Consider the following 72,089-nt stretch of genomic DNA (forward strand, 5'->3'; position numbering starts at 1 on the left):
AAATTTCTACTTGAATCTTTTCACCATTTCCCATGTTGTAATGAGCAACATTCCAGTTATGTATTGTCAGCAGACCACATCTGGCTTCAACATTTATCCTAAGAAAAGGTTCCCTAATTAGTCACCGGGTTTTTTTTGCTTCAGGACAGGTAAGTAATTGCAACACAATAACTTCTATCTTCCCGTTTTAATAATAAATGAAGAAACTTGGATGAAAATTATAATTACATTAGCATTCCCATAAGTGATATCTCTCCACCTCAAACATTGAAAATGATTAAGGACTAGATCATATTGTCTGGCTTCTCTTCTCAGTTATATTATTTGCATCCTGACCTTAGCAGTAGTTTTGTTTCAGCCACAATCTACTCTTTGGGTTAGCATGGTCACATTACAATCTATCTTAAATGAAAAGCAAAGCATATCTATATCTCTCTATTTGTAAATCTGCATACATGAAGCAAATACATCAAATTGAAATGAGGGCAAAAATCATCATTACAGTTTACCTGTTATATACAAAGCATATCATAACCTCATTAACACCTCTTGGCTACTTTGGAAGAGAGCAATGAATGACCAAATTCAAGTACAGAGAATTCTTCCAACATAGAAAGCTTTGCTAAGGTTGTTGACATTTTTCCCATACTTTACATAAATAAATGACTTTCAGGTCTAATATTTCCTAAATTTGCATTGCAGCAATTCACAAAAATTGTCCACCTCTCAACAAATGTTGTGTTGTAAAGCACACCATTCCTCTTTAAATTGTCTTGCTTTAAAGGACAAGTGAGCGCTGTTTCTTGAGTCCTATGGACCACACAGCCATGCCACAGGTATAGCACCAGGAGGGAGGCCACATAATGAAGGGGTATCCATCTTCATGCCTTTGAAGAGTGTCTAGTGGTCCTGCAAAAAGGGCAGAGCACAGGAGAGTTGGACTGGAAACAGATGCCCAAAAGAACACAGTCCCCCTTCAGGCCTAACTAAGAGCTACCTGTGGCACTGAACCACCAGCCTTCACTGCTGCCTTGTGGGCTCCTTGTTGGGTCCAAGGCAGCCCAGTTCCCCATTCCTCCCCACTTTGAGAAAATGCCCCCTCTCATCCATGCCAGCTCAGGACAAGATGAATAGACAGCTTTGCGTATTATTACAGAAGAAAGCTTCTAATGCCGTTTCCATCTCGCTGCCTAAATGTAGCACTCTAATCAGCTAATGGGGACAGGCGCACAATCATTTAATTATCATTAAGAATTAATATCTGCTCATAGATGTAGACTGTCAGTTCCCATGGCTTTGTATAAATCTGTGGTGTAACAGCATCTGAAATATTCTGGACACTTCTGGTTGGCCCATTTCAAAAAGTATGTTGCAGAGTTGCGAAGAAAAGAGCAAAGGAAATCTTACCCATGAGTATAGCTTAGAGTGCTCTGGCTTTGTGAGTTTAGAAAAATAAGGATTCACAGGGTGGGAGAGTGAAGGGGTTTGCACAATTATGCATGATATATGAAGAAAGGAGAGGAAGAGCCTTTTTGTTTGGCTCTCATGAAATGAAATTGATGATCACTAGCTTTGGGACAAACTAAAGAAAGTGCATCTATACACATCTATAGATAACTTGTGGAATTCACTGCCACAAGATATACTGATGGCCAGTACACAGCTTTAAAGGATGGGTTTAAAAAGGGATTCGACAAATTATTAGAGGGGTTTGTCTGTCATCTGCACTTAGACATAATATACAGTGGTACCTCGGGTTACAAACATCTCAGGTTACAAACACTTCAGATTACAGACTCCGCTAACCCGGAAGTAGTACCTTGGGTTAAGAACTTTGCCTCAGGATGAGAACAGAAATCATGCAGTGGCAGCACAGCAGCAGCGGGAGGCCCCACTAGCCAAAGTGGCACCTCAGGTTAAGAACAGTTTCAGGTTAAGAACGGACCTCTGGAACAAATTAAGTTTGTAACCAGAGGTACCACTGTATATAAGAAGAACCTCTGTGAAGTGACTCTCGGGGTGGCACAGAACTGCTACAATAGCTTCCCAGTAGATGAGAGAGAGAGAGAGAGAGAGAGAGAGAGAGAGAGAGAGCTGCAGAAGGGTTACTTCTATACTTCTGTAGAAGGGTTACTTCTATAGGCTGCAGTTCCTCAATTTGTCAAAGTACTTTATCTAACTGCCTTTCCCATGGAGTGAGTTTCACCAGCAATTCTTCCAGGGCTGACAATCCCTTCTGCCTTTTGGCATGGATGCCTCACCCCTGCCCTCCTCATCCTCTGGTGAACCCTATGGCTGATGATGTGGGCACACACACCCCACTGCTGCTGGGGGGGGCAGGTATCCACAGGACAGGAAAGCTTGTCCACATCACAGGCATGGCAAGGGTGTAACATGTCTGAGTAGGAGATGTGGTGGTGAACAATGCACTCCTCGGGCCCAGATCTGCCACCTGAGGTGACCTCCTCATCTCGCCTCATGGGCAGGCTGGCCTTAAAGGTAAAGGTAAAGGTACCCCTGCCCATACGGGCCAGTCTTGCCAGACTCTGGGGTTGTGCGCCCATCTCACTCAAGAGGCCAGGGGCCAGCGCTGTCCGGAGACACTTCCGGGTCACGTGGCCAGCGTGACATCGCTGCTCTGGCGAGCCAGAGCCACACACGGAAACGCCGTTTACCTTCCCACTAGAAAGCTGTCCCTATTTATCTACTTGCACCTGGAGGTGCTTTCGAACTGCTAGGTTGGCAGGCGCTGGGACCGAGCAGCGGGAGCGCACCCCGCCGCAGGGATTCGAACCGCCGACCTTTTGATCAGCAAGTCCTAGGCGCTGAGGCTTTAACCCACAGCGCCACCTGCGTCCCATAGGCTGGCCTTGGGCTGTCTTAACTGTTTGGATAGTCTGTTGAAGCCCCCGCTTTCAAAATTTTACAAAGGAAGCTATTGAATAACATCAAATAACAGAAGCAGAAAGAGTGGCCAAAAACCAAGCGTCCATTCCCTCCCCTGCAATTACTATATTCTCATGTTTGATATATTGCACACTTGCAGAACTTGTGAACTATATAGCAAGTGTAACCCACAGGTCATGCAACCCTAACCCTATCCACCAGGGCCTCAATGAAGCCCCTGTTTTGCTTGCTGCAAAATGCCCATGCACACTCACAGGTTGTCAAGCACTTGGCAGACCACAATTAATGGCTGGTAAGCTATTTTTGGATTGGGGAATCACACACTTTGCAGAACTGTTATAATGCTTTTCCATTGATTTAGTATATTTTCTTTGTGGAATTTAATTTTGTTAGCTATCTTGAGAATGCTAATGCAAAGGCAGGATTTTGAAAACATGAATAAATCAGATGGCTTGCTCTGTTCCTATATAATTCTACACCATCAAACAAGCGTTCCACATTTGCGAAGGGATGAGTGATGCTATTTGCCAGATTGGTAATAGTTTACCCAAAACATCTGAAACCATTACTGGTTCTAATGTAGAAGTGTAGGGACACTGGTCTCCTGTTTGATTTAATGACCAAACTCAGTTAATTTTTTCAATGAATAACTTTAGAAAAACCTCTAAGCAAACACTTCATAATATATAAGGAAGGCTGACACCACTCCTCATCTCAGAAAGATGGATACTGGCAGATGATGCAGAGAAGGATAAATAACTTGGTGCTTCTTTGGCACTATTATTTACAAGATAATATTTCAAATGCAGAAATTACATTTTAAAATTCATGATACTGGAATGTTTCCAGGAAAATGGATAATAGTAAATATGGTGTTGTAGCAGAAATGGATTGTGTGTGTATAACTACAACCCAGTCCATTGCTCTAACAAGAGTCAAACCTAAGAAAAAGCGCTTGTTGTTTATTTAAAAGTTTGTTTAAAAGAGTTTTACAAAAGACTCCTCCCATAATTTGGAGGCTGATAGTTTCAAACCTCCTTTTTCCATGATTCTTCCCCCCATCCTCACTTTCCACTCAATGACATGCTAAATTCTGCATCTTACATATTAAATCATTTTAGGACAGTTTGATGTTGTTTGGTTTTCTGTGCTTTAGGATTCCACTTCACTCTCAACTCACAGCACATCAGAAGGGAAAAAATACTGGGACATCCAAGGAAATACTAGATCACAGGATCCTGATGCAATATGACCCGTGTTTCTCAGCCAGATCCCTCTACTATTACCTACAGTAGAAAGTGAAAGCTGCCTCTCCCAGGAATCACACAACTTGCTGATCTTTAGTAAACCCCCCCCCCCCTCATATAGCATACTTCTATAGCATGAACCTTACAGGTGATTTCAGAGAAGAGGCCAGGCCAAAATGGATGCTGAATAGTGGAACAGCTTCATTGTACAATGAACAGTCTAAACCGCAGCTTGACTCACACAGTGCCACCTATAGCTGAAGTAGCAGCATAATGGTTAACTCTACATCATGGAACCCAAGCAACCTACTGGCATGAGGGAGACTACAAGAATCCTTGAGATTGGCAAGTGCACACACTCTTGACCCCCAGCAGCCAAGTTTTATGAAATTTTATTAAGAAGGCAAGTGCACAAAGCAGGTTTAAAGTGACAGGAGTGCTGTAGATCTATCTATGATGGCCTCGAAAGTTGAAAACAGGTTCTCAGTCGACTGATGAGTAACAGAATGTAGATGGCTAGCTCTTGAGGGATGATGAACCAAGATGGCTGGGTGGTGGTGGCACAGACCACTTTTAAGGATTCTATTCCCCATATTGGATTGACAACTGCTGTTGAGTGACCAACTGGAACCCACACCTGGCTGGGACTTGGGAAAGATGTTAGATACCATCTGGAGTAGAGGAAAGTGCTGGTGAAAATTCTCACCCAGATCTTTCCATCTCCCTGCTAATCTATAACTTGTGGACTTGGAGACATTGCAGATATTACATGTTTGGCTCGCTCAGTTTTAATGAAGGACTTGCCTTGCTTAGGATTAACAGAGAGCAGAAGACCAATGCTTTTTCATCCGATGATACCCATTAACTTTATAAAGGTCCATATGGCAGCAGTTTGAGCATCATACAGTTATGCTTGCCCCAGTTCTCTGAGACGTGAGAAGTTCCAGGAACTCTGCTTTTACCTAGACAACTTTTCAAAGGTCACCGGAAATTGTTGATATTTCCCATATTTGGCTTTATTTTCAAATATACAGATTGAACATAGGGACATGCACAGCTTAAATGTCCACTGCTCCCACATCAATATCCTGGGAAAGACAGCAAGCACCCCAAAATTCTGTTCAGCCTCTGACTCAAACTGCAGTCTTTCCAGGCAGACAGGCTCAGGTTATAAAAGCCCCAGCTGAGCGAACTGAAGAGAAAGGCATGTCCTCTTTCAGGAATGTCCTAACAATTAGTTCCTATGGAGATGCGTTTCCTGCAATTTGTGTAAAAAGCATACTACTAGGCCATTTTACCAGGTTTCCAGCAGTAGTATTCTGAGTGGATCCATTAGCCCAGTCCAGGACAAACCTGCAGTACACAAGAGCCTCATTAGAACAGTGTATGGACAGTGATTATAAAGCAAAGGAAGGGAGGTCAAAGAGATGGATAAATTGGCAAGAGGCAAGAAGCTCAGGTATGCAATAATTCTTTAAATGTGTGTACACAGAATATCTGAAGCTTCTTAACCTCCACACTGAATATCAAGGGAAATCAACAATTGGCAGCAACCTTTCTGCTGTTTAACCAAATTGAATGAAATATGCAGGCACATACAGTAGATTGAAACCTATCAAGTTTCAGACAAATAGATACAGGGGTTTTTAATGTAAGCAAGCTTTACATTTTGACGTGTTTTGTTTTTTTAAGGATTGCCTCATCCTAATTAAGGACTAGGTAAGACACACAACAGCAATGAGACAGAATTGAGTAGCACTGGTGTTGAGTAGCACTGGTATAACTTTTTGAATTTTTCATCAGAATTCGAAGAAATTTGGAGTGGGGGTGGAAGAATGGGTTAGATATTTGTTCCTGCTCAGCTAATGCTAGCCAGCCATTTCCTTCTACATTGCATTACTGAAAGCAGAGGGGAAAAGGAGTGTCCAGGTAAAATGATCCCTTGGTTGGAAGCAGAGCTGTCAACCATAAAATTATACCTTTCTCCCTCTTACTCTCTGGTGCTTTCCTTACATAGAGAGCTTGCAGGAAAATCTATCAATTTTCACACATTTGCTGCCTGTGTCTCTGTGCCCTTCCAAATCTCTGAATTGGTCTCAAATGGGTTTCTGAACAGCCCAATTTGGCTTGGATGACTCCTGAATCTTTCTGAGGCAGCTTGCTTCAGTTCTTGGATTCACCTAGACTGAATACACACCTCTGGCACATATCACACACAGAGGCCATTGAAAAGAGGCATTATACTATTGGCTCATGTTCAGGTAATTCCTATATCCTCTTTCACCTTCTCCTTCTGTGCCAGCATTTAGCCATTTAGTGATGGCATTTATACCATGCTCTGCAAAGATCAGCTGCAGAGCAGAGCGGATGAGCTGCTCCCTGCAGTCTATGTCCATATGTTCTTCTTGTCTCCTCAATCTCCCCCCACGTTTTCGCATTTGACCCCTTCTTCTTGTAACACGGTAGAATCTAAGAGGAGCTATGATATGCCAGTCCAGATGTTCATCTGGTCTAGTAAGTTGTTTTATATTGTTTTTAGTATTGTGTTAATATGTAACACATCCTGGGACCTGAGGGAGAGGAGCAGCAATCAATCAATCATCATCATCATAGTATTCCGTTTCCAGCTGAATACTGGTAGGGTAAGAAAACAGCAATGCTACCCACATTCATGTCCAAGCATATGGTATTTTGAAATATACCTTCTACTGTATTCAAATGTGTTCTGTCTTTATTTTGTTGTTATTAGCCAATATATCAATTTTAATTTTTTGTGCCATTTCAATTTCGATTTGTTTTAAAAATCTGTGCTTCAAAGCACTTTGCAGTGCTACTCAATTCTGTCTCATTGCTGTTGTGTGTCTTACCTAGTCCTTAATTAGGATGAGGCAGAACACCAGAACCTGAGTGGAGCACAGAGTTCAAGAAGTGCCACAGAGAAAACAAAGCAGATACTTTCCTCCCAGATATCATTCACTCTGTGCATCATAGGTGGTTCTTTTCAGCCAATTAGAGCAGCGAGAAACCAGTGTGGATTACAGCTTCCTATATGTATGAGCTGTAGGCATTCAGTGTTCAGAATTACACTTGGTTGAAAAAGTATGGCTTAGGTAGCTGCTGACAGTCCAGTATCTGTTGTTGGCACCTGCTTGCCTAATTTCCATATAGTTACACCCGCCCCCTTGGGCCTTGCACGTCAAAATACGTTTCGATAGGCTTAAACGTAAATTTACTTGATGGCACTATTTGTTAGTTTTAACAAATCCCTTGAGATGTCCTGTGCATTCCTGCAAAGCTCTGCATCGCAAACTTCTTCCTGATCCCAGCGTAAGGCTGTTTCTATTTTCAGAAGGTCTCCTTCCTGAGTCTGTTTGGCTGGCTAGAAGCAAGTGCTCAGAACAGAGCATCCTTTCTGTATCCCGAACTCCTTTCTTCCTTCCCAGCTAGACAAGAAAACAAATACTGAGAGCAGCACGTGCGCAAGCGTCGGGTGCTGCTGCTGGATCTGCCTTTACGCTCGGCTGCCCAGCTCGGACGTGCGCCCCCCGCCGTGTTTAGATGATACCTTTATTTGCAAAGGCGAAGAGGCAGATCCAGCCTACCCACCCCCACCCCCACCCCTCTCCGATCTGAAACGGACATGTCTTTGGCCATCCGCTTTCCTCGCCTCCTCATTGTTGCACGCGCGTTACGTTGTTGCCAACAAAGGCGATGTAGCAAAACCACACAGAAGGGGGGCAAATGATCATAGCAGCGAGGAAGGAAAAGCCCGTCTTGCGATGTGTCACACATCCATAAGGGGATGCTTCTGCCTGGCTTTTGCATAACCCTGGTTTGCCTGCCTCTTTTTCTCCTCCTTTTCCGAAGGAGGCAGCGCTGGAGAACGGGGGGGGGGGGGGCGCCGAGCGGGAGGGGAAGAAGACCGAGAGCCGAGAGCGAGCGAGCGAGGGGGCGGCCGGGGGCTCTCGCTGCCCTTCTCCCACAGAACGACCTTCCCCGCGGAAGGCGCTGCTGTGGGTGCGCGGCGCCAAGAGGGGGCCGCGAGAAACCGAGGGGGTGGCGGTCCCTCACAACAGGAGCCCCCTCTGCCTGCGCGCTCCGTCAGCCTCGGCTCTCCTTCTCGCCCACCCCAACCCGGCCGAGCGGCTCCGACTTCCTCGGCGAGCGGGTCGAAACCGCGAGGCTTCGCTGCAGGGGGGTGGGGGGGTGGGAGGCGAAGCGGGAAGACCGCGGCGACACCAGCCGGCGTCTTCCACAGCAGCAGCAGCAGCAGCGACCCCGCGCGCGCCTCACATCACCACCAGCAGCCCAGCCACCCTCTCTCCCCCCCCCACCTCGCTCGGTCGCGCGCCCGCCGGTCGCGCGCGTGCGCGAGCCCCAGGCTGAGTCCTTTCTCTCTCCGTGTCTCCCTCTCCTGCTTCTCTCTCTGTCTTTCTCCGAGCCTCCTCCATCCAGCACCGGCGCCGAGGATGGGCAGCGAGAGCGCGCGCAGGAGCAGCCCCGGCTCGGCCGCTCCCCCCTGCGCCCGCTCTTGCTCGTGCTGCTCCTCTTGCCCCGCTGCCCCCAGGGCGGCGCCTCGGCTGCGCTCCCGCCTTTTCCCACCGAGGACGGGTGAGTGAAGGAGTGGCTCCTCCCTCGGAGCACCTGCTCTAGCCGGCGAAGGGGGTGGCGGCGGGGGGCGGGCGAGGGGTGAATTTTGGCGCGCTCTCGGTCTTCGGGGCAAGTGGCGGGCGGCTGCCTGAGGGGGACAAGTCAGTCAGTCAGTCAGCGGCATTCCTGCCCCGCAGGGAAAGGGAGCAGGCTCGCCTTTGGGCAGCCCCTCATAGCAGAGGAAACCGTCGGAGGGAAGGAGAGCGAGAAAGGGAGCCTGTTCTTGGGACGAGGATAGAAACAACAGCTTCCCAATCTCGGGTCCAGCGCCCCAGAACCCTCCAGCGTGGTTTTTGAATAGCACGTGTCCCTCTTGGCCTCTGGGAACACTGGGCACCTTCTTCCTCTCGCTCATCCTTTTTTTACCCATTTTGAGTCCTCAGCCCAGCCGAAGAGACCTTTCTCTGAGAGCTGCTCCTTTCCGAGCAGCTATTAACTTTTCCTGATTTTTTTGGTGCTTGTTTCGAAAGAGAGAAGTGGATGAAGAGGAGCTGTGGAGGTTTTCCCCCTCGACAGTCCCTTCATGCCCTTGCAGGCTTCTCTCCTTTCCCTCCTCCTCCTCCTGCTCCTTGCCGTACAATGAAGTCTTTAAAAGAGATTCCTGCTTGCCCGCTAGCTGGCTGGGCTCGCGCCAGGACTTCTCCACGGGAGCGCTGGACCATTCCTCGCGACTGAGCAAAGAATGCCATCTATGCAGAAGAAGAGGGCACCCTGCACACCTGGCTCTCCAGGGCTGCGGTGATGTGATTGGGGGCCATAGGTAAGCCGTTAGGATGCTCTCAGGGCGAAGGCAGGAAGGAGACGCCAAAAATGAATGGCCAAAGCACCCCACCCCTCTTCTTAGGTCTCCTTCCAGATGGGAGAATGGGGACGTTGCATTACTGAAATGCCTTTTTCCTCTTCCCCCTCCCTTTATATCGCTGTAGGCTGTGTAGTATTTTCAGACTATTTTCAGTATTTCAGTAGTGCTCTGTGGAAGGGTTGTTATGACAGCAGTTTCTCTCTCCACTCACCCCCCAACACCCCATCATTACTTTATAGACAGCATCGCTGACTACGTTAGAAACATAGGTTTTTGAGCCTGTTGCTGAAGTAACTCTGCAATCTTGTAATCTTGGAAATATGAGCACACACATACACCTGAGTCAGTGTTTATTGTAATAATGGTTCTGCTGAACTGAAGAAATTGGAGCATGTAGTAGTAATCCTACTATAATTCCTATTTGGGTTTTCGGTTTTCAGTGCATGTGTGTCTGTCAAATATGACAAAGGGACTTTTCTTCGTTTATACTGCAGCAGCATATATTTTGGATTATAGGACGGAATGCTTTAAAAGCACACACACACCACATTCATACACAGTAAGTTTCACAGGCACAGTAAAATGTCTTTTTGAATACTGGTATCTACCTAGAAACCAAGGTTGTAGCACTTGATTTGTGAACCTGCACTTGATTTGTGAGCATTGACAGTAACTTTTGAGAGCTGCTGTATTGCTGAAAACTAGGTAGTGATTACTAATAGTTGAAACGTTGTTGGTAGTTCAGAACTATCAGTTCCATGGGTTTTTATGGCAATGAGTCAGTCTGTCATTACTAGTAATGGTTATGTCATGGAGGGTTTGCTTTTCTATCACCATACTGTATTAAGCTGTAGCTCAAAAGCTATTGCTCTGATTTCTCTTCCCAAAAAAATTATTTTCAGAAAAAATATAGCATTTGTATATATATGCATACAGTGGTGTCACATGTGAAAAAAGAGAGAAGTGGTTCCTTGTTCTCTCTTTTTTCACACGCGGCATCATTGTATGCATATGTATACAAATGCTACATTTGTGGTACCTTGTTTCATCTTAACCTTCACCTTCCCCCGCCCTTTTAAGGTAAGCATTATCTCATTAGCCACATGTGAAGGGTTGTAACTTAAACATAGAATTCTACCTCCCCCTCGTTTTAAAGGCTTTTGCATTTGTACCACTTCAGCCTAGACCTATGAGAAGTTTACCTCCATATATTTATAAACCTTTGTTCTATGGAGAATAGGAAAGGACTACAGTAGAATAAAATAACTAGAGGAAGAAATAAAATGGAAAATGCAACACAGTGCCTTTGTTTGCAAAAATAAAATAAGTGTCTAATATGTTCACCATAATATAGGGAATGAAAAATTAAATAGAATAATTGTTATGCACTAGTAATAAAGGGAATAAAATAAGAAATAATTGCATCTATAGACAAAGAAGAATTCTGCAGACTTGCCTTTGTACAAACACTGGTTAGGCAAAGTAATTTATTAAGAAATTGGAATTAATTGAAACATTTGTTATTGGATTGTACATTACATTAAAGCAAATATCAGCTGGAACTCTTATCCCTTAAACTGAACCAACATCATGAACAGGCACCATGATCTGTGTAGCAGCAGTTGCTTCAGATACCTTACAGTTTGACATAAGCCTGTTGCTGCTGGTTCAATAAAACTCTGATGACGGTGCTTAGTTAGGAAAACTCCAGGCACTGAACCCAATCTAGAGATCCTCTGTGTGTGACAGGTGGCTGCATGCCTGCATGCTGTTGTACATGAGGGGTCTCTATTTGCACCCACCATAAAGATAGTTAGCTCCATTGGAGTGAGACTAAGGCAGGACTAGGGGAAACAATTTTAATTCATTGATCCCACTTTTTCAAGCAAATGCCAGCCAACTACTGTTAAGAGATTAACATACGCAGGCTTAATTCTGCAAATAATATGACGGAACAGCCTTGGATGCTGAATAGAAAGGTTTAGCCCCCATCCACAAGCACATTTTAGGTATATGAGACGCACTCATTATGGTGACCTGCACCCAGATTGGTTTTGCCAATCAGCATGAAATTCTAGTATCCCATCTACACCTGGGGAATATCTGCACCAGAATAATCACTGACGGGGTGAAGGTGAATTTTAGCTTAGACTGAGTTTAGGATAATACTTCAACAGAGGTATATGGAAGATACTTGGGGCTTATTGATTTTTAAGAAGGATTGGGCTGGCAATTTGTACTTCTGTGTGTGTGTTTTATTTATATACCTTGGACTCTGATTTATTAAAACAAAATAATCAAAGTTCAACAGTATATGCTTATCTTGCTTTGTCTTTGTAACAGCTCTGTCAAGGTAAGAAGTTAAGTCGTCCAAGGCCAATGGCTGAGCATTATAGCTGAGTGGATGGCTGAAGTAGGGGGGGGGCATGTTCAATCATCTCACTGGTTTATAAATGTGTATGACTAAATTGGTTAATTTTACCTGCAAGGGTGGGGGGGGGAGGAAATATGCTGGATAAAAGAGCTTTCCACTACTAATGCTCTTAAATGATAGTTTAATATATCTGAAATATATGAATTATATTATTTCATGAAATAATGTTTTAAGTACAGTGGGTTATATAGCAAAATGTATATTTAAAATAATACTATGAGAATTTACTGTGTTTTAAAAAACTAGAATGCAGCTGAGTCCAAATGTTGATTTGGGGCGTGCGTTTTGGAAAATGCTACTGAATTCTAAACTGTGATTCTGTATTAATCATATGCAATCAGTTGGTTGGAACAACTGAAGAAGATATTATATTGGAAACATTATTGAAAACATTAAAATGGTGTGATACAGGTAAAGATATAAACTTCAGTAATGAATTAGAGAACAGTGGCTGAAATTCTTCACTGAAAAAGAGGCAATGGAAAGAAAAAGTCCTTTCGAGGTTCCAAGGGCATGGAAAGTATTAATGTGATAACCAGAACAGACAACAATAAAGAATATAATGAAAATAACAACACTGTAATACTATATAATATTTAGAACTTTCAAGTGTTTAAGGCTCTTCTCAGGTTTTGTTTCAGCAACCCTTATCTCTAGAATGATTGCAGTTAATACAAATTCTTGTTAAAGATTACATGAATTTTCACAAATTATTTGGCTGTGGGGTTTTTTCCCCCTCTCTGTGTTTTTTCTCTCTGTACCCAGAGAGGATAACAAGAAAGTTTTCTTTAAAACATGCATATATATTTTTTCTACTTAAATCATAAACCTTAAACATTTATATCACATTAAGCATCTCTTTCAAAATAACCAATTTCAAATGACTTGGGATTTAATAGAATGGGTGGCAGCCAACGTTTTGCCTAATACAATTGGATTTTCCCTTCCTCTCTTGCTCTCTGTAGCCCCCCTGCACACTCCCCAAATCTGCTTGGTAGTGTTTGTGGGGACCCCTGAAACACATATGGGGGACACATGAGGGATTATAGGGAGGGGAAAGTGTAGGGGAAGTCATGTTGCACAAACAGAAATTAATAACACAATCAGGTGGACATCACTTACTTATAATGGAGCTGGTTTGGGGTTTTGTGGCCAATGATCTCCCTGTATATGCAAAGTGCATATATCCCCTGTTTGAGAGGCATTGATTCAACCTGTTAAATAAGGGAGACTTTGTAAGCTAGGACACTGAATCCCCCATGTTTCAGGACAGAATTTATGGGATATGGCAGTGGTGTCCAAACTTTTTTCAAAGAGGGCCAGATTTGATGAAGTGAAGGTAGGGTTTTTTAGGATTGAAGTTGTTGAACTTCTTGTAGGGTTGGAGTTGTTGAGCTTCTTTTAGCAGAAGTTACTGAAGTTTTTTTAGGATTTTACCCCAGGAAATAAACTACCACAGAGGCCGGATTAAACCAACTGGCAGGCCGGATTAGGCCCCCAAAACGGACTTTGGCCATACCTGGGATATGGAGACCCTCCATGGTCATGTGTTAAGAGTGCTTGGGAGTTCCATCTCTTTTCTTTGGGTGCTTAAGGAAGAAATGCAGATATAATGCTCTGGGGCATGGTCTCCCCCTCCCTGCTCAGTCCATTATCCCAAGCTTACAAATGTAGCCTACATTTTCCATAAAGGTTACACCCTTCCTTTTCCCCTAAATATAAAACCGCAGAACAGTTGAGAAATCCTAAAACACTTGACAACACTTTTACAACTGTACAATAAAAACTGCAACTAAAATAATAAAACTAAACAAATAAAGATAGGTAGCTGTGTTGGTCTGCCATAGTCAAAACAAAAAAAAATCCTTCCAGTAGCACCTTAAAGACCAACTAAGTTAGTTCTTGGTATGAGCTTTCGTGTGCAGGTATCTGAAGAAGTGTGCATGCACACGAAAGCTCATACCAAGAACTAACTTAGTTGGTCTTTAAGGTGCTACTGGAAGGAATTTTTTTTGTTTAAACAAATAAAGCAATGGAATAAAACTGGAAAATTCACCTATGATTCAGAAGAACAGATTCCTTCATTTAACATAATCCTGCAAATAGCTTGGAGCATGATGTCTAGTCCTTGCTTGGTAGCATTGACCATGGAGTGCTGGATTTGATGCAGCAGGAGTGGTGAGCAGGATGACATTGTCCCTTTCTATGAAGTTATCATCTTCGGGTCTTTCAGTGGTACTGGAACGTGGTTTAATGTGAGATACATTTCTTGTGACTTTGCAGATCCTGTCTGCGCAGTGTCCGTTGTGTTCATGTAGAGTAGTTTCTGTCACTAATGGAATTGGGCAGGCACCTTCAGTGTACTCCTTTTCACACTTGCTAAAAATGTTTTTGTTTTGGCAAGCCTGTATAAACATGTAGATTGTGGGCATGTGTTTCAATCTGATTTTTGGTTTATTGCTGATTTTAATTGTTTTTGAGTGTTTTACATAGTTGGATTTTTTTGCTGCTAATTCTGTTATTTTATTCTATTTGTAAACTGTTTTGGGGTTTTACTACAATCACTTTGTATATAAAACTTGCTAAATAAATAAATAAATCCATAGCCAAGACCCACTTCCCAGGGTTCTAGGCATGGTGTAGTCCTGTGCTATCATAAATGAGCTGTTTTGCTTTGCTGGACTTATATACTCCTGGTATTTTGTCAGGATTATTTGATTAGTTATTTGGAATCCTCTTTTCTCATGTAAACAAGAAAGCAAAGTGTTGAGAGCTGATGATGGAGACATTCACATTGGTCTCACATTGGTTTTAGTGGGAGTGTTTTAATTTAGCCCAAATTTGCTGTTGGTTTGTCACATTACATTGTAAATGAGGAGAGTATAAGATCAAAAAGGTTTGGCATCTCCCTTGCCACTACTCCCCAACTCCAACCATTTTTGTTTCTTATTCTGGCAATGTACTATAAGCAATTACAGTGGCATTTCATAAAGCCTGCACAATGACAATGTTATGACAGTATTAATCGACTACATCATGCACAGACATAAGGGATCTAGTAGCAATATTATCCATGTCCATTAGGAATTACTCATGAATATTATTGTCCTTGACTTATGCTTGATGATTTAATAACTCCGTCCTGCAACACCTTCATTCTAAACAAACTTTTTTGAAAGTAAGTTGCCCTGAAATCACTGGGGATTATTTCAGCTGATTGTTAAATAAATGGATAATCTTACTACAGTGAGTAAATGAAGACACCATTGCAGCATTTTAAAATTATTATTATTGCATAGGCTAAGTAAGATGATGAAGCACATCATTAATTTCATGAATCTGAAGAGGTCTTGGTGAAAATCACAAATTTGGTATGTACTCTTACCAAGGTCAGGGATGTGGGTGGCACTGTGGTCTAAACCACTGAGTCTCTTGGGGATTGCTGATCAGAAGGTCGGCAGTTCGAATTCCTGTGATGGGGTGAGGTCCTGTTGCTCGGTCCCAGCTCCTGCCAACCTAGCAGTTTGAAAGCATGCCAAAAAGTGCAAGTAGATAAATTGGCACCGCTCTGGCGGGAAGGTATACGGTGTTTCTGTGCAACGCTCTGGTCTCGGTGTTCCATTGCTCCAGAAGCGACTTAGTCATGCTGGCCACATGACCCGGAAAAACTGTGGACAAACACCAGATCCCTTGGCCTGTAAAGTGAGATGAGCACCGCAACCCCAGAGTCGTCTGCGACTGGACTTAACTATCAGGGGTCCTTTACTTTTACCTTACCAAGGTCAATATACTTTTGCTGTTTCCATTGCTTCTCCTTTCCTCTTTGTATTTTTTCATTTTGAATGTACTTTTACATAACCAGTTTTCACAGAGAATGATGAAATAAAAAAATCAGTTATTTGAAGCATGCATTGATAAGTTAAATAATTCAAAACCTGCATTTTGAGCGTTCTAAAATAGAATGTAACAAGTGGCACCTGCAACAAAAACTTACACTGTGTGAATTCTTGTGCAAGGTTATGTGCAAGTGTGGCAGAACAACACTAGTGTTTCTTACCTTATTTTCCCTAAAGACTACCACTCAAGTTGCAAGTGAGGTCTACTTCACACACTGCCGAGCAGCCTTAGAGTAATTCATGTGGATGTCATGAAAGCATTGATGCCTCCCTTAAGACAGCTTCTGTGTCTATACCTTCTGCATGGCAGACAAAAATTCAACAAGTGCACTGATGGGGACATGATCATCTGTGAATTCTGCCTGTTCAGCTGTTAAAGTCATGGGGAATAAAATATGGCAGCCCTGCAGACTGATGTAATGTTATGAGAATAAATGTACCAGTTATGCAGTGACAGTTTTATTATATAGGCATTAATTGGCTGTGTTCAGATATTCATTTCAATTTCATCTGCAGCCTGTGAACTAGTGCCATGGCTCCATACTCCTCCCTCCCCTCCTCTACTAGTACATCAGCTTCAGGATAGAGATCATTGCTTACATTAACCCCAAATTCTTCATTGCATTCAAACTTAGGAACTCTAGCTTAATGTTGATTAACAAACCCGTGTAATAAACTAGGATCTGATCAGGACTTATTATTCTGCCATGTTACCCAACATTAAACCAGTCTTCTTACGGAAATGTAATGGCAAGTTAGGAACAACTTTTGCAAACTGAAGTTTTCTAATGTTTACAGATTCATTTCCAGTCCTTTCTAGCAACTTTTCCCAGAATTAGAATAAGTAAAAGTGCCACTTGCTTTAATAATGAACTCAGGTAGTGAGTGCCAACAGGATTGTAACCCAAATGGGGAAACAAAGGGAAGGTACCAGCTCGACCAGTGCAACCAATTTGTCCAAATTCCAAAGCAAATGAACACTATTTTGCCCAGAACTTTAAGAGACTTTTGAAGACTCAATAGTGCTTTGAATGGAGGTTCTGTAGGCTACCTGATACCATTGTGAGATCAGGTGATCAGTGGGTGGGTGACTCCAGCCACCTGTCAGTCTTGGATTTTGAGGGCTGGGGAAGATAATAATGTGACCTACTGGCCAAGTCCAGTTCCTTACCCCGGTTGTATAGTATCCTGGATGAATTCATGGTTGGCTAGCAGAAATCATGAACAGGAGCATTCTTCTTATGAGGGGGAAACTATTACAACATGTAGTTTCAAGACCCACCTATGCTAGATCCGGAGTCTCCAAGGATTAAACCCTCATCCCATATGGTCCTGGCCACCAGAAGCCAGTTCTAATAAATATGTCTTGAACTGCTTCTGGAGGATGGCCAGGCAGCTCTGGCAAGATGCCTACTTAGATGTGTTAAGGATTTTCTACTGTCTCAGGAAATGTAGCTGCACCTAGGTTAGAATACACAGATAAAAGCAAGTTAAAATTTCAATGAGACAAGACAAGAAAATAATCAAATAAAAAATACATCAAAACAACGTGTCAATATAGTACAATCACAAAAGCAGCAGCAGCAGCAGCAAACTCTTCCCTCCCCTAATTTAAAACACTCACAGAAGTAGTCAGGTAGAAAAGGTTTTCACTTGCTGTTGACTAGTACTACATAAGGATGTCAAGGTTCAACTAAGGAAGGACAAATCTGTGAATTTTGGTTTCTCTCACATTGTTATATTTCCAATCTTAGGCCCACTTCTCCACATTCCCACATCATTGTGATGTTAAAAAAAAGTTCTCATTAAAATTCACCAGCCTTTTAATGCAAATTTCTCCTGATACACATTTTTTTAAACATTGCTTGTTCAGAAAGAAGCGTGAATTTCAAAGCATAGCTGCATTTCAGTTTGTGTATTTTTTCATATTAATTAAAGAGTTTTGCACTGAAATGTGAACCGGACCAAATTTCTTCCTTATGCTGGTTCAACCCAAAAAGATTAAAGATTTGTCAGTGCAATTCAAGTTCATGGAGCAACCACCTTCTGTCCCTTTTCCCTGTCCCCATGAACCCAGAAACTTACTGGTGATAGTGTTGGAGGCAGCAGCAAATACCGACAGAGCATATTCTCATGCCAGGGATGGGACTGAGACCATCCTATTGGCACAATTTATGCCAGAAATAATGCCCACCCACCCCAGGTTTATGAGATTAGTGGCTCCAGTCCATCCCCAGCTGGAGATGACACCTCTAAGACCACCTTCTGTCTTTCCTGTTGCCATAGGTAAATTGCTATGCCTTAGGGGAATAGGAATGGTAGTTTGGGAGCAAGTAGAATCTTGGGTACCATTCTCAGCTTGGTATGACTCACAAGGCTGTGAATACTCACAGTATTCCTAATATGAGAGTTGTCTAGCTACGTGTCCCTTGGCACAAGGTATTATCCAAAAGCAGAATTATATCATATAAGTTCTTTACTTGAAACATGATATACACTCTAGTATTCTCCAGCAGGAGGAGAAGACACAAATCAGAGGGTACAAGTTATGCTTTTTCTCCCCTACAGCACAATAAAGAGAATTTCGGTGGGCATTGTATGTTCTTTCCAGCTTTCTAGAGCATTCCTTCCCTCATTAGTGTTTTTAAGTGCTGTTGAAAGCATGCGAGTGAAGCTAGAGTTTTGCCTTCATCACCTTGAGCTTCAGGAGTTGAGACAGTTAAGGATAAGATAATTGGAGTAACTTTTTGCTCAGTTACAATTTTTGAACACATATCTATATACTTTGATTCTTTAAAATGCTATTGAATGTTTTCAGTATAGGCATTAGCAACACAAATATAATAGTGTGATCTTCAATATTTGAATCAGGAAATTGCAATCTCTTAAATACTTATTAACATATTCACACACAATTAGCAGTTGTTGGGGTATATATATATATATATATATATATATATATATATATATATATACACACACACACATATATATATATGGATTGCATTACTTGTTACAGGAAGCCATAAAAAATGCAAAACAGGAATTTATACTGATGAAATTGTGATTTATGTTATAGTAAACGTTCAAAATGTTATGAATGTTGGCAGGCACATGTAAATACTGACAATACTGGGTGAATTTTGTGAATACCCAAATTTAGACATTGACTGCAGCATATGCATATTCAGATAAGAATGAGCAGATTTCCCTATTTATATTCCTCTTTCTTTCTTTCTTTCTTTCTTTCTTTCTTGTTTTGGGGGTTTGTTCTGCTCTTATCTAATTTAATATAGGAAATTCTTAAAATTAATTCCAAAATTGGCACGTGGACTATTGGCCACAGTTTAGGTCACATCATTTTTGGTATTGCACTGTTTAACATTATTCTATACGATAAGAGTATTTTTTTGAGGGGGTACCTGTTATATTTTAAGAGCATTATTATTAAGCAGCATAACATATCCATTGCTTGTCATGAACTAGTTGGATGCAGAGAGGTGGTGGAAGGAAAGATGGCTTAGAACCCAAGTTGTCTTGGTGGGACAATGATTGTCCAGAGGAGGGCAACCAAAATGGTCAAAGGCCTGGAAACGATGCCTTATGAGGAACGGCTAAGGGAGCTGGGTATGTTTAGCCTGGAGAAGAGGAGGTTAAGGGGTGATATGATAGCCATGTTCAAATATATAAAAGGATGTCACATAGAGGAGGGAGAAAGGTTGTTTTCTGCTGCTCCAGAGAAGCGGACACGGAGCAATGGATCCAAAATACAAGAAAGAAGATTCCACCTAAACATTAGGAAGAACTTCCTGACAGTAAGAGCTGTTTTACAGTGGAATTTGCTGCCAAGGAGTGTGGTGGAGTCTCATTCTTTGGAGGTCTTTAAGCAGAGGCTTGACAACCATATGTCAGGAGTTCTCTGATGGTGTTTCCTGCTTGGCAGGGGGTTGGACTCGATGGCCCTTGTGGTCTCTTCCAACTCTATGATTCTATGATTCTATGATTCTATGTGTGGGCAGAGGGAGAAGAGGGAGAAGAATTTGAAGAGGAGGTTTTGGAAGCTGAAGGGGTAACAGGGCTTAGTGAGCTGGCAATGTCTGTGGCAGAGAAGTCCAGAATCAGAGGGAAAAGCTGAAACAGGGTAGGAGGGAAGCCAAGAGGCAAAGATGAGTCAGACTGGTGAAGAGTCACAGGTGTGTCAGGGGATAAAAAAATTCTATGTACTCACCTTCTGCCTTGCCCAAAGCAAAATTGCCCGGCAGTGGATATGGCAATTTCTATGTTAGATTATCTGCCACCACCCATTCCACGTCATACATGCATGGTAGAATTGCCTTGCTACTGTACATGTTTACTCAGTACTATTTGAGAGCCACAACAGCAGCAACAAGTTTGAAAAATATTTTGCTGAGCTCCTGCTTCTCCATCTGCACTACTAGATGCTATCAAGGTAGGAATCTTTGCCAAAGGAATTGATTATTGTTAATGTTCAAACACAATGCTATACCCAACTAAGTCCCTTTAAAATCAATGGCCTTGTTAGTCACAACTAACTTGAGTCCATTGATTTCAATGCATCTACTCTGAGTATGGCTTAGTTGCACACAACCCACAGAGAGTAAGTTACACATTTTACTCTTTTAAACATTGTAACAGTACCCAAAGCCTCAACCCTCTTGTCACTATGTTTGCTAGAGGCTTTGTTCCTCCATAACAGCAAGGAACAGAAACATCACCTGAGGTGTGCATAAATCCAAAAGAAAGTGGTTTCACTGAGTTGATCCAAATGAAATATCTGGATCAAAATGAAATATCTTGTCAGGTTTACAAAATGAAATATCTTCTCAGGTTTGCACCTCATAAGGTTGTTTTTTTCCATGACCAATATATCATGTACATATTAAACCTTAGAAACCCAAAGTCCCATTTTGATGCTGGCTTTCTCTCATGCTAGCCTTCCTATTGCTGAATCACAAGTTAAAAAATAAATGGTTTTAAACATGTTTTTTTGGTCTGGGGAAGCTCTGCCTCTTATCTTCCAGAACCCATCCTATTAGGCATGCAGAAGAATGACTTGCTCTCATTTGTAAGTTACTGAGACTGATTTTTAGGATTTATATCCAGTGTTAGGACCAGTTCAGAAACACTGTTTGTTTTATTTAAATGCAGCTAGTATTTCTTTTGCTTTGATAACTATCTTAGAGACCTGAGGTTGAGTACTGAGCCTTTGCTTGGGCAGTCTTGCCCACACTGACTATTCTGCCTCAAGGCACTTAATTACTAAGAGGAAAGCTGATCTCTGGCTGTTCCCTTTGAGATACTATAGGTCTGGATTCTATGTGCTCAGAGTAAAGTATTAAAATACAGGTAGTGGTGGCACTACCATCTGTAAATTACCCCAGGGGCATTTCAGTATTCCTTAATCCATTGGAAACTGAAGCTCTTTAATTGGCATACATGCTTCCCTTCAGTATATCTTTCTGTAGCATGCCTGGCATTTGACCTTTTCCTCAAACTACTTCATAAACTGTTTAGGATGGTTGTAATTTTATTTGGTCTGATGCAGACTTCTTTATAGCAGAAACATTTTAAATAAATAAATCCCACAGTAGGGGTAAAATCTATTTATTTTAAAAGTAAATAAATTTATAAGACGTTCTCTGAACAGAGAAGAATACGCTGCTGATAATTGTTAACACAAAGAAGCATTTAAATCAATGATAACATGCAGTTTTAATCTCTGTTGAAATCAGAAATTTTCTTGTATAACAAGCAAAGGCTAACCCATTAGAAATAGATTATGTATAGCAAATGAAATATAGATTATGTATTTATTATCATGGACTCTATATTTCACTCTAAGACGAGCAAGTCACCTATAAATATTAGGATCCATATAACAGTCCACAAATAGTGTCTGAATTTGGAAAGTTTCAAAGAAGCTTTTAATGCAGATATATTGTTTTCAGGGGGATGCAGGTGGCGCTGTGGGTTAAACAAGAGCAACGGGGTGAGCTCCCATTGCTGGGTCCCTGATTCTGCCAACCTAGCAGTTCGAAAGCACGTCAAAGTGCAAGTAGATAAATAGGTATTGCTCTGGCGGGAAGGCAAACAGCGTTTCCGTGCGCTGCTCTGGTTCTCCAGAAGCTGCTTAGTCATGCTGGCCACATGACCCAGAAGCTTTACGCTGCCTCCCTCGGGCAATAAAGCGAGATGAGCGACACAACCCCACAGTTGGTCATGACTGGACCTAATGGTCAGGAGTCCCTTTACCTTTATTATTTTGAGAGCATATATTAGCACAGGATCCAGGTGAACATGAGACTAATATACCTTTGCTCCATTGACTGTTTTGTTTTTTAATAGGGCTATCATGGCTTCTTATGTAGCAATGTGAAGTAGACCGACTTTTGACAGCGCTTTCTAGAAGGGATGTCATCTACTTGGCCACCTCAACCAGCATTTCTACATTGCATTATAATAAAAGGTTCATGACTGAACTAGGGGATGCAATTTTGACTTTTTTGCTTTTAATTTGAAAATGTCACAGTGATATAATTTTCTTTTGCTTTCCTTGAGTGTTTATTGCACTCAGCAATTATGATTTTTCCCCTTGCTGTGCAGCTTTGTAAAATATTTATTTTACCCTCATAATAATTAATTATACAATTAATGTTTTCCTTGCCCTCTAGAATATGCTGTGCCCATATTATTATTTGCAAACTGTGAGGTAAAATTGTAGAGCTTTAAGGGAGCCATGGTCAGAGGGTTTGTTGCTCACCGAAGGCATTCCATTAATTCCATCCATACCACATATCATCTTGTCATTGTTTTCCTTATTTTGGTAATATTTGCATACCAAAAGTACATGGAGGGACACAGGAAAAGATACGTATTGTTTGACATGGCTTGCTGTCCTAACTGGGCAGGGCTTTTCCCTCTTTTTACATAGGGGTACTCATTTTCAGCATGTTCCTGTGTAATCATCTAGTTTGTTGCTAAGCCACTAGCAAAGGTTGGAGTTTAATATTCTGTAGTGGCTGGTAAGCATTTAAGCATCCCAATTTAAAATAAATAATTCCAGGGCTCCTTCTCTTTTCTTTTCCAAAATTATTTGACATTGCAAACCTGCAATACTTAACATTTGTCCTGTGTTTTATGTGAGAGGTGGGGAAATGCAACCAGCCAGAAATTACCAGCCTTTCACGGATCACTTTGGCATATGGAAAGGGCCACCCACCTGTCAATCACAAAGCATCATATAACATCAGGAGATTGTTAATTTTATCTGTGACTTGTCTTCAAGTTGCAGCTATAAAAGAAGTATCAGGACAACAGAAAAATGTGCAGAAACTCAAGAAGCACTGGATTTTGCATGCAAAAGAAGAATCATGAGTGCACATTGCAGGACCTGCAGTTTGAACTTGCCCATACCTGGCGTCATCAGGCACTTTAAATGTGGGTGTGGCTCACTAACAATAGCTTGACAGGCCAATCTTTGAGGTTTGGTGCGGCTATTAGACCCTTGGGCTGGTTGTGGCCCACTGTTCTACACACTAACATAATTGAAAAGCAGCAAATGAGTTTCTTTCTGTCATACATATTTTGTATGTATGTAGCCTGCAGCATATTCACTTGCAGGTTCTAGAATGTGGAAGATTTTATTTAGACTATACAGAACAGGATGATGATTAAACCTAAGTGTAGCAAATGACAGAAACCCCTCTGTATGCAATTTCATTAAATCACAAGTAGATGCCTTCTGTCTACACAACAATAATAAAAGATGCAATATTAAACTGAATTATTCCATAAATAAGTAGATTTGTTGTAAATAACATGCAACTGTGTCGGGCTGTAAGCAGATCCTTAATTCTAATTATATCAAGTTGAATTATTATCGTTGAAGACAGCTAAACCACTGAATTAAAGTTGGCTTTCATTTAAAAAAACAACACTTTTATGGGCTTGAATCTTGGCATATGAATGCAGCAGAAAAAATATATTAGAAAATTGTTATTAGATTAATGCAGCCTAACATATATTTTAGCAGTGGTAATTTAAAAATTGTACTCTTTTGGGTGGCTCTTGCTGCAATACAGCAAAAAACAGTTCTTTCCTAATTTTGCTCTCTAACAGTCTCATGGAGTCCCAGTAACTGGAACTGGGTATGTCTGTAGCCTCAATACCTTGCAAATCTTTAGCATCAACAATCTTATAAAAACCTCAATGACTTTTTGCACATCTCTTTTCAAATTTTTGGCTATGAAGCGATTAAGAAATTCTCCTTTGTGTAATATCTTCTAAACTATTATTAGAAGATACGGAAATGTCAGATCTCCATTGTGAAGTTCTTACTTCCCATTTGTCTAATATTTAAACATTCTTTTCAATAGCTTTAAAGGGTCAATGGTAGTGGAGAATGTAACTGATCACCCTTGATTTCACCTTTGGAAATCTGAGGCACATTTAGTTGCATTCAGTTTTGTTCCATTTTGCTTCTCCCATTTGTCAATAGGTAAAACTTTTCAAGTTCCCAGGAAAACAGTACCTCCTTATGAACAGATGCCCTAGAGAAGCTTTCTTTTGTGTGAATATGTTTCATTCAGTAAAAAGGGTGGTATAATGAACATGTCAGCTTAATTTTCAGTAAAAATGCTGGATTTCCTTTTGCTGAAATGAGAGGAGCAATCACAGGAGTTATGAAAGGAGAACTCTATTCATGAGCACTGGAAGTTTGATAACATGAAGTGCAATAGTGAGAAATGGTCAGGCTTTGAAGCAAAGGACAAAACTACTTTGAGTAAAGCAACTGAGCACTATGGAAGTTCCACTGAACAAGGAACAAACATATAGACATTAAATTCCATACAATGGAGCACAACGCTTTGTCCAAAACATTGGTGGCTGAATTAATACATCTTCTCTAGCTGTGCAGCAATACCAGAATGACATCACCACAAACTCCATATAATACAAGGGAGGCACATTTTTAATAAAAAAAAACCTAAATGTAATGGTATGACATCTAATATTTTGTTGGTTTTGTGGGGTGAATAAATATAATGATGAGGAATAATATACATTGCAGAACATTTTCCTATGATGTGCAAAGTTTCAGGGACTTTCCTACATTAAACTAAAAGAGAAAGTAAAACAATATCACTGTCATAAGGAGGGGGAAATAATTTGTGCTAAGGACTCATTAGCACCCTAAAGCTATAGTATAATTTATTTAGAAATAAAGGTTTACATGATTGAGATTTAAGTCCCTGTCACCCAGTAGCTCTGCGTTCTCTGAGTCAGCACTTAGTGCTGAACCATATAGAGACTGCAGATTAAAGCAGAAGTCACCACCCACCCTTTTTGTTCTCAGGTACCCATATATGTTTATTTTAGGGAAAGTTAAGTTATTTGAGCTCATCTTTTAGTAGAAAAATGGCAAAAATTGAAAGGATTAAGTATATTTCCCCCATGTAGTGGCCTTTACAGTCAAATGCAATGCGTGGGGCAGTTGTGTCTCATTTTTGTATAAGTTTGCCTTATTAATGTAGTATAAAACAAGGATGAGGGTCTAGTTGCTGCACAATCAAAGGAGTTCACAAGGAAAGAAACAAAATCCAGCCTTCCTCCGTCTTGCCTAGCTAAGTTGTGCTCTTTTAAGTCATATTTTCCCCAGCCTACCTTCAGTACTGGAAGTGAGCCAGGCAGGGAGAAAATGCCATAAATCTACACAGCACAGCAAGGTGTGGTGAAAGAAGGAGCAAATTTAACTCTGTTTTCTCACATGCTCATTTTGCAGTATAGAGTAGACCCCTATCCCTGCTTTATAAATTAACAATACAAGTACACGTTTTAAGATTCATGTTAATTTGCTCTGCACATCTAGTTTGCAGAGTCTGAAGATCCATTTTGCAACACAGAAACCTCCATGTGTTTAATGACTGCCCGCACAGTGGCCTGTAATTCATATACTCCAATCACCTGCATACCACACGTACAGCTGACATGAACAGAACATTTGCAAAAGGCTTATGCTTCTAGTTACCTTCAGTTAATTTGGCTGGAGTGTTGTTTTCCTGAGATCAAAAAATTGTGCAAGATGCTTTTTGCATTTCATCAAATTAGAACATGTAGTTTCCCACGGTGGTATTTTGAATCCATTTTTGTTCGTACCTTTCTTTTGTTAATTCAGTAGCCACTAAGACTTGCTCTTATTACGTATCTAAGTCCATCAGAAAATGACTGCTAATTATTTCCCTATGTCCTAGACAGGTTGAAACTGTCACTTCTGTTTAGAACAGGCAAATGCTCCTTATTCACCTAACTCTAATGGAACTGTCAAATTATGGTAATGTCAGACCAGAGCCTGGGCACACCAATTCAGAATCTGTTTATTCTTATTTTTATCTGATGAACTCAGTGCTTGCTTTGTATATTGCTAGTTCTTTAGAAGTTATGGTTTTAATTATACTTGTAAACCACCCTGAATGAAGTGCATGCATTAGAATAGTGGGGTAGAAGTTTGCATTTAAATAAAATAAATGAACTTATTGGAGGATGGGGGTAAAACTTAGGAGGAAAGGCTTGATGGGCCAAGATAGAAAGGAGATACTAAACAGAATTCAAGAGGCAAAAACCAAGGCATTCAACATCATGCTATTCCACAAGTTTCTAAGGAGAGACCATCTATGTCAGTTTCTCAACTGTGAAGGAGGGAAAATGTCACCAGCATCTCAAACCTCACCAAGAAGTCATCCGTCAATTCAGAGCTGTTGCTTTAACCCCTCCTGATTAACTAATCATCAATATTTGGGAAGTGCCTTGAAAGGAAAAGATCATGTCTATTAGAGTAATAATTGATGTTAGTCAGACATCTGAGAGTTTTTTTATTTTATTTGGGAAGACCATAGCCATTTACCTGGCTTACAAAATACTGCAGCAGTAAATGTGGAAAAACAAGTAGTAACTTGTATTTACTAATAGAGTAATCTGTATCTCTCCTTTTTAAAATATATTTTAAATGAATATTTCTGGAAGAACCTAAAATAGGGTGCTATATTTTCAAATTATCCTCAGCCTATGCCAATCTGGCATATTGTTTTTCTTGTAAAGGTAGCATGCATCTTATCCTGATGACTACTATCCCAGCAAACCTGCTAACTTATAGACATGTTTAGGGTGCAGTTCTGAGAGCATTGTATTCAGGCAACAAGTCAGTTGTTTTTCACAGAAATTGGTTCTTTCTCTACTATTTTCCATTGTGTACACAACTGTAATAGTCCACAACCAGGTGAGAATCCAATTCTACACATCTTTGTTCAGAAGCGAGTGATAATAAATGTAATAAATAAACCCTACTTAACAAGTAAATGTTCATGATTGAAGCCTTACAATGCCAGCCAAGTCATTATCATTGGTGGTTGTCATTGCCTGCATTTAACACCCAGGTGTGCCAACAACTGTTTTAAGAATGTCCTTCCTTTCTTAATGGGAATTAAATATCATATTAAAAGGTCAGAGATGGAAATATTATGCTAATTTACAATGTTATATCCAATGGTCTTTTAAAGCAGACACTGACATTCCACAATTGCTCACACAAACAACATCAAACGTTGTAGGTTGTATAAGAGAAAGTTAATTCATCTGAAATAGATGTGAGTTACACATCTGAGAAAGTTAATTCATCTGAAATAGATGTGAGTTACACAGTACTCATCTTCAGAATGGACCTTTCATCTCATTCCAGGATAAATGATGCACAGTTCTATTCCACTGTAAAATTCTGGAACATTGTAATTAATGCCATTTGCTGTGGCTGCCAGTATTACGTAGTATCATCACACTATGCATTCATTTGGCAAAATTGCAGTCAATTGACATTTAAAATTCAGTGCTGTTCACTTTTGTGGTTCTGCTTCCAATGTGTTCAGTCCTCCAGTTGCATTTTTTCTTGGCATCCCCTGCCTTCCGAAGAATCCTTGGTAGATTGCTCTCTGTAAGAATAGGAAGCAACAGCAGACGTAGTAAGCAATTGTTTGGCTGAGGGCCATGATGTCTGTCAGCTGCACTTTGATCAAATATGATGTGATTGAACTGCCTTTCATTTCTTTAGATAGAACACATCTCAAAACTTTACATATATACTGAACAGCAGCTGATACTATAATGGACAGACAAGAGATAAGTTCCAAAGAAAACAGTGAAATTTAATTTACTGAATAACACAATTTTCATTTTCCTTAGTTTGATTAATGTAGACAGTGAGATAGTCCTTAATTACATTTTTCTCTAATAGTGTTTGGGCTTTATAATTGGAAATAATAATTTACAGTGAATGTAAAAAAACTAAATATTTTAAATACACACTATAATATTTTGTCTGCGTTCACGGTGGTATACCCTTATTTTAAAACATTTCCACCATCTAATAATTTAAAATTTTATACCTTGCTTTTCTTTTTAGATTAAATTCAAAGCAGCTTACAAAAAATAATATAATACATAAACCATAATACAATAAACACAACATATGCTTCAAATTACAATGGCAGTCCATTTTGCAGTATTTGACAGAAATAGCTTTAGGTGATAGACACAAAACATTATTTTGGACTAAAGGTAACTCTGATATATTACAAAGGTCTGCAACAAGCAGTGAGCAAAACCAAAGAGCTAGCAGACTAAAAGTGAAACCATAATGTAGGATAGCCCTATTAATGGGCAAACCCATCTCTGATCCATGCATGTCATAACCTGCATGATGCAAAACAAGGCAAGGAGGCACTAGTTGGCTCCAACCACACCAGAAGGTCTAAAGAGGCTTAAATAGCTAATCACTGCTGCCTACCTGATTGGCCAATATGCCCCATGTGGCAGGGAATTAATGCTCTTATGTTCCATAGTCATGTATCTCCAGCCTGACTTCAACCAGAACAGAATAAATCAATCCCCCTCTTGCGTACGTAGGGATGGCATTTTAAAGCTTCATAGCATGCAACATCAGGATAATATTTTGCCTTTAGTATGTGTGAAAAAGTGACCTATAGAAATTATTTGAAATCTTAACTTCCTGCTCCAGCAGAATGAACCCTCTGCTTCTGTTGCTAACATTGCTGTGGTTATCAGTGGCAAAAAAAGTTTAAAAGAAAATAAATCAGAAAGGGGAAACCACTCGGGAGTTACTAGGAGTTATTCTGCAAGCAGAAAAATGCATAAAAAATTAAAAAGAGAAGACGTGGTGAGGCTGTTATCCTTAATGGAGGCCCTAAGCTCTTCTTATCAAGATCTTAAACTTGAAGTACTATTGTTTGGCCATCTCATTTAATTACTAATTTTACAGTCCCTAAGTTTAGTTTCTGTCTTATTCTCTCCCACCCCTTCATAGATCTGAAGAGTTCTGTGAATCACAGTCTCTGCCTGGCTTCTTTCCCCAGAGTCCAGGATACTTATTTCTTTTCTTTAGCTTTCCTGCTCCAGGGTGGTGAAATTTCCAGATGCTGGCCTCTGCAAGCTGTGGAGCTTCCAAAGTATAGGGCTGTTGCTTCCCTCTCCCTATTTGCCTTATCCTTTGTCTACTGATTAGGGTGGCACTGATGCACCCATTCCTGTCTTGTCACTATGCCAACCAATTTCCAGACCGACTGTGTTTATACTTGACTGAAGACTGGAGCTTCATGTCAACAGTTTAGGATGGGCATTGCATTCATGGTGTCCAAGCCTTCAGTGTAGTATTTCATAATATATATACAAAAGGAGTCAACAACTGGCTGCCCTTGGGTTATACTTTCCCTGTGAGGTGCTGCTTGTCCACCAGTTGCTTCCACAAAAGTAGAGGAGGGAAGATATGAAGGGAGTGGCAGCTGTGGCAACTAGCCTTCCAAGAATCCCACTTGGCTAGTACGAAGTGTGTATCATCCCCTTCCTCCTCTCAAAATGACTTTTCAGCAGAACTGGTTATTGAACAGGGTTATTCTCTGTAGAATAATTTTATTCTCTGTTATTCTCTGACTTTTCAGCAGAACTGGTTATTGAACAGGGTTATTCAATGTAGCCATTGCATCTGGAGTGGAAATAAAATGTTTCAAGAAGCTAAGTTTTGAAAAAGAAAAACAATCCAGTCCAGCAATGGTAACCTTGTGACAAACTGCCACTTTTATTTACCCTTCCCAAATGGTGTGGAGTTCAATGAGCTGTAGAGTATGGTTACCATGTGTATGTTCATCATTCACTGCCTATCGCATAAAGTGATGACTTGCATGGGTGAATGAGCTATCAAAGATCAATCACCACAGACAGGATTTCCATTATCAGCCAGTGTTTCCACCTCAAATAATTACGTCTTGAGTTGATATTTGACACATTCGACAGGGTGCTATCAAGGGTTCAGCAGTAATCAACTTCTTAGGCACAATATTTGACTTCTACATTATGAAAGCATTGCTTTGGTATTTGCTTATATAAGATTAATTTTATGGCAGCATTCTGAGCAGGAAATTTGCAACAAAGGATGAGCATGTGAGCATATGGTACATAGCAGAAGATCAAAAGCTTGTTTTGTGGAAGTAAGCATGAGGGTTTTTGATATTAATGTTGGTAAATAAAATACTGAGCTCCTTCTAGCAAAATAAAAATAGACAGTTTATTTCTCATGACATGTCACTGAATGCTGAACCTCTTAATAGATTTTGCCAGCAAAGAATTCATTTAAATGCTTTCAGAGCAGGCTGCTCAGAGGTACAGCTGTGACAATGTATAATTATTATATTTTTAAAGTTTAAAGAGAGAACAAGGGGAAATAAATTGTAACTCCTAAGGTAATTAACACTTTTATACATACACAGTAAAATAGAAATTTCCTAATATTTTTAAAATTATCTGGTGTCTGTTGTGTTATAAGATCAATTGTCTCTTTGCAAAAGGAACTAGAATTTAAGAGAAGCTGCCTGACTCATGTAAATAAAGGCACAAAGAAGACAAAAGTTCACATGTATGGTTAGTGAATGGCAACAGATAGACATATCCACCCACACCTGTGCCCAGTGGAAACCAATATGAAAAGCCTCTTAATCTGAAGGGACATGATAAAATGTGGCCCTGAACTGAAATATGAAGGCTATGGGCACACAATAACATAATTAAGGAGTCATGGTGCAGGATCCCCCCCCCAAAAAAAACCCCCGGCATCCACACCTTCCATGAACAGTAACAAGATACTTACCTTTGGTCTGATGCAGCAGATCTCTGCTGATATTACAATACTGAGCAAGAACATGGAGAAAAATACATTTTACATTGTTGTTCATAATTTAATTGTAATCTGTTTGGCATGCTTTGTATGTAGAAAAGCAACTAAAGAATTTTTAGATAAAGAAAAAAATACTTCAGGTAGGTTTCTGACAAAATCCACTAATCAAACTGTCACTTTATCTTAGGAACAGTGTGTAACACATTTTAGACTGATATTTAGATCAATTGTGACATTCCATCCATGTTTTATTTATAGAATGTGTGTAAGAATTTAACCTCTCAGAGGTATTTTAAAAATTGCATACTTCTACATGACTTAGCTGAATTCTGGTATAATCTGATTCCTATAATCTGATTCCTGATATTTGGGTTTTAGCTACTGTTAGTCCTACTCAGAGTAAACCCACTGAAATTAATATGATTATTTTAGGTCCATTGAGGTCTGAGTAAAATTTAGTTGGATCCAACATTGTGTATCTAAAGATGTAAACTTAGGACACAAATTGCTTCAGACAGGAAAAAAAACATCACAGCACAGGGCCAGCAAAATCAAACATATGATAGAATTTGGGACTCCAGAACTCCAGCTGACCCTGGAGAAACTTCAGTAAGGCTTGTGGGTGTGAGAGGGGCTGGAACAGAGACACACTTCTTTAGCTTAGGATTCTTGCCTATAGAATGAAAGGCTAAAAAAAGAACTTTCAATAATTTCCCTAGTAGGGGTTTAGATAAGGCATTTTTCTATTCATTTTAGCCCTTTCATTTTTATATTCTTTATTTGTGCGTGTGTTTAATATTTACAATATTTTAAATGTTGTTAAGCTCCTGGATTGTAGACAATTTAAGCAGAAAACAGAGGGAATGTAGATAAAAATTAGTTGGTAGCACTTTTTAAATCTCTCTTTCTCTTTCTTTTTGGTCTGCCACCAATAAACGCCTTTTCCTTTTTATATTGTTCTTCCTTTCTTGGAATATATATATTTTTACAATTGATGGTTGCTGATTAGACATTACATTCACTCAGCACCCTTGTAAGCAGCTCTTATTTATGTAATTCTTTGAGGTCCAGTCAGTGTTCTTCTGTGTGAAACAAAATTTGACCCAGTAAAGCATCTACAATAATGCATAGGTGAAAACAAATAAAGGGTGTAAATGTCCTTTACACAAAGATATGCTGAAGCAAATCTGTAGAGAGGACAAATTTCCATTTAACAACAGTTTATTATTAGCTCTATTGCTGTGTATCATAGGGTACCTCAGTATATATATGGTAGTCCTTCAGTTTATTTGGGGACCTTATTCTTCTTAGACTACCTTGTTTGGCTTATAAAGCCTTGCAATCTGTTGAGCATAGTGGCCTTGTCGCTTTCTGAGAGTCTCACTGAGATGTGGCCTTCTGAACTTTCCAGGAGACTAGTTATTTGATACTAGTCTTCTTCAATGATTACTTTTCCAGGTTAGATGAAAGACAAAAACAATACTTTCAAACAGGAATAAAGCTCCAGGAATCCTGGTAACTGTAGCAGAGACCTGTCCTATGTTGCAGTTGCTGTTACAATTGACAAAATAAAACCAGGAAGGCTGGAGGAAGAAGGTGAAAAAACCTGCACAAAGAGATGAAAGGACAGTTGGAGGGCTTTCCTGTTATTTGCCAAGGTCCCTGTTGAAAGAGAGAAAACTAACTGTGGTTCAAGGCCTAAGTTCTACTGAAGGGTTGAGCAAGAAGCATAGCTTCAAGGCTTGGGTAGAACTGTAGCTTCTGGGACACAGGCATATGAACGCTAAACCACACTGCTTTGCTTTTGGAAAGTGCTCCTTGCTATCTAGGACAAGCACAAAGTTGGTGACATTTTCTATTTCTTTTTATATTTTCTCATTTATTTCTTCTTCTTTTTTTTTAGAAGCTACCCAGATCCTTATTTAATATCCTTATGCCCAACTGCACAAAAAACTTATTTCACACTGCAATTTTTTCTTTTTGACAGTGCACAAAAAGGCACTGCAGGTTAGAATAAACCCTGATACGGGCAGAATGGAAAGATGGCTGGAAGGGCTGATTTAGCAAAAAGCAATTCTTCAATAGCACCTCAAAGATTACCAAAAGTTTACATTTGACAATTCCGTACAAATAATTACTTGTTTTCTCTGCCAATGTGAATTTTGCTGCTAGGTGGTCTGGAGAAGTTAGCAAATGTTTCACTTGCAGTGGCATGCTAGAAAGCAAATTCCATTTTCAGTCTTCAGAAGCATGTTTGGTAATCAGACATAGAAATCTGACAACTTGCAGTTGCTTCTAGTGAGACAAAGAATGACTATAAATCGTTAACAGTCACATACATGACCTTTCGGTGTTCCATGTTATTAAACACAAACCTTTATTTTATAATTTTTTGATTTTCACTTTATGAAAGCAAAAGGATTCAGAATTATTATTCAGTTATTCTTATTCCATAAAACAAGAAAATGGACTTCATCACTTACCTTGCTGAAGAAGCATTCTGATAATTGTTTGTCCTATTTCCATCCCTATACCCACATCTCAAAAGGACTCAAATTGATTAGATTTTTATTTTTTAAAAAACCATCAATTTGCACTGCACAGTATAGTAATTTTTGATGCAGCATTATGACATACTGGCATGTCCATTGCCATTCATAAACACTGGATATTCATGGTCTTTAAAATTAGTCTGAAATTAAATATAAATTTAATTGTACATTAGTTTTATGTTATGCAAGCAGTTAAACATGATTACTACTAAAAATATATCTCACAGCTGTTCACAGACTACTTAAACAGAAGCACAATGGCATTTCAATTGGGCCAATTTTGTTTAAATCAATAGGAGTGTTTTCAGAGACAAGTTCAAAAATTTCATGTGGTATTATCCTGTTCACAATTCACATATGCTGTTCCCCTGTCAAACTCTCTGGAAACTATACAGTACTAGGATCTGTCTGCCCCATGTGAAAGCTCTACACCTATGTACAGCTACTACATGAGGGATAATAGTCTTCTCATTGACACTATAGCTTGCACAGATAAGAAGAATGGTGTGGTGGAATGTCCTTCGCTGAATCTTTTGAAACAATGCAGTCCTATGCAAGTCATCCCCAGGCATCTGTGAACATATGACTGTCCCCGTCATGAAATGAAAGTCTACCTATTTAGATGTGCTCTGGACTGCAGTTTCTAGCTATCTATAATAATAAAAAACCTTTTCAAAATAGGTTCCGCTCAAGATAGCAAAAGCAGATAACATCAGCTGTGCTGAGAGTTTTTTTTTCACTACACTGGAATAAAACATCAAAAACAGGTGGGAGAGAGCAGCCACATAGATAGAATGCATTAAATTACACCTAGGTTTAATTTTACAGGGTGATTGGTTTCTTTCTCTGCTGATTACCACTTGGGTGTTCCATTGATGTGCTATTTGTTTATTCATTGTTGAGCTGAGATTTTCTTAAGCTTGATGTAGGATAAAAAGTACTAGTCTCATTTGGGAACAAAAATGGGATAAGCTACCCAAAGATCACAAAGTCTAGAGAACTGCTCAAAATGTGCTGTTTATTTTATTTCATAAACTTATATACCACTGGAGGTGGGGAACAACCTCAAAGCAGCTTACAAAAAGTTGTATGATATCACTTTGGGGGTGCTGGAAATATGTATATTGCAGTAGAAGCCAAAATTAAATTGACCATTTGAACTTTTCTGTGTAGTTTCAAGATTCATATTTTTAAATATCTACTTTGCATGCATTCCACAAATAAGAAGAATGAAAAAGGTTGTTTCCTTATATGACATTCTTCCTGATTTCCGTGCAAAATTTGGATATTCTGACTTCTTTAGGAGATTGGCTGTAGGCAGCTGGGATAATAATGACCGCTCCCCACTTACGCCTGTCCACGCAATCACATTTCCCCATCCGTTGCATGAGACCCAGAAATGGATGTGGGAAGAATCCAGCTTTCTGTCTCTTTTTATCTAGTGTAACATGGACATATGAAGTGGCTTGGATTTCAGAAATTATTTGCTTTTTGATGTTGCATGGTTCTACAGCCATTCTGTGTCAAAACTTCTCAGGATCTGAGTGAGCATCTATTCCAACCATGTTTACTGTAGCTGCTAGGAAATAACTGTAACAATGTCTTTGATTTGATGCTAGAAATAAAACTTACCCTGATACTTGAAATTATAAGAGCTTACCAATACAGGAAAATGTTATCTTCAAAGAAAAATGTTCCCTGAATTTTATGACACTTCATAAGTGACATTGCCGTACCCTGTTATAAATTGCTGAAATATTATGAATTCCAGAGTGATTAATTTGTCTTTATTATGTATAGGGGCACACACACACATACACACACACCCACACCCTGAGACTAAGATTTTGTGATGCTATTTCAAGTGCTGAACACTCATTTAATAATAAGTATCTAGAAATACAGCTAATTTAATAAAGTTCCTCATGTTATCATTAATTCCTTTGGCAGACCATTTCTTAAAAGCCAAAAGTTATGGCAGCAATTACAAAACTACACAGCTCTTTAGAGCTTGGTCATAAGAGACTAAGTTCCATCCCTTAAAAATATGCAATTAATTTCAGTTTTAATAAATTCAGTATTTTGTTCCTTTTGCAACAGAAGTGACTGTTGCAGAGAGGAATTATGTTTCGGTGAAAACTGAAGTATGCTGATAGCTGCAGGATTGGGTTTTGTTCTGTTTGTTTGCTGAATTTTATTCAAATGCAATAAAGGAGTTTTCTGCTAACAGGACCACACAGCTGGAAACAACAATTTCATGAATCCATAACATGCATTATTTCTGTCTTATTGTCATTGCATGGACCCAATCCGGTAGCAGTTATTACATAATTAGGCCTAGATGCTGGGTACAGAGAGAGAGGTGGGGTGACATGAGACTTTATCCTTTCATATGCATACATACATCTAATAGAATGAATGCAAACAATTTCTCTTAGTGGACTGCATTTTTGTATGTTATTTTCACCAATGTATTCATTTCTATGCACAGTGTTACCTAATATATGCACTTTCATAAACATTGGTTGGGGAACTGCATTTCAAAATTTGGATACATGCAAATTTTGAAGGATGGTTGTGTTTTAGAAAGTGTTAATTATTTTGGAGGGTGCAAATTCAATTGATCCACCTTTAAAAGTGAATTGAATCAGATTTCTTTCCCACTAGAGGTCACATTGTTTATCCAAGCCATCTGGTATTTCTTTACAGAGCAATGTAAGATTCAGCCTGCCAGAATGGTTCTTGTGTTGCTCCAGTGGCCCATGAATTGGTTCTGTGACATGGAGCAATGCTACTCTGGAAGATCTCATCTGTAATGAGGGCTCATATGGAATGTAATTCTATGTCTTAATAATACATCCCATTAGTAATCCCTTAAGCGACTATCATTTTATATTATAGACCTATTTTCTTTCGCTTGTATTCTTGCCATGTCTTTAATGAGCTCCCATCCTTGGTTCTTCTTAATGAAGATTTGTAGGGAAAGCCACAATATTTCCCATCAAGCTTATTTTCTTTAAGCACACATTGTTAATACCCTAGACACACAGGCTTCTTTACTTGACCTACTCTGTCTTGACACTGCATCACCCCTCAGCCCATCTCTTGTGCTCTTTCACATCCATTTTATCCTTAGCCAGGGGCAGACAGTGCAGTGCTTACTTGAATTTTTATCTCCAAGGCACTTTTCAAATTTTAACACATTTTCTTCCCACACACAGTGGTGCAAAGGGAAGATGCATCAACCCTGGTTTGAAGTAGGAAGGAGAAAAACAGTGACAGAAACAGAGGGAGAGGAAAGCCATCTAAATTTAGATTGTGTGTAAAAATAGACTGCAGAGGTCTGAAAAGATTTTTTTCCCTTTTAAAAGGAGGAATGGGCCATACACAACAGCATAAGATTCGGGAGAGGAGGAGAAGGAGTGGGAAGGGACCAGAAAAGCACAAACTGAAGAAAAGAACAGCCACTTAGCTGTCATATCTGTGGCCAATATGTGGTTATTGACAGAGATGAAAAGCAACTAGGTATTGCTGCAAATGTTCTGGCTATTTTGAACTGGATTTGCAAACCAGACCTGTTCACCTTCACCTTTATCCAGAAGTCAGTCCCAGAATATACAGTGGGACTTAACATCCAAGTAAGTATGCAAAGGATTTCATTTTTCCAAAGCATACATAGGTTTTCACAGATGTGAATCCCTTTTAGTTAGATGCCTCCTTCTACTGGCTTTCATTTCATTTTATTTTTATTGATCAGATTTGTGAGATGCCTCATAAAATACATTTTCTCATTGTCATGCAGAATAAAAGAATAAAATATAAGAAAAAACCATATTATAATAAAACTGCAATAAGCTTAATAGACAATCAGCATAAAAACTCAAATACAAAATGAGCATAATAAAATACCATATTTAGCACATAACATTAAATATGTAAATTAAAACCACCCACCATACCACAGGGATTTAAAACCAGAACTTATAATTCTTAAACAGGAGCCAGGCAGGCTTCCTTAGGCATTCCATAGCCAGGGATTCACCACTGAAAAGGCCCGCTCTAAAATGGCTACCCCCTGAGCTTCAGACTGAGGGACACAGGATACTAATCTTACCACTATGTTTTGTTGTCATTTGGACAAATGATTTTTGCAATAGTTTCATATCAGCCATTGTCCCCTTTCCTTCACCTTTTTGTTTTCTTGTACACTCTATATGTACACAGTTCATGACTCTTGATAAATCCAGAAAGATATTTCAAGGTCTCTGTCCTTCCTCCCTCCCTCCCTTCCTCAATGTTTTGCTTGTGGTTTGCTTGTTTTTAGACCACAGCAGGCACTTCTGCCTTTTTCAAATGCAAGCCCATCCAACGAACCAAGAGGGTGTGAGAATATGTACAGAGAATACACAATGAGTTGCAAGGGGCAGCCTGATTCACAAATGCATGTACGCAGCATAATTTCTCCTTTCTTGATTATGCAGTGCTTGATAATTCTCAGTTGAGTATGTGAACTGAATCCATTGACTAGCTGAATCCATGGACATTGTATCTAAAAGGAAAAGGCTTTGAAAGTTCAGAATCTGCTATTTGTTCTGTGAGTCTAGTAAATTCTAGAGTCTAGTAAACTGATCTAGTAAATTCATTCACACATACAAGCTAACACTTGCTGTTGCAATAATTCAATACTGAATATGCAACCATAAATTTACTATGAAAAACCAGAGAAACAAAGAACTGCTGTGGAGAATGTATAGGCATACTGATTAAAGCTGCCCAGAATGGATGGGGCAACCCAGTCAGATGGGTGAAATATGAAGAATAAAAAGTAGTAGCAGTTGTTGTTGTTACTGTTACTACCTTTGGCATAAGCTGAACCAGGAAGATATGCTAACTGGTAGGACACTTAAACTCTTACGCACACACACAAACACACACACACACCACATTGTATGCAGCAGCACAATGCTGCACTTTTCAAGTAAGTGAATTAGAAATACAATAAAGCCTGAGGAAATGATGTTTGTCAATTCCTTTGTGTTATCAGCTGCTTTAGTGCAATTTACTTGCTTTCTCAAATGACTCAGTACGATAACAACATGTATTGCTCAAGTAAAAGCTACATGCAGATTAATGATAAGTAATAATTTGGTAGATGACCATCACATGTAATTTTAGTCTCTCAATAGCACAATCACTATATTACATGAAATCAAAGTTGATGGGTTTTAGTACTGCTAAAATTAAATGTGCGTTCTGCCGTGTGTAGCCAAAATGGTACCACACCCACATGAGATACCATTATGCTCTGGGGGACCCAAAGGTTTGTGGAAGTACAAAAAAACTTTTTTGCATGGGGGGGCAAGGGGGACTCAGAGATGATGAAAAACATTCTGGCTAACTAACTGGAGCAGTGAACTGTAGCACTCCATACTGCAAAATTTTCTTGACAGTCCCACTTCCATTCTGTACATCACATTCTGAATACAGTGAGAGGGATTAATCATAGAAAGCATTATAATATGCTACAATTTGCATAGCACATTGGCCAAGGGGACCAAATTCATTGACACTAATGCTCTCAGAAGAAGGGCAATACTTATCTATGCTCTTTCATAAAATTGCAGAGAAGATTATGTACTATTTATGCAAAGAGGCAGCCTTAGAAAAAGACCATCATGTTTTGAACCCTTCTTCGTAAATTGCTAAGATCAAAACTACAGATAATATGCATGTGTGAAACATATTTGATCCAAAATCACAGATTTGCCAAGTGCAAATTCAGATAACTCACTATGGTCATCAGTGAGGAACTTCCTTACAGTGTGACTTGAACCAGAGGTTCACTCCATGTCTAATTGGCTGCCATCTTGTGGAACACACCACCCACTGAGATTAGAAAGACGCCAAGATTGTGAATGCCAACCTGCACTCCACAGTTATTTTTAGAGATTTTTCTCAGAATGATGAGCCTATTAACTGATAGCATTTGCTATTTTTTCAAGTACTGTATTTTATTGGTTTTGTTTTATTGTTGCACCCAGCTGTGATATTATCTAAATGTTTAGCAGTTTATAATTATTTCTATTTCTATTTTTTTTTGGGGGGGGGGGGGAAGCTGCTCTACTTAGTTAAAATGAAATCAACAAGAACACCAAAATAGTATTAATAAATAGAGAGATGAAGAAAACTGAGTGGGTTTATAATGAAGGATGAGGCATTGGTGCCAGGAAAACTTGCATGTTCCCATAAAGGGTTAATTACCGGTAGTTGCAATTCAGATTGCATCTCTGTAAAAAGGGCAGTGAGCTATTTCTTTGATACTTTGATTTTAGTGGGACAGAAGCCACTGTGTAGCAAATGTACTCATCACAGTTTCAAAACAACAGGTTAGATTAGTTTGGAGCCCATAACTGTGAACACAGCAGACATTTGGGGGGGGGTAGAGAATTCAGATGGTGTAACTTCTATAGTTGGATGTACATGAGATGCACTTCAAACCCTTCTTAAAACTGAAATATGCATTGGTAGCTGCTTTCAAAGGAGTGCAATAAAAGGCTCTGCCTTAAGATTTGGAAAGCAATGCTGATATCAGAGAACTGCTTGATCAGAGCATAGCTCAGTGCCCCATTTGCTCACCAGAGTGCTCACCAACCGGTACAAGCGGAAGATCAGAGTCAATAACTGGGGACACTGAGCCAGGGAGAGGGAGGACACGGCTTGCCTGCCTGCCAGGGTGAGAAAGTCAGAGGACGTTTAAGTTTGTAAAGGGCTAGGGAAGAATGTGTGTGTGTGTGTGTGTGTGTGTGTGTGTGTGTGTGTGTGTGTGTTGAGTGTGAGAGAAGCAAATGGTTTATGTGGCTTTGAAATTGGAGCAGAGAAGGAGCATATCGGGACCAATGGCAGATGTGAAATTGTATGTGTCTAGGAGAGAAGAATGTGAGGGTGGAAGGGACTGGCTTTCTTGCTAGGCATATCCTAGAGGGAGTTTACTGTTGGTAATGCTGAATATCCATGGAGGCAGGGTGATGAATCTTCCTGGTGTAGAAGGCATAACCAGGTAGTCGAGTATAGTATTTCCAGATTCTGAGGACTCGGAATGATGTATAGTGGCCCAGGCCTGTTACTGAAAGAGTGTGTTCGTAACCACTGGAAACTGCACACACATGTGTGGCGGCGGCAATAGTAGTGGTGATTGCATCACTTCTTTCCTGTTTTGCACTACTTTTGTATATAAAGTCTTAAGAATTCCCTTTGCATGCTCCTAGATCCTCAGGTGTCTTATATTTTTTCCAGTACACAAGGATGTGCATTCATTTAACCTTTTTTTTAATGAGCAAAGTGAACAGTTATTGCTCTCCTTTAAGTAAAGATACTTACCTTTCCATATTACATTGAACTGGTCTACATGAGGCTGCAATTGTGCCACTTAAGAACTATTTATACTCAGTTGCAGAGGATGTGACCAGTTAATGTACACCCTTATTTCAATGGAAAGATAAAAGGGTCTCATTGTTGTACATGCATTGAAGATTATTTAAAACTCTTTTTTATTCAGATGTAGAGTATATTCTAAAACAAATAAGCAAATATAATGATAAAAAACCATAGCTTAGTGCTGTGTGCAGAGCTATGTGCTGTGGGTTCTGTGTGAATGAAATACAGAATATTTTCAAGATTTAAAAAGTGGGGCTGATCATATCAGAACATGATACAGCACTAGGGGTCTAGGCATGTGCTGTGTGGAATATGACCTTGGAACTTGATACTGCATGGCTGGGATTGAAAGGCTGTACCTCATCATCCATGAGTGCATTGAGAATTTTCAGACTCCATCTTCAGCACCAGAACCCAACAGCCTTATGTTGAGAAGCCTCTGGAGCAGCATTCAATGAGGCTCAGGGGGCTGCAGCATAAAGGGAAATAATGGCAGCTCCTCTTCCTTTGGAAAAGGAAACTGTGTGGTTATATTCAAAAGCATATTCGCCTTGTTTTTAACATAATGCACTATCAAAATGTTTTGCATTTTATAATGACTTTTGCCAGAAAACATAATATTATGGAAATAAAAATGTAGTTGTAAATGGGAATAGAAAAAAATGTAGACATCAAACATAAAAATGTGTCCCTGTGTTTTTTACAATAGTTATTAAAATTAGTGAAAAGAACCCCCTGTTCCAAGGGAGTGGGGAAACAGCCCATTATTCTCATAAAGGCTTGTCTGTAGACAAAGGAACTGGCACTGATAAAATCCTTTGAGGGATAGAATCTTTTTGAAGATCAAATTAAAGGAAACTCTTGATGGGACAATGAGTGCAGGTTCAAGTGTATACACAAGAGATGAAGGAAAGCATTTGATCTTTTAAGAACCAATATAGAAAGTTGTAGAAGGAAATACTTTTTTAATTGAATACAGGCTTTTACAAAGAAGGGGGATTGAGATCTCTTCAGCCATGAAAGTGGAATGAATATGATACTGAAGAGATAAGCAAATTGGATATTCAAAGTATACCAACATTTCAAATTATGTCACAAGTGTATCTGCAGCATTTTCTTTCCATTTACAGTGAAGTTGACATTGTCCTTTAACAATCTACCAGTAATCCTTTAAGCACCATGGTTTACATTTTTAAAACCACATGTAATTCTAGAACAGAACAGAATTTAAATGTTGCATGAATTGAAATTGAGTCAATTTTTCGAAACATGAGACTGTGGTTTTTAGAAGTTTTATTTCTGAGATTGGTATACAAAGTTCTAAACCTCTGAATACATGTCAGTTATTAGAAAATACATTTTTTAAAAGTGTGTTTTCCTGAAGTTTGACCTACTTGGAAATAAAATATTTAGTAGCTGCCATTTTGTGTGTGTGTTGTAATTTTACTTTCATGTGTTTTAGAGTCTTCTAAGCTTCCTTGTAAAGGCAGCATCTGGGCTAAAAATTGTATTAAAAAAATAAAATAAAGAACTTTAAAAACTCACAATAAGAAAAAATAAAACACAGAAATATCAAAGATACACAATGCCCAAACTGCAGCAACCTCAACACAACATTAAAATAAATGAATCCAGAGTCAAAAATTTCATAGTCCATATGTTTCAAAATAGAGTTCACATATAAACTGCAGATCTACTTAAATATTTGTTTTCTATCAAAATTTACTTCCGCGCTTATACTTTCTGTGTCACATGCCTAAGCCCAATCAGTCATGCCACAGTTTTGCCCTGGCACTTCCAAGCAACCAAAGGCAAAAGTAAGACCTGCACACCTAAATTAGATTTGTGGGGAAATGGTTCATGTACATTTTATGCAATCACTGTTATTTCACATTGATTTTACCACAAGCAGCCATTTGTTTCTAGAGCTGCTTGTGAAACAATGCAACCCGACCAGTGCACAGATTGAGATTACCCTATTCCTCAGATCACTCATAAATGGAAAGCTTTTTGATCAAGTGGTCTATAAATATTCTAAATAAACAAATAAAATAGCATGTGAACCACTTTCAGGATAGTCTCTTTGCAGATTGTTTTGGCCCTGATTGCTTCAATGGCTTGATTTCATCTGCTGTATGTTGAGCAGATTGCAACCTAGCTTGCTATTCTGATTATTTAACAAGCATTGTTCCAGTTAATATCAAGAATACAGTGGCATTTTATTGAAAGTTGTACCTGTTCTTGGCTGGCTTTAAGAATGATTGAGACTCTTTAATCGAGTTGTGTGAAATATGCCTGCGGCCTCAACATTTATATCCCTGACAATAGCCATTTGTTTCTGCTTCACTGACTCCCAAAAATGGCAGTTTGAAAGAGAACATCTAATCCTAAAGCAGCCATAACTGCCTCAACTCTAATCCTAAACACTTTGTTAAGAGTAACTTCTACTGAATTTAACACTACAAATTATATGATCCAGTTGCCATTTCTATACAGTAGTTGAAAATTTCCAGGCAATTAAAAAAACCAGGTACTATTTTTTTCCTGAAGGATAATATACACCGACCAATTTTACATAAATTTTTTGAGTTGGTCTAGCAAAACTTAATGAAAAGGAGGATATAAATTGCTTTTATTGTTTGGGGGCGATTTAAAACTAGAGAGGAACATAGTGTATAATTATGAACTGTTTTTCCGTAAATTAACTAACCAAAGAAGAGCAACAGATACTTGGCATATTTATTGGGACTGGCTTTTATCAGACACATAGCTAGGTGAAAACAGTACTGCTTTCCTGAAGGAAACTGCAAACTCATCTAATGAAGGGTAGCTGTTTGGAGCAGGCAGAATGTTTTTCTAGATATCTATTGATCTTCAGATTGTAGTTGCTGCTGTGATTTATTTGTATGACAGTGTTTCAAATACTTTTTTAAATAGCCTTAGGCTTCCGATACACTTGACATATTTTTAGAATTGCAGTCATATCAATATAAAATGCACATCTTTTCTTTTCTGGGATGGGAGTTGATAATGCTATACCTACTTTCCTAAAATACATAGGCATTTTAATTTACTACATCTCTCATACACGTTCCTATTGCTGAGGGCTTGTTTTTCCAGCCAGAACTCAACAGAACTCAGTTATGGCACCTCTCAGGTGGGTGCCATTGCTATTATAAGAAAACAAAAGATGTGTTCATGGTGAGTTTTGGCAGATCTTTTTCTAGAAAAATAGCACTGCAATTGCTGCTTGTGGCGGCCACCCTATCCAAGCTGTCATACAACCATTTTTCTTTACTTTCATAGTCTTTCAGGGGGAAACCTCTTACAATCCTTATTTATTATGTCTCATTCTGAAAATTTCTGTATTAGAAATGCAACAGTGCTGCTTTGGAGAAAGCTGCTACAGAAGATTCCTATTTACAATATAGATCTCCTATTGAACAGGGGTATTCAACATGGTTCCTACATATGCTGTTCCTCTACATCATTTTCCTTGACTTATAGGAAGCAAGTGGTGCTGTGGTCTAAACCACTGAGCTTCTTGGGCTTGCCAATCAAAAGGTCAGTGGTTAGAATCCATGTGATGGGGTGAGCTCCTATTGCTCTTTCCCAGCTTCTGCCAACCTAGCAGTTCGAAACCATACCAATGTGAGTAGATAAATAGGTACTGCAGCGGGGGGAAGGTAAATGGCATTTCCGTGCACTCTAGCACTTGTCACGGTGTCCCGTTGCACTAAAAGCGGTTTAGTCATGCTGGCCACATGATCCAGAAAAGTTGTCTGTGGACAAACGCCTGCTCCCTCGACCTGAAACAATGTAAGTGCCACACCCCATAGTCACCTTTGACTGGACTTAACCATCCAAGGGTCCTTTACCTTTTACTTTTTACCATCCCTGACCATTGACCGTGCTATCTATGGATGATGGGAGTTGTAGTCCACAATATCAGGAAAGCACCACATTAGCTGCCCAAGCTGTGGAACTCAGGTAGCTGTGGAATCTAGTAAAAGCTGTTTGCTATTAAACAAGTTGGAAAGTTGAATTTGACACATTTTTCTGCTGCTGAAGTTCTCAAATTTTGTCCTACTGAGCCTTGTCAAGTCAGGTGAGGAAGAAAATTTGACTAAAATTGATTAAAATAAAAGGTAATAAAGCAATGTGCTAGCTGACATATATAGTGCTGTCAAGCTTTCTGAATACTGCTGTCCCAAGACATTCTGCTGCCTCAAGCAGAGATGCAAGTGCCCTCTCCACCTAGCCAATGCTTTAAAAGTCTTATTTGCACCCTGCAGAAACCATCTTAAGCTTTTATCTACTCTCCTCTGCCTGCCCCCAACTTCAAAAATGTCACTTCACCTTGCTGTATGTCAGGACCAGCCCTGATTATGAAAAAAGAGACTATAGACATAATTGTTTGCCCTAAACCAGTGTTTCCCAACCGGTGTTCCACGGCACACTAGTGTGCCGCGAGACGTTGCCTGGTGTGCCGTGGGAGGGAGGCGGGCGAGTCGGGCGGCGAGAGGCGGGGCGGCGGCGGCGAGCACACGCGGGGCGGCGAGCGAGCTCCCTCCCACATCCCATCGCTGCTCACTTCGGCCGGCCTACTGGGCTGTCACAGGCGGAAGGCCTGCGCATGCGCGAGGTTTTTGCGCCTTCGGGATTCCCTTCACGCCTTCCTCCTCCCGGGTCCGCGAGACCGGCGTTGAGACAAAAACGCAAAGTTCCATTCAGGGCTCCCCTTTTGCCTCGTCGTCTCACAGTTTGGAAGATAGCAGCTCTCCAAATTAATAGTCCTCTTTGAATAGGCGGGGCCTGAGCGTTTCACCAATTTAGGCCTCCTGCCGGGATGTGATATGGCTCCACCTTCCTCAAGGTGGTTCTGCTTTTAAATAATTTCCACCCTGTCACCATGAGGACTAGCGACTTCTTTTCGTAAAGTATAAAATCGCTGCTCCTTGCTCTCGTGAGACTGTGTGTTTTAATTCGAATAGGGTGTTCCGTGTACATTTGTGTGAGCTGTGCTGTAAAAAAAAGGGGTCTGTATCCGTTTGTCAGTGGCAATTGGATGGCCGGATACTGCAGTGATGGAAAAGTTTTTGAAAAGAAAAGAACTGGACTCTGAACAAAATTTGGAGCCAGATGAGAGCCCAAGTATGAGTGGGCATGAAAAGAAAGCAAAGATGGTTAGCTCAAGCAAATTCTCTGGCACAAGGCAATATAGCGAAAGCTATATTTCATTTGGATTTACTTTCACCGGAGATGCAAACCAACCAACTCCACTGTGTGTGGTGTGTGGTGAAAAGCTAGCTAACAGCGCTATGGTCCCAAGCAAACTTAAACGCCATCTCCAAACGAAACACCCTTCGCTTCAAAACAAGAATGCGGACTATTTTGTTCGCCTGCGTGAAAACACGGAGAAACAGGCAACTTTCATGAGACAAACCTCAAAGGTAAATCTCTGTGAGTTGAGCTTTTCAAGCATGATTGCTATAAAAACTAAATACAGAGAGAGACTGAGAGCTGTTGACGAAGAGCTACGTGTGTGTCTTTCTTCGATTCCAGCCAGAATATCAGCTTTGTGTTCAGCCAAACAGGCCCAGGTTGCGCACTGAATAAAGTATTTTATAATTTTTCATATTTCTGTTTACTTACTATTTCATAATAAAGTAATTATAAAATACTTTCTTTGTGTTTATTTGATTCCTATTAAAAAGAGTTACTTTATATATAGTCAATATAGGCACAGAGTTAATTTTTTAAACATTTTCTAATGGTGGTGTGCCTCGAGATTTTTTTCATGAAACAAGTGTGCCTTTGCCCAAAAAAGGTTGGGAAACACTGCCCTAAACGCTTAGGAAGGGCTTTTCTAACTGCCTACACAATGTGTTCTGGATGGAATTGAGTCATAGATAAATTCTACACAAGTTTGGGTCTTGAATAAGCTTTGCCAAATGCAAGTCTTGCAGCTGAAACTTTTTTGTTATGATCCTTTGTGTGAAGTAGATCTCATTACAAGGCAATGGGGAGGGGAACAACTTCATGGTGATAAGAAGAAGAAGAAAAATCAATTGAGTCCATCCTAAGATTTAAATGTGTGTTTTATTATGATGTGCAGATTTTTAGATGTTGACAGCTTCCCCATGGATTTACATTAAAATTCAAATCTCTGTCTAAAATTCAGTAGCTTCGTAATACACTGCACAACAGTTCTATAAGCAGCTTTTAAAAATTAATTTTATGTATGATTTTGTGCTGCAAGAAGTATAAAGCAAGCACTTGCTGACCTTTAATATTTAATCTTCTGGTTGCACATCATCATATTTTCTTCTTAGTACTTTTCTTTTTTTAGCTCCAGTACCAGAGGGATTCGGAAGGAAAATGAAAATTACCCCTTTACTGAAATTCATCAAAGATGCCTCCTCCATATTGTCATTCTAAAAAAGGACATTAAACATATGATGAATCCACTGAGAGTATGTTTCCTTAGCTTTACAATGGAGGATTTCTAAATTGCTATAGAAGAAAACAATGTACAGTGGTAATGGGCTACCTACATGCCTGATCAGTGATGCAGCACACATAACACAGTAGCAGAATAGGATTGATTTGGAAATGTCAGTCTTTTGTGAGAGACGGGGCTTATAGAAAGGGAGAAAGAAATCAAGAAAATATTGAATGCCTCATCCTAAAATTGTATTAATTAGGATTGATGCAGGATACTATGAAATGGTTCTTAGCGGCAAGAAATAACAAGGAAGATTTTCCAAAAAAGCAAGGAAGATTTTCATTTGAGCTGGCTCCTACACTGCTTATGGCCTCACTAATTCCTCACCACACCCACCCTAGTACAGTTGTGTACCACACGCAAAAGACCGGAAAATCCAACCTGCCATTGTTTTGTGATTTTATTCATTGCATTTAAATTATTTACACCTTGCCCTTCACAAGATAGCTTCAATATGGCTTGCAATAAGGAGGCTAAAAATGTCATAAGATTTACAAAACAATAAAAACAGAATAAATATCTATATAATGATGAACAGATAAAAATATGAATACATATAAAAGCCAGGGGGCATGACAAGGAAAACATGAACATAAGTAAAATTTGGAGATGGCAATTAAATAGAACCATTCCCATGATGGACTGCAAGAAGAACAAACCAATCCATTCTTAAGGAAATCAGCCCTGAGTGTTCACTGGAAGGACAGATCGTGAAGCTGAGGCTCCAATACTTTGGCCACCTCATGAGAAGAGAAGACTCCCTGGAAAAGACCATGATGTTGAGAAAGATGGAGGGCACAAGGAGAAGGGGACGACAGAGGACGAGATGGTTGGATAGTGTCTTCGAAGATACAAACATGAGTCTGACCAAACTGCGGGAGGCAGTGGAAGACAGAAGTGCCTGGTGTGCTCTGGTCCATGGGGTCACGAAGAGTCGGACACGACTAAACGACTAAACAACAACAACATTCCCATGATAAATAGAAGATCATAAGAACCTACTGGAATAGTCCAGTGGCTCATCTAGTCTAGTGTACTGTTTTCACAGTGGCCAACCAGATGTCTATAGAGAGGCTGAAAGTAGGACCTGGAAGAGCTATCCCCTCCTGTGGTTTCCAGCAAGTGGTATTCAGAAACTATGAAAAAATGGAAACTATGACTGATAGTCAAGTTCCCAAAGCAACTGAACTGGTGATCTAAACTATATGGCCAAGTGTGAACTCTATCCACTGACCATTGTAGATCTCATGTGTCAAAATCACAAGATTTCTTTTGGCATAAGGTACATTCTGAGGAAACAACCCTTATTGCTGATGGTCACACCTAAATACAGTGGTACCTCAGGTAAAGTACTTAATTGATTCCGGAGGTCCGTTCTTAACCTGAAGCACCACTTTAACTAATGGGGCCTTCTGCTGCTGCTGCGCTGCCGGAGCACAATTTCTGTTCTCATCCTGAGGCAAAGTTCTTAACCCGAAGTACTATTTCTGGGTTAGTGGAGTCTGTAACCTGAAGCGTATGTAACCTGACGGCTATGTAACCCGAGGTACCACTGTAAACCATTGCTGATCCCTTTTTATTGGCTTCAATGCCATTGAAATGTGAGACAAAAGTACAAATATGAAGAAAACCGAGGGTGTAAAACTGATATGTGAAACATATTATCAAATCCTCTACACAGATACAGCACTGATACACTATATCAAATGCAGCCTGCAGGCTGTCCCTTCCCTTTTTGCCTCAACTTCAGTTTATCCAAACTGTGGTTAGTTTTAACTACAATTTACTCAAGCGTGCCAACTTCAAACCTTTGTTTATGATGTAGGCTTGCTTCAATAAACAATGGTTAATCAGAACTTTGTGCTTAAAATAACTGCCATGGAAATGTGTTGATTATTCTTAGAATTTGTAGAAATGACATTACAAAATACAGTTTATGACAGATTTGCCTTGGCAGCATGCCTTCCAAGAAAAGCCCTCTAGTTTAGCTAAGAAAGGAACAGTGTGTAATCCTGGTGGAATAAAAGGAGAAATGGCTAGAGTGGTAAAACAACATCAGTTTCCAAATTACATATTCATGACTTTCACAAAACTCAAATTTAAAGTACCTTTCCAACTGACTTATGGGAGACTGATCATATTTAGTCTGGTTTTGAAATTGTATTAGAACTTTTCTACAGAAGCACATTCAGTTTGCAAGGCTGGTATCAGAACAGTTGGAATTTATTCCATTTCATTTAACTTTATCAGCTAAGGATTATCCATCCAAAAAACGTATTTGGATGATAAAGCATTTTGTTCTATTTGTTATCTGAAATAATGTAGAATTCCAGTCAGGTATTACTATCTTTGGAACACTGGAAGTATAGAAGCTCTGCTGAGCCATCTGTTATGCTCTTTAAAATGTTTAGGGGAGAGTTTTACCCCAAAACTTTTTTCCTTTAGGAAACATTTCCCACATTACCCTGCCTGCTATAGAATCCCTAAGCCTCTTTTCCAGAACCACAATGGATAGCTGTCTGCAATCATTAAAGGACCCATAGTTAATTCTGTAGTTACATGCTTCTGGAGGTGAAGCTACATCCCTTGAGTCTGAAGGTGAAGGGAAAGCCATATGCTCAGGCCGGGTTGGAGGGAGGGTTAGGTAAAAGTAGAAGGGAGTGCTCTGCAGGTAGCACTGGGCCATGGATGCTAAGAACATGAAAAGCTTTTCTCATGCTTCTTTCCTCCTGCGACCCTCTTCCCAACTTCTCTCGCAACATGTGTGTTTCCTGCCCCTGTATCTACCACCAACCATTTAGTTTGGCCCCAGCTTCCATTGAAATCTTACCTTGGACTTGATTATTCTGCACATATTTACAGTCACTGCAACATTCATTGATGTTATTTGCAAGATCTACATCCTCAAGCAAATCAAAGGCAATTGTCTGTTATACACTCATAACATAAATGTATTGTTTGTTTTTCAAGAGCTGCAATAAAAATAGCTGTATTACTGAGCAGTAAATAATTCGATGTTGAAAATTTTAGTTAGCTTCCTTACAGATGATGGTGGCTTGTAAATTAAACATTATGTATTAAACAATGATGTAGATCACATTTTCATAGTATTTTTTAAGGGGGAAGGGAAGATTTTACATATTATAGTTTTCATTAGAAATGTTTGTAAAGACATTTAATATTATACGTTCGAGTTTTCTGGTTTCTGCGGTACCTTTTCATTATATTTGTTTGCTTTGATCTGTTGGGGTACTTAGCTTTATGTACAGTGTTTGGACATAATCTACCATTATTGGGTGCAATCAAACACCATTAAATTCAATGAGAGCTATGCTATTGACTTCAATCAAATGTTTGATTTCTCTCACTGTAATCACTAGTGAATGATCTGACTTGTGTGACTCATTCTCATAACAGAACATTATTGATTTTTCTCTGTGGGACTTCTCTCCTGAATGTAAAGACACATTTTTCTTTCTCTTTCTTCTTCTTCTGGATTGCCTTTTCTCCAGCAATCAATACACTTTACTAAATTCATAGAGTGTCTTGTTAAAAATAATTAGTCAGAACAAAATGAAGTTCTGCCTTTTTTTACTCAGATTTTATTATCTTTTTGGGAAAACATAAATATTCAATAACTTAACTAGCATATCTTATATGATTCACACTGTATAAGAAACACAAATGTTTATGTTGTTAGGGTGAATGAGAGAAGACAGAAACTCTTCGTGGAGGAATTTGGCATTTTTTTCATTCATTGAGATTCATTCTTAGCAAGAGGATTACAACCATGAGAACTTGTGTTGGCCTGCATAAATGGTAGAATTTTTCACAGTTTAACATGATGGTGGGTGTGCAAAGTTAGTATTCACTGGGGCTCCCAGTTTGCAGCAATCAAAATTTGTTTGGGACATTAAGGGTGGTAGTAAGGTATAGAAACAAGGAGCAAAGTTTTGCACAAAGCAACAAGTATATCTTTCCAACAGCAGCCAACCAGACTTGTCTCTCGTATTCTGAATTAAAGACTCCATGTACCTATCATAGCTAAGAGCTGTTGATAGAAATCTCCATAAATTGAATTAAACCTTTCTGTAGAATTTATTTATTAATTAAATTGATCTTGTGTATCAAAAGAACATACAAAATGTATCAAACATAAGCAATAAGATTTTAATAAAGAATCCCAATCACTGTGATTTGGGTGTCCTGGGAAAATAATTTACTGTGACTAAAATTTACTGTGTCTTTAAGCTGCCAGAAAGACTATTGTTTTTGCTAAAATAAATAAATAAAAGAAAAAAGAATATTAGACTGTTTATTTGCTATCAGGTCATTTCACTCTCCTTCAAATCTTTCCATAAAATATTATATTAAACTTATTATTACTATTATATTTAATACATGTAAAAATGTAACAGCATGCACTTCCCTTACAAAGTTTGTTTATGGTGGGGAGGGGAGAGACAACATACTGGAAACTGTTGGCACACTAGCCTTTCATGATATGCTATCGTTGTCCACCCATCTACTTCAGCAGAGTTTAATTCATTTCTACTAAGGCAGCTGCTTGCAGGAATATTGAGGGGTTGTGGAGATAATGTTTGATAAAGGATTTCCTTGCTTATCACTCCATCCATCTGACATATTCTCTATCCAAGGGGGAATATGGGAAGAAGTAACAGTAACTTAGATGAGATGTAAATTAGATTCCAATGTCCCTTGAAGTATTGATTTACACTTATGGAAAGAGATGTACCAATTGCAAGTATAGCTCAAGCAAATATTTCAACTGCTTTTTCCTGATATTTTAAAATTTTTGCCAGCAAAACAACAACTCATTAGGAAATATTGGTGACTGAATTTGGGAAATCCTGCATGCAGAACAACTGCTCTACCAGTGAACTATTTATTTACTTATAGGATTCCTGAAGCAGATTTTTCTCAGATGGTGTTGTTCAACCACTTAGTGGAACAATAATGTATAATGTATGACATTGTTACCATGGGGTAACATTACAATAATTTAACGCTTGATGATGACTTCCTATTTCCATCTTCCCTTCACAGATCAAATTATGACATCATCACCCAAAGGAATTTTCCGGCCATTTCTATTTATCTTCATTGTGCTGGGATGCTTCATGGCATGTCTGCTTATTTATATCAAACCGACAAACAGCTGGATATCTGGTCCTATTGAATCAGCCAGCTCTGTTCTAAAAATGAAGAACTTCTTCTCCACCAAAAATGATTATATCAATGAGACAACTATTCTGATATGGGTATGGCCGTTTGGCCAGACATTTGATCTGAAATTCTGCCCAACATTTAACATCCACGGGTGCCATCTGACTACAGACCGCACACTATATAACCAGTCTCATGCCGTTCTTATTCACCACAGAGATATCAGTTGGGATCTGACTAATTTACCTCAGCAACCTAGGCCGCCATTTCAAAAATGGATCTGGATGAACTTGGAATCACCAACACATACTCCACAAAAGAGTGGGATTGAGCATCTATTCAATTTGACCCTCACTTATCGTCGAGATTCAGACATTCAAGTGCCTTATGGCTTTATGGTAGTTAGCACAAGCTCCTTTCCATTTGAAATGCCGAATAAAGAAAGACTGGTGTGTTGGGTGGTGAGTAACTGGAACCCAGAGCATGCTAGGGTCAAATATTATAATGAACTAAGTAAATACCTTGAGATCCATACCTATGGGCAAGCATTTGGAGACTATGTGAGTGATAAAAATTTGATCCCAACCATCTCCGCTTGTAAGTTTTACCTTTCCTTTGAGAATTCTATCCACAGAGACTATATCACAGAGAAGCTTTACAATGCTTTTCTTGCTGGATCTGTGCCAGTCGTTCTAGGTCCTCCTAGAGAAAACTATGAGAATTACATCCCTGCTAGTTCTTTCATTCACGTGGAGGATTTTCTCTCTCCAAGGGACCTCTCAGAGTATCTTCTTTTGCTCGACAAAAATGATAAACTGTATGTTAGCTACTTTGACTGGAGGAAGGATTTTTCAGTGCACCTTCCTCGATTTTGGGAATCACATGCATGCCTTGCCTGTGACCATGTAAAAAGACACCAGGAATACAGGTCGGTTGGCAATTTAGAAAAATGGTTTTGGAATTAAACTCCTATCCCTTACTTGCACTTTACATATATATTTTTAAAATCTAACAAAACCATTATTCCAAGTGAAGATGGTGGGGGGAATCCCTCCAGAATATGTGACATCTTTGTTTCCTGGATACAACATATTCCAGTTACACTATCTCTGGATCATTCATCCAAAACTCTCCTTACTTTCCACAGAAAGGTATCTCATTAAAAAAGACTAATGATTTCACGGACATTGGCCATGTTCTGTGTTGTTGACTTATTTGGAGAGGTGATCATTTTATTTTATATAGATGTGACTTTGAAAAGGAGTTAAGAGCTGGCAGCCTGAACAGAAGTTTAATTATTTTGTTAAAGCAATCAGCGCTATGGTGACTTCTTGTTATATTTTCATCAAATGCAAACACAAATATCATTTTTTGCAATGTGTACTGAGAAAAACTGAGAAGTAACTTATGTGGACACTTTTTAAAGATTTGTATGTGAAACTGGTGCACCATGGTTGCACAAATTATTCCTTCTGAGCCACTGGCATGCTATCTTATTTATATTTTGTTGGAAATCCTGCTATGTATATAGCTGGTTATGTGCACTGAATAGTAATTTATTGTTTACCATTTCTTTTTAAAACTTCCCCCCATTTTTTATTTGTTTGTAATACAGCAGTCACTGGCCAATACATAGAGTAATGGTGTTTACATTGGCTCAGATAGTTTTTTTCTGGCTTAGAAAAAAATTAAAATTTCTAGCTAAGATTCAATATAGGTTCAAAGAAAAAATATTTGTGAGTTCAACTCTTTAGTGAAATACACATGTGACCTTCTATGCCATTTTATATACTGCGTACAAGGTACAGTTCCAAAAGCAGTTTTCTATGAAGCATGGAAGGCTTCTACTGAGTAAAAATAAGTCTAAAGACCCGTTCAGCTCATGGAACTAGTTTCCTAATTATTTGAACTCTGGCCTTGGTAAACAAATACATTCTTTTTTTTAAAAATGTGCATTTTCCTCCATCTACTCTAGAATGCTAGTTGATTGACAAAGTGAACATTTTCTATCCTTGGTGAAGTATTAAGTGGCATGCTTTGAAACCACACAGTCAGAATTAAATGCGAACTGAGTGCTTTGTTGAAATGAAGATTCAGAAGGCAGCAAATGAAAGTCTGTTTCCATTTGGGGACAAAGGAAGCAGCTTTATACCAGGTAAGACTATTTGTCCATCTAGCAGAGGCTGTTCATCATTTCAGGATGCAGAAATATTTCCACATCAACTGCTACCTGATGCTTTTAACTGGAGATCCCACCAGTTCAGTCTGGGGCCTTCTGCATAACAAAGCTCATGCTCCACTTCTGAGCTTGGTCCCTCCCATAAGCAATAATCAATCTTTTTTGTTGTTGTTTATCTGATAGGACCACTGTTTCAACAGTAGGTAGATATTTTGTCTAATGCCTTGAAAAGAGTAAAAGATTTATCAGTTAGGTGACAATCTTATATCTGGGAGTAATCACCACTGAACTCAGTGGGACGTCTGGGTAGCTGGGTGCATAGGATTCTATTGTACAAATTATTGTATTTATGACAGTTGCAGATCATCTACTTCTCAGATGTAACCATCTGACAATGATTCAGCCATTAGCAGGCTGCTATGATAGGAATATTCAGTCTCAGAAGTGATCCCTGAGCTGTGTGCACAATTAAGACAGCACTGGGACACTTACTGGTAGGAAATGTTTGAAAATTGCTGGATCAGGCTACAGCTGTTTGGGGCTTGAATTTAAGCCCATAGAATAGAGTTTCTCAGTGGTGATATTAATGCACCTCTCCTATGTCATTATGTTGTGATGATACTTCAGCCTTTTATTGGGGCACAAATATTTTAAGGTCAGAGATCTAAGGAAACATTTCAGTTCATATTTCTTTCTAAATTGATGAATACAAATGCTTTTGATTACTTCATGTTTTAACAATAAGCATAAAAGCATGATTATCAAGACCACAGCACAACAGAAGGCTCCAGAATGAATCATGAAGGCTGACAGAACCTTTCATCTGCTGGGAAAGTGAAAGAAGAGAAAGCAGGACAGCGACTAGAAGGTTGTTGATGTCTTCAGAGTAGTCAGTGTTCATTATCTTCCAAAGGGGTTGTGCATACAGTTTGGGAGCTGATGACAGATGTGGTGCTCCCTGTTCTCCATACTTCCAGAAGGAATGAGCAGTAGCAGCCAATGAGGTGAAGGAGCTTACCTGAATAGCTCTGGGGCAGAGCAGTGGGAAGATAGGGGCTGGCAGAGCCAATCCAGCACCTGCACAGCCCTAACCTTGCTCCGTCCCTGCCCCAGCACTAGCCAAGTAACCTGTAGCAACACTGGTGTTTGGATGCAAATTTGTGGCACTACCCCACCACACTGGCCACTATTGTCAGTGAGAAGAAACCTGATTATAATGGTGGTTTATTTTGATGGGCAATGGCAGTAGAACATTTTGATTTATTTTGATCACATTCATAAATGCCCCACATTGTGTGAACTGTTGGCACATATGATATTGAATATTAGGTGATGGCTTTCTACTTGCAGAATATTATTGCTCCTAAGATACATTCATCTACCTATATATAGCAAGTCCAATCCATGTGTAGAAACATGTGTTTGGGGAGAAGCACCCATCCTTCTGTTTCAAAGGGTTTTACATTGTCTCCGTACTTTGTGGCTAAAATCTATTCCTGTCCTTTTATGAATGTATGAATCGAGGGTTTCGTTAACACTAAATCAATGCAATAAAAAAGAACAGCCTTTTAGGCACTGAAAGTAGACACCTCCCCTGAGAGAAGGACTAATCTGTTTGCTTAAATGTATTTTATTAAAAAGGTAAAAATTGTAGGTATTAGAACTGGGGTCGCTGGTGTGGTGCCCTCAGACACACACTCTCTTGGTGCTCAGCAAGACCCCCTGCCCATCCTATTGTACAAAGAGGTTTTTTTTTGCATTGGGGGGTGTTGGGGTGGCTCCTGTTCCTGTAAATTCTATCTACTTTGGGAGAAAGGAGAAAATGTTATAGCTGTTCTTAAACTCCCCATGATAGTGAATGGGGCACACAAAGCTCAATTTTATATAAAGTTGCTCAGAAATCAGATTGAAAAGGTGCACAGAACAACTCAGAAACAAATCATTTTTTTTAATGCACAACTACAAGATGATACAAACACTGGCGAAGGAACAGGGGTGCGGGGGGAGCGCACCGTCCCCAGTGGCACGATCCCAGTGGGGTGCCATCACACCTGCCCACCCCCCGTGCTGGGCACCATGTCTCTGCAGGCAGTGCACCACACCCCCAGGACTCATGCCACGCCCCCGCAGGAGGCGTGCCATGCCCTGGGGGGCATGCCAGCCACACCCCCACCTGCTCTCCGCCAAACTGTCCCCACCCCCCACCAGAGCTTGAAGCTCCACCACTGGTTACAAGCTGAATCTTGGGGCACGTGCACATCCCTGGTATTTTGTGGTGCCCAGGACTGTTTAGTAGATTTCCAAATATGCTTTTTTTATTCAAAAAAAAGCTGGGGAGCCTTGTGTTAGAATACAGTGTAACATAGATAATATCCAACAGCTCAATACATGACCTGAAAATAGTAGCTTTTAAATGAGTGCTGCTTGGATATTATTTATAGTGGTGCAACAGTGAAGGCTGGCACATATTTTAAATCCAATTTTTAAAATGTTTTACAACAGCCACAGGCCCCAGAGACTGATGCAGTTGAATTTGAACCTGCACCCATCTACGGAACTAATATGTCTTTGCGCACAAAAGTTGTGCTTGGAACTCTAAGGCTCACATTTCAGTATGTGATACGTTTACTAGTCAGTAGAATTCAAAATGAAGCATTACCTTTCTCATATTTCTCAGCAAAAAAAAAAAAAGAGTTTTGGGGCAAACATTTGGAATTCATTTTCTGTCAAGCCCTATTTGATGTCTGCTCATCAACAAAATTAGCAATCATGAGAGGGAGAGCTAGCTTCGAATCCTCCTATCGTGTCCTTGCCCTTTACCATGCATGCATGTGAGAGCATGTCTGCAGAGGACACACCCTCTACACACATGGATTCTCCCCATGATGAGGGGAGATCTGGGTTCCACATTGCAGGAGAACCCTACATACTGTACGTAGAACAGGCACCTTTCTACGGTATATCAGGGCGTAGCCAGCAAGGGCAGGATCAGCAGACATAGCCCCATTCTTTTTAAACGAGTATTGGGAGCACCCAAATAGGGCTACAGTGTTTGTATAACTATGCATTGTGATAACTCTATCTGTGATTCAAAATTCTTTCCCCCTGTATTTGTTTTATTTTCATCCATACCCAGTCTAGCAACTTATGTAAATATGTCCTTAGTGCTTTATTCTTATGTGACCTCTGGGCAATAAGGATAATGAATAATGGATAATTTTTAAGTGATAGATATTGTACAAATGAACCTTTGTTATCTGAAATATAACGTGGGGTTGCAATGAAATGTGTCCGTTAATCGTATGTAAATTGAGCTCATTTTTGTATGAACTTTGGACTTTCAAAATGATTTGCATGTTCCCCAGAGCATTTAGGCAAATGGTTCTATAATGCATCGATCTTTTCCATTTTCTTTGTTTGAGAAGATGGTAATTGTTTACCTAATATCTAAGTGATAAGACATGGCTGAAACAGCTTCCCCATTTATTTCAATGGAGGAAACAGATCTTGGTGTTTTCTTTTCTGAATGAGGAAGTATTCTGTTCATTAGAGCTCTGTTTGTATGCTACAGCAGTAGTTCCCAAACTTGTTTTCCCACAGAAGACTTAAAAGTTGCAGATTGTCTTAGCAGACTACTTAATGATTTTTCTATCTGTTGTAGCCATTGTGCCATGCTGTGCTAGGTGCTCTTTGATTTTTAATTGCATTTTATTGCTTCTATTGTATTTTATTGTATTACAGTTTTCATTCCGTACAATAAAAATAAAAGAAGCAACAAAAATACAATTAAAAATCAGTATGAATATTCTGTGTGGGCATGCTACAGACCACCCAAGTGAAGGTCGCAGACCACTAAGTCTATGGACCACAGTTTGGGAATTCCTGCACTACAGGAAGCATGGAACTCTTTATCAGGACAGTATCTTCAAAGGTTTGAAAAATGTGACATTTAAGAACAAAAAGCTATTAAAGTAGAGGGTGAAGCTGACACCTTTATTTCCAAGCGAAACTTTGATACTTCCCCTATGCACACACACATTTGTATCATCTGTGTAGGTATTACCACTGTTTCAAAAAAGCTCTACTGCAGGGAAACTGTGAATCTCCGCTGTTCACCAGCATTAACACTGTAACACTACAAGAGAAAACTGATAATATGCATGAATGTGATAGAATGAAATCTTAACCTTCGTTATCTAAAAGGGAAATCCTGGCTTGGATTCAGAGGTAGCTACTGTGAGCTGAACGGCATTTCTGCTCACATAAGGGAGACCCATGATTTATGTAGATTCCCTGCTCCATGCACTGTGCCCTGTGCCATATTCCACAGCATTCACAAACCTCAAAATTGGCTTTCAGTGGTGCTGGAAGCTGGAGTGAGGAGGTTGGAGTTGAAAAGCCCTGTCCTGTGAGTGAAACATTGTTCTCAGTCCTTAGGACAAATTTTCTTTGAATGTGTATGTGTGTAATCAAATATATGGGCAATGTTTGTATGTTTTATGTGTTTTGTTTTGCTTTTTGGAAAGCAATATGCTGCAAAGCAAACTGAAGGTTGTATTATCAAAACTGTGTTATTTTGTGTTGGGGAAATGAATCCAAAAGAGCATACCATGTCAAAGTAATTTAGAACCTGAGCTCTCTTCTTTTGAGTCATATTGGCATTGTATTGTTTTCAATGGCAACTGAATCTGTCTTGTACTGAAGAACATATATCTGAATTGATAAACAAGATGAATTCCTTTTGCTTGTTCGAAACGTTAAAGTAGGTTTGAAATTGTATAATTGCCTACAGGCTGTACCTTTCTGGTGTATAGCATAAAATAAAAACAAATAGCAAAAGCCTAAGAGCAGATATCACAGGTTGAACAAATCCCCCTCTCCCTGCATGCCCCCTAAATCTGCTACAGAGGGTTAGGGGAACTCTCCAGAGCAGATTTGTGGGGTACAAGGGTGATGAGAGGAATGGAAGTCCTGTTTGTGATGTCACTCTAGTTCTCTCAAGACCAGCAAAAACAGGTGCAGCAAAAAACTACAGTCATAAGTTATGATGGACAAGGTCACACACGTTAAAATTATGATAATTTCAACACTGTTGATTGCTAGAATGCGTGAAACTACAGCAGACCAATCTCAACCCTGAAGGATGCTGGCATCTAAGGCAATTTTTCAAGTGTGTTGATAATTTCCTGACACAGCTTCTACCCTTTCTTCCTTATCTAGATCCAGTGCCTGCTGTGACATAATTTCACTGTGTAATTATAAGCACTGCTGGCCCAAAATACTTTATCACCTGAAGCAGAACTGGAAATGTCTTCCCCACCCATAGGTGCATAGTACCCATATTGGCAGTTTATGTGAAAGCAAAAATCCCACAGAGTACCCTTCCTAGGGAGCAAATAACACTATAATTATTATTATTATCATCATATGCGGGAAGAATTCAATTCCATGCTCTTTTGATCATTCTTGTCAGTGTAAACATTTTGGCTTGCCAGATAAAACAATCCACCTCTTCACTCAGCATGCTCTTCTAGGAACTCACAGGTGTGTTAACAATGACATATGAGCAAGAGGGGGGAAGAGATGTACAGTTGTGGTAGCTGCAGATCTCCTGAAAAATCTAGTCCCAAGAAAACTATTCTAAAGAGATTTGTTTTTAAGGTTTGGAGGTTCTTCATTAGGGGTTCTTCATTTACATGGTAGGGCTAATCCTGTTCCATATGTGAGGTTCCTGCTTCACTTCCATCTACCTTTTTCATCTGCCAGTTGCATTTTCCTGGAATATTTGCTAGTATATTCACCTTTTTCCTTTCCTTTCATCCATTCAGGTTTTCATCCAAGAAATAAACCACAAATCCATAAACTACAATTGTAAAATGATATCATATTATGGTGATATAGAGCACCATGCATTTAATGCAATCAAAACCCTATTCTGAGGTAGGATCTGTTGTATTATGAGCAGCTAAAACAAGTTGGGATGAAACCATGCTTTGATATCCTAGGTTGTTATATCTGAACCAGGTATTCACTGGGGTACCACAGTATGCCATCATCTTAACTCAATTACACATTTGTAAATCATTATTTTTCCTGTTTTGGAAAAAACCAACGTATATCATCTCAACATTTCCAATATATTAAATTCTACCTTCACTGTATTGCAATGCATAAATGAGTTTTAAACAACTTAATAATAACCAGCATTTTTCTTCTACTGCTTTATTGATGGAAACCTCCTTTCCCACCAATATTGGGTTATTAAAACACTGCTATCCATTAAGAGATGTTAAATCAGTTGTCCTAAGCACAACTTTTCAAACTATACTTGCTACTGTACAACCACAGTGCCAACAGGTAGCAGATATATTTGAATACATTTATTTTAGCCTCTATGGAGTCAGATGCCATGGAGTTAAATGCCATTATATAAACACTTCTTCAGTTAGGCTTAATGCAGTGTGACATTTTCATTCCTTTTGTCCATAAATACCACAAAATGTTATCCATTATATTCCTATTCTTGTTCCATCCTGAGCAATTCTTCTTTTAAACTTCTACTTTCTATCAGTATCTGATATACTGTAGATAACATGCCTTTATTTATACTCATCATTTATATTCTTAAATTCTGTTTCTTTCCTCAAGCACGTCTTCATTAATTTATCTAGTGTGTCAATCAAAATAAGAGAATCACTCCTTTTTTTATTTTCCTAACATAAGTTAGGACTTATGTTAATTAACTTAATTTTTCCTTCTATTACGGGCTTTGAATTTGTGTTTCCAAGAGGACTAGTTTCCCCATACAACCTTTAAACCTGTAATCCTAAATTGCCTTTAAGTGGTGCAGCCGGTACTGAATGCTCACATGCAAACTAGGACAATTTTAAAGCATGACTTTACACAATACATGCTCCTATAGAAATAATTCCTCAGGAAAACAGCCTCATTCAAGCTATCATACGTTCTTTTCATTATGTTATATGAAATTCATTGGGAGCTTGTGTCCCTTTATTCTTTTTTTACAGCTAACTCAAAGTACCATTTGCGTGTAGTCATGGAGAGGCGGTCAGCATAGTGATGTGACAAAGCTATACAAAGCCTTTTGTTTTTTGGCTGATAATCAAATTGAAACCAAAATGGTTTTGATAGCTGTTTCATGTGAACTATAAATATATAACTTCAGTCTTTAGTGGCTAGAAATCTGATTGCAAACTGTTCGTTCACTGAGGGCAATCAGAAGGGCCATACACTTGTTTTGGATGCACAGATATAAGTGAGCAGATCAGAATTAACATTATAGTGTTAATTGAAGCATATCAGAATCACTATTGCACATGCCAAAAAAATGTATTTATATGGGGGATATATACTATACACACTGAGCATGTGTGCCAAAAATGGAGAATGTGCACTATAACATACTGCTGGCAGCTTTCCTACTTTCAACAAATTATCCCATTTTTGGAAGACTATAGACTAGCGCCTGAAAAGCTACCTATGGTCTTCTGCTCATGGAGATTTTTCACTTCCCCTTTACACCACGTTTTGTCTCTCACTTACCCTAAAAAGTCTTCTCTCAAGTCCATGCACACTGGTCTTTTTATATCACAGCCATATTTTTTTCATCCTGGAGTAACACAGTGTAGTAAGAATGAATTGCGAAAACATGAGCTTTCCTAAGGATGTTATTAGCAGCACTGGCAATTTTTAAAGTGTAGAGGTTTAAGTACTTTTAGTCAGTGAAATCATTCACTATGTATTAGATGTACGCAAAGGATTTTGACAGTGACTGAGCCAATATTAGTACTGGCATAATTCTACTACTGAAATGAGAGAGACTTAAAAGTTCTTAATTTCTGGTTGATCATGCTTCTTGTGATTAATTCTACAAGTTAAACCTTCAAATTACTTTTCTAGACAATAAAAGAAAAAAATGATCAATTTTTAATCCAAGGGAGGCAAACGAATGCAAATGCCAGGAACACTTACAAATGGGTGAAGGCAACACCTTTAGTAAACCCAATGGAAAATCCATCAAGCCTTCAATAGCAAATGGGGTGAGGGGGACTTCCTTTGTTCTTCTCTGACATGGATTGCAGAAGGAATTGCTGGGTCATTCCAACGTTTCTGTATTATGTCAACATGCAACCAGAAAGTCAATATTGAAATGTTACATCCTTTTACACATTTTAAATCTTTCAAGGGCCAATTAATGGATGTTCTCTATGACAACTGCTGTAAACCTATGCATCTTTACCTATAACTTACTGAACTCAGCAGGATTCACTTTTTCGTAAACATGCATAGGTTTGTGCTGTTAGTCTTAATGTGCAAACTTGTTTCCAGTGAATGAGCACAAAGGTTAAACATGGGGAAAATATTTGTTATATAGGACTTCTTATATCTTGTATTAATGCACTGTAATTTTGCACTACTTTGTAAAAAAACTTTAAAAATCTAAAACATGCCAAATGTACAGTATGTAAAATATTTTGCTGACTTTATCTAATTATCTTGTTTTTCTGAGTGTTAATGTGATGTATAATTAACTATTTTGACTCAAGCAACAATGACCACACCCCACACACCAATGGATTGTTTTAATTTTTATATTAGCTACTTTCATAAATCACTTTTTCTACTTATTTTTGTATTTTTCCATGTCTGTGAAATATATAACCCTTAGCTAACATTAATGTAGAATAGCAGGTTGCTAGAGACTATCTTAAGATACAGATCAGCAATTGAAACTGTGAGCCAAGATGCTTTTGAATTACGCAATCACTAGCTTGCCAAATTACTTGAAATGTCTTACAAAATGAAAAAGGGTGCTATTAGTCTTGCTGTTCTTTCATTCTGATAGTGAATAATGTTGACATTTAATAAATATGTGTTGGTTAAATTATCAATAACTGATTATCCAGTGGAAGCTGGAACAGAGCTGAAAACAATAGTGAGCAGTCTTGTTTGCTGCACCATAACTCTTTAAATTGCATACTATCAAAAGCAATGATTGAACTCCACATGGTATTGTCAAGAGGGAAAAGGCCTCTGTAGCATGTGCAAACTGAAGAATTTACCCAGTCGTGACAATGTAATATCGTGGTTGCTGGGAAATGAAAGAGGGTATGGCTTATTCACCCACAGAAAGTGAAGCAGCTCCCACATCACATGGGTATGAGTTTGTAAAACAGGATTTTAGGTAAAGCAAGTGCTTTCAGTATTAACAACCAAATTCATAGGGAGTTCAGAAGCATGGTTCAGTTTTCTGGTTGGGTGAACTACTCTAGCCTTGCAGAAAGGGGTTGTTCCCTTTTTGTATTTCCTCCCACACCCAGCAATTCAGAAGCCGAGTTTTCATTTACTTGCATAATAATATTGAAGCAGGACTGCTTTATTATTCCAGACACTTGCACCATTGTGTTTATCATATCATTTATTGTACATAAATATAGGGAAATATCCAACAGCGATATAAACTGCGGTGGGAAATTATAGCTCACTTCTAAAATATACATTTTAAGAAGCCATGAAAGGACAAACGGCCTTGTAAAAAATATGTGTATACTTTTATATTAATTACAAGTTGAAGGTTTCCTCTTTGTGCTCCCAAGTGTAACCTCAAATAAAGCCAGGTTTCCTGTTGCTTGGATTACCATTTTGCCACCTTAATATGTAGAAGTATAAATATGTGGTTGCATTTCCCCCTCCTCCTTTATGTTGTGAATTTCTGTGTGTCTGATTATCTGTGGTTCTGTTTATGAAAACATATTACATGTGACAGTCTGCAAAACTCCCTTTTGTGGAATGCCAGGGAACTGGAACTGTAATAAAGACTTCAATGATGTGTGGAATTTTATTTTCCGCAAGTTTTCAAGCACTTCATTGATTTTTTAAAAGATTAGCACAGAAATTCTCCCCAAAAGATGATAAACACTGAATATGTAAATAGCTATCAATATGTGTATAAAGTTGTTGTAATAAGTATATTTAAAATAAAAGACACAATTTAAAAGTACTTTTCCCTTTGTGTTTGATTTAGAGATCTCTGCCTGTGATTCTGATCCAAATTGTTGGGTTGAAATAGACGACAGACGAGTGAGGAGTGTCATATGGGAGGCATCTCCCGAGCACGTCTCGGGGAGTCCCTTTTATTGAATATTACAGCATTGCCACATATGCGCTTGTTGCTGATTGGTTAACACAAATACAATGCAAAGGTTGCATATAAGCATTAATCATCAATAGATTAATGTTTGGGAAAGGGAACACAGAATTGGACAGGCGTGAAAACCTCCTTATTAAACTGTTACTAGTGATTGATATAACAAAAGTAGATGTGGTCAACCATGCATTAAGAACAGGTCAGGGTACGGCACGGTGTTTCATGAACTCAATGTGAACTGAATATTCTAGGGTGGGGAAGGAACGCTTCAGCTTAGAATGGTTTGCCAGAGTCATGTGCAGAAGCAAAACTTCCCATCACAAATCTCACTTGATTTGAAATAAAGATTGCTTTTTGTGTCCAATATTTTCAGTGGAAACGTTCTATATATGACCTGAATAGTGCTATAATTTATCTCTTTTATTGCAGCAGCCATTTTGATTCCCCAAAATTCACCTTTTTAATAAGTTGGCAGCTTATACTGTCAGAGCTCTGATTGTCCAGTCTACCAAAGTGATTTTGCCTCTCTTAAAAGAAGAAGGATTCAAACAGAAAACAGAAATGTGGGTGAAGCATTTTTGAATTCCTCTGTGCTGTTTTGGGCCAGCCCTATCCAAAACCCTAGGGTCATTTTAAAGGATAGGACAACTATGTATCTGATGAAGACAGGCTTAGAGCAAATTACCTAGGTTCTCTATTTCAGCCTAATTCACTTTCTCCCCAATAGACAAGTCCCAAATGCAACTTATATACCCCTCAACTGTCCCAATTTAAGTGATACATCCCATTTTGGGAAGTCATGTTCTCACATGAGTCACCTGGCTCCCACAAAATCATGACCCCAAAAGACATACCTTTTTGGGTGCTATGCTCTTATGTGAGTCACCTAGTTCCTGTGGGATCACGGCCCCAAAAGACGTGAGTCCCAATTTTCCTGTGGGGCATGTTGGAGAGTATGAACTTAAGCTGTGCTCCCCTTCTCCCATTCCCTCCTGAATTCTACTGAGGCAAAAAGCTTTTGTCTTGAGAGTCAGTACCTGAGGCCAGTCTGTCATGCCAGCCAGATCTGGAATGAGGTGGGAACTCAAACATAAATTAATTTGGTCAGAGTGCATCATTCTTTCAACCTCTTCTTCCTAAATGACGGTAAGCTAAAAATTTGGGCCATCATCAAAAGTCAGCCTCCGCTGCCAAATTATCTTTTGCGCTGCATGTAAGGAGATGTTCTTATCTGCTATTTGTTTGATACAAAAAGGCATCCTCTTACCCGTGTGCTTTGAAAGCAATATCACTTAACATTATTACTCAGAGCCTCTTAGAAAAATGGTAAAAACAACCTTAATCTTTGAGGAGATATTCTATTCCCACTGCAGCTTTGCTGGCTATAAAGATGAAAAGAGTGTTCATAAGAACATGTGATCTAGACACAGAAAAACCAGTGGGGGGTTATTCCTAAAGTCCAAATAGGCTAGAAAACCTCAGGAGCACTGGACAAATGCAGCATTCCAGCCCTCAGGACGCTTCCCAGACCAGCTTTTGCCGCATCATCCATATCATCCACATCATCCATAGCCAGCACAGTGTGCTGATGGGAGTTGTAGCCCAAACAGATGGAGGGCACCAGTTGACAAAGGATGCCCTAGGTGTTATGTATGCAAGGGTTACTGAGTTTCAAGGTAATACTTTTTGGACCTCTTAAGTGCCTCTGGTTTGCATGCTGCAGAACTCTGGAGTTAGTTTCTTTTTCCATTCTTGTTTTGTAGTAGCAAAGGAGTGTTGTGTTTGAGAGCCTTGCTTTCCTCCTGATGTGTTACCCCAACACAACACTAGGCCATACCATAGCTGTCAACCTTCCCTTTTTTTGCTGGAAATTCCCTTATTCCAGTGTCGTTTCCCGCTGCTTCCTGCTGCTATCCTGGATTGTTAGGTATCCCGTAGACTGTCCCTGGGACAGGTGAGGCTGCTGATCCCTTCTTTTCGAGGCTGCTGATCCCTTCTTTTCAAATCTGAAAGTTGACAGCTATGGGCTATACCTTCCCATACCAAATTTCTCCATCACCCCTGCTCTACACCCCCCTCAAGTGCTTTCAACTGACTGGGATGCATCTTTGAATTGTGATAATGTCTCTTGTTTACCTGGATTGAGAGATGTGTGTGTGGTTACCTGGATTGAGAGATGTGTGTGGTTATTTGTAGAAGCTAGGGCTGTGCACTGGATTCATAAAGTAGGCTTGAGTTCTGATTCAGCTTTAAAGAGCAGGTTTTCATGGGGGATGAGTACTTGGACATGGATCTTTAAAGCGTGGCTGGAAAGCACAGAGGAAAGGTAAGTGTGGATAATCCCTTGCTCAAAGTAGGCCCACTGAAATCAATGGACCTAAATTAGCCTTGTTCATTAATTTCAAATAATTTCTTGGTATGACCAACACTGAATAAAACCCTTAGTTTGTAAGCTTCGTCCAATGGCCTTTGTAGAAACAAGAGAGAAGATCAGAACTGTAGAAAGACATGAACAAGTAAGCCCCAAGAATCAAGGCTTTCTTTGTTAGCACATAAGAAACATGACACTGTTGAAAAACCTTGTGTAAGGCAGCAGGCCTTTTGAGGAATGGTGGCCATGCTATGCAATGCTCTTCCCAGACAGGTTCGCTGGAGGCTTATGCTCTGATATCTTTGATGTTAAGTGAAGATCATTTTTCTGATTTTCTCAGGATTTTTCATCTTTTTGAATTTTGAATTCATTGTTCCTTGTGTTTTAAGACCTCAGAAATCTTTCGGTGCTGCTGTGAGCTTTATTACATTGTTCCATCCTCCGCTGCTAGTTTTAAGTTGCATTTAGGTTTTATGGCTTTAATTTTGTACATAACTGTCAAACTTTTATTGTAAACCGCCCAGAGAACTTTTGCAAATTAATAAATAAGGCAATAATAAATCACACCACTTTCTTCAGCATATCTTATTAACACGGTAATTAAAATTCTCCAAGACGTACAATGATTTCAGCACAAAGGCATTCTTGATTACATTGTTCCTATATTGCATTGCTCGCTAACATACATCACATTACACTGTTCCCAAACAGAATTTCAATAATACTTTTTAAATAATTTGTGTTAATCTTTTGTGCAGCTAATTATATTTATTGATCTGTTGCCTGAGAGTGCATCCTATTTTCTAATGTGTTTCCCAAAGAGAACTCCCTACCTAATCCACCGTAGCCATAAAATATTGTATACCTCTCTCATGGTATATTAAAACCAACTCATTATAATTACACCCGACTGAACCTCTGATTGTTGAATCCATCATTGTTTCTCTCCTTATAATAGGCATCATTTTCCTGCCAGCTGCACCTGTTCTACAAAGGAGCCACTTCATGCTATGCCCATTCTGTGCCTTCTCTTCACACATACCAATAGTGATGCTTCCCTGTGGTACTTGTGTAACTGCTGTATGTAACTGAAACTATATGGGCAGGCCCCATGATATGGGTCACCTAGTCATAAACTCATTCCACACTGGGCAATAACCAACTGGGAAAGATGTCGCTATTGAAGTAGTCACACACGGGCCACAGGTTAGTAGGAGCAATGCTGCAGTTGCATACAAATGGGAACCCAAGCTGGGATAATAGTGGACATAGGGCAGTGGTGTGGGACTGGGTCCAGACACCTGTCTGATCCTTATCTCTCTCACTCCCAGCAGGACATCTTTGACAGGTGGATGTTATCACCCACCTGCCAATCACCTGATGTCACACCTGTCCAGTTCAAAAGGTGGTCACTCTCAACTGCCAATTAGCTTAGTGGCACTGGGAGTGCACCTTCAAAGAGGCATCAAGGTTACAGAAAGCCCCTCTGAAGTCTCTGTAGAGGGGAGAATGCTCCCCAGACCAGAGCATTTTTCCTTCTGCAGAGAAATCAGTTTGTATTCAAAGCACTGGAGGATGTGCTTTGAATATAAACTGTGTCCCTGGAAAGCAAACAATGCTCCATTTTTTTAAATATAGAGTGATTGCACAGTACTCAGAAGGGAAGAATCCTGACTGAAAACTAACCCTTGCCCCTTTTTGCATCTTCATAAGGAGCCTGCATTCACCTGTTCTGCCTTTTCTCTCCCCTTCGCCTATAATCAAGTCAAATGCAGAAGCTGTGCTGTCATCACTTAACTATCCGCCTTTGAATCCCGGATCAAATAGACTCACAGCAACATGAATTTGATAGCCACAAAATTATGTTGCTCTGTATTTTCTCCCAATCCTTTGAGTCCTAGTCAAGAGGACAGAAATAGATCCACCAACTGTGTCAATAAGAGGAAGGCTTTATTCCTTTTGCCAGTGGCTGTGCCCTCCAAGAGGCAGAAATGAACCTTGTTCTTGCTTTTGAGAATACAGGAATTGGTAATGGTCTGATACTGTACACAGTCTTACATAAAAGTTTTTTTCTGTTACACAGTTTTAGAAATCATTTTGTGGGAGTAAATATGTGAACACTTTGTCTAAACCTTTTTTCCACCAGTATTAAAGAAAATATTTCATAGCCCATCCCCCATTTTGCAAATATGTGGGGCTTGGATTTCCAGGCCTACATTTAGATATGATCAATCCAAGTAAATATGTTTTTCCTGATTTCTTTAAGCAGAAGCATGTTGAACTCAAATTAAAGGGCAATTTTACTTTGACCAGGCCATACTTATTCTGTATATTGAAATAAGGGGAATTTACAGCACAATCCTAATAATGTCTACCCAGAAGTAAGTACTATTGATTTAGGAGGGACTTACTCCCAGATAAGTGTGGTTAGGATTGTAGACACAGGCTGCAAAACATGCCTAGGATCAGAATATAAAGCTAACAACTTTAAATGAGTGTATTCCTCTATATGTCTATGCAGAAGTAAACCCTTTTGAGTTCAGTGGGATTAAATATGAGGTAAGTGTGTCTAGAATTGCAGCCTTACTTATTCAGAAGTAAGTTTTACTGAAATTGATGGGACATTTAAAAAAGTAACGTTATCATCATGGTACAGGCAAATATGAATGAAGGAGACGGATGCCTCGCTCTGTCCTACACAGAAATATCAATCTATACATGATGAGCATCTATTTTCAGGCAAAAGCTTGTTTCAGAAGGAGGTAAAGAGTGGCGGGTTGCCATGCATTAACTTTGTATCACCCACAAGTTCCATGGTCACTCTATACTGAAACTGTGATAATATCTCTCAGGGGAGCTGTCAATTGCTGATTTATTTTTAAAATCTTATAAAAGGTTTATACACTGCTTTTCAGCTTTACAAATAACCCCCAAGCAGTTTACAATAATAAAATACCGATGCAATTAAAGCAACAGCACTAGGAGCAAACAAAAAACAAAAAAACTACACACAAAAAACAGATAAAACCTTGAACTGAAATATGTTAAAAGCCTGGTGGAACAAAAATAAAATCTGTTAACCACCTGCTGAATGGCAACAGAAAAGGGACCGATCTAACCTTCTTTGAGAGGAAGTCCCACAATTTGGATGTGCGACTGAAAAGATGCTATTATCTCTTCCCATTTGCATGAAGAAGCAATCCTTTAAAGATCATGGTCCCAAGACATTTGAGGTTTTTATAAAACAAGCAACAAGATATGGTCAGAAAACCGAGTACCATAAATTACTTTGGTTACAGCATTTGTGGTTCAAGGACCCGACCCCCGCTTGGTGGAATAAAGACACGTGGACACAGGGTATAAGGTTAATGGGCAAGAAAAGGCCACAACTTTATTGATTACAGCAAGTGAGAAGGTATTGGTTTAGGCATTGGACCACGGAAGATTTGACTTCACCCACTCGAAGAGGGGTGAGTCCGCAGAGGGGTTAACCACCAGTAGGGGGAGCCTGTTGATGCTAACACAACTATAAGCTCTCCCCTGATGTCACGGAGGGTCGTGCCATGGTCCCCCGCCACACAGGCATTGGGCAGGATTCACGACCGCCAGATTCCTTTAACGGAATACCCAAATTTGAAGGGGTAGGTGATGACCACACCTTGCCCTTCCACATACCAACAACACATTCCAGTGCCTAACCACCAAATACCAAGAAAGTTGTGACGATTGCTATGCGGTAGGTGAAAAAACCAAGATGCCTAATGCCAGTTGGAAAAATTCCTACCAGGCCCCCTGGGCAACCTGGGCGACCAACCATAGGTCCATAGCAAGGTCAAGAAAAAGCTAAGCCCTAAACCCTAAGGGAGTGGTGGGTGGGTGACTCGCGACGAGAAGGTGAGCAAATGGGGCTGAATGGCTGACACGACACAGCTGCGTCTTGAGCAGCAAACCACGCTCCCACCAAGCCCCCGGTTGGATGCTCAACCGGGGGCATGGTGCGCCAGCCATGGGGATGGGGCAGGGGGCGTAATGCCCCCTGCGTAACACGGGAATCAGCTCCCACCCACAACACCTCCCCTCCGGAAGGAGGAGAGGCCTATCCACATTCTGAAGTTTCTAGATCTGGCATCCCCAAACTCACCCTCCAGCTGTTTTGCGAGTACAATTCCCATCATCCCTGACCACTGGTCCTGTTAGCTAGGGATGATGGGAGTTGTAGTCCCAAAACAGCTGAAGGGCTGAGTTTGGGGGTGCCTATTCTAGATGCTTTCCAAGGGCAGCATATAGAGTGCGTCACAGTAATCTAACCTGGAGGCAATCTCTGCTTTCAACAGGAAGGAACAGTTGGTGCATTAGTTGAAATGAGGCAAAGGCACTCCTAGCCACACAACCACCTGGCCGTTCAGAAGCGGTTATGGGTCCAGGAGCATTGCCAAACTGCAAACTGGGTCTCACAAAGAAAGAGCAACCCTGTCCAGAACAATTTGCATTCAGGAATCCCCCC

At 39.5% G+C, this 72,089-nt stretch overlaps 1 protein-coding gene across 3 annotated transcripts; it reads left to right on the forward strand.

The window, feature by feature from the left end:
* The first annotated feature begins 8,117 nt into the window (after positions 1–8,117).
* Positions 8,118–56,744, forward strand: FUT9 (fucosyltransferase 9). Of its 3 annotated transcripts, XM_083730608.1 has the most exons (3): positions 8,118–8,765; positions 52,748–53,795; positions 54,843–56,744. In XM_083730608.1, exons 1-3 carry the CDS (start codon positions 8,624–8,626, stop codon positions 54,856–54,858), a joined length of 1,206 nt encoding a protein of 401 aa, XP_083586734.1. In that variant the 5' UTR covers positions 8,118–8,623; the 3' UTR covers positions 54,859–56,744. The 3 variants fall into 3 exon arrangements, with proteins under 3 accessions (XP_083586734.1, XP_083586733.1, XP_083586735.1); XM_083730607.1 differs by lacking the exon at positions 54,843–56,744 and having other exon boundaries at positions 52,748–54,537; XM_083730609.1 differs by lacking the exons at positions 8,118–8,765; positions 54,843–56,744 and adding an exon at positions 9,147–9,564 and having other exon boundaries at positions 52,748–54,537.
* The last annotated feature ends 15,345 nt before the right edge of the window (positions 56,745–72,089 follow it).

The sequence above is a fragment of the Podarcis gaigeae genome, assembly GCF_964106915.1.
Source record: "Podarcis gaigeae genome assembly, chromosome: 3".
NCBI lineage: Eukaryota > Metazoa > Chordata > Lepidosauria > Squamata > Lacertidae > Podarcis > Podarcis gaigeae.

Bases quoted from the DNA above. Each gene is read 5' to 3' on its own strand.
- FUT9 (XM_083730607.1), top strand. From the start codon at position 8,624: ATGGGCAGCGAGAGCGCGCGCAGGAGCAGCCCCGGCTCGGCCGCTCCC. The intron at 8,766-52,747 runs GTGAGTGAAGGA...TTCCCTTCACAG, and splicing joins CCTTTTCCCACCGAGGACGG to ATCAAATTATGACATCATCA.